Genomic DNA, 60,948 nt, shown 5'->3' with positions numbered 1-60,948 from the left:
GAGAGTAGTGTCACAAATCCTAAAATTATATTATAAATGTAACATAAATATATATTGTCACAAAAGACGAAAGAAAGAAAGAAAGAAAGAAAGAAAGAAAGAAAGAAAGAAAGAAAGAAAGAAAGAAAGAAAGAAAGAAAGAGACCGCGCTCGGATGCCCCCTGAGGCGCGTGAAATCTCTCCATTCACAACGCGCGCGAGCTCATGGATGAGAGAGATGCGTGATCTCATCATATATTCAGTACATTCTCTCGAGACCACATGAGACCTCACGAGTAGCGACGATACTTACAGAACGTCCACATATACCCCAATTTTGTCTTGGAGCACGCAGACGTGAGATGTTCGCAGGATAAGGATGAAATCACCGTCAGCATCGGTGTTAAAGAGCTGGTTTTGTTCTCTCGCTCGCGTGGACCGCACACTGACTGCTATGAGGAACTGGGATGCTTCTTTCCCGTAAGAGCTGTTATTATCAGTTTTGATTTGTGATTTAAGATGCCGAGGTTCCAGTTTTTAAACAGCACTACTATGCCAAATCACAATTATGAATGGAGCTACGAATACTACGACGACGAAGAGCCCGTGTCTTTTGAAGGACTCAAAGCACACCGATGTAAGTCTGTTTCTCTGCAGCCTTAAGTCCATTATAGCTTGATGTGTTTGATCCTGTTTTTGTCATCTTTTTATTAACTATGAAACAAGGATCAAATATATTCTTAGATATGAAAATGCCTTTTTAAATGTGTATTGAATAAAATAAAAGTTTATCCAGCATACAGTAAGACATGAAAATAATGCAAATCTTATAACAATCAACCATATATATACCTTTTTATATATAAAATCATATGCAGTATATATATATATATATATACACATACGCTCGCGCGCACACACAGTATATATATATATATATATATATATATATATATATATATATATATATATATATACTGTATATACTATATAGGCCTATAAGTGCACCAATTAGTATCATTGTTTGCAAAAAATTATGAAAACAGGAATATATCCGTATATATACATAAAATTACATGATTTTATGTTAATTATTATATTGTTATAATTTATAATTAAATTATTTGTAGTAACATTTTTATGTCCATTAAAAAAAAAATTAGTGTAATATAAGTAGGCTAGATAAATTTGAATGAAACATTTTAGCATTTCAGTTGCATTTTCACATCACTCAGCTTTGTTTCTTCCTCCAGATTCCATTGTGATCGGCTTCTGGGTGGGTCTTGCAGTTTTTGTCATATTTATGTTTTTTGTTCTGACTCTTCTGACCAAAACAGGAGCCCCACACCCCGAGTAAGTATTTTTATACAGTAAACTGTGAAATACAAGCTTTGTGAATCAGCTAGGGCAAGGACAGAACAGAACAAAACAAAAGTAAAGGCAGTATAAATTCCCAGTGGAATCATCTCTCTCACATCTGCACCACAAGCACAATGTACTAGGCCGAGTCAGCATTTCAGCACAGTTTTTGTGTTTCCCACTGCCTGCGCTCCGGCCACCCAGCCGCCTCATTATCCTTTGCTTCAGAGAGCTCTGTGTGTGTGTGTGTGTGTGTATTTGCGGCCTCCTCACTCTCATTAGCTCTCTGCTTGGTCGGTGTCTCCAATGTTGCACTCCTTTAGACCAACAAACGATCTTTTCAGAAAACTTTGATTAAACCAACAACGGTCTGCAATCTCGGCCCAATTAGCATGAAGTCTTTATCCTAAACTCAAACATTCATCCATTTTATTTCATGCCGTTTCAATCCAATCTATTCTTCTAGTGGTGCATTCTCATGTTTATTAATGTGAACAAACGCACTCATATTATGCATGCACATACACAAACAATAATTATCCATGTCAGTGTTCTGGTAGCCATCCAGAATTCATTTAAAAGCAAATTAATGTCCACTAAAGCCCTCTTTTTACACTCAAATATATTGGCCAAATAATTTTAAGGGCGTTTATTGCATATAATTACACTCAGTTATAATAGTAAAGCACTATTAGTCCCCATCCTCTGGTCTAATGGAGCAGTGAGGAAGCTCAGGGGTCAGGCTGAGAGTCTGTTTAGAGCTCTTTTAATTAAACTGCTCTATAGATGTGAGTCATCCATTAACACAGCCCGGCAGAAACCTCTTACACGCCAAATCATTGAAAAGTGGAAAATGTGCTCCCGCACACACACACACACACACACACACACACGGAGGATAGAATATAAGATACTAACACTCTTCAGAAGCACCGGTGCTCATTTCACCTCTATATTAGAAAAGGGAAATAAAGCTCTGAGTTCAATATTCCTCTCTGAATCCCACAGGGCTGCGGAGCCGTACGAGAAAAGGATGCGTCTCACCAGCTGCGCAGAGGGTCTGGGACGGCAACGTGAGGCGGACACCCGAACGGGTCTCTCCCGCCCATTGCTGGAAGAGTCCCGGTCTCTGTTTCACTGCTATATTAATGAAGAAGAGCGAGATGGAGGCAGGGCCATGAGCGACGCTGGGCGCACGGGCAGCGGCCACTCCAGAGGGCAGGTGGAAGCGGTCGGCCTTGTCGTCCAAAGCATGGGAATGGAGACCAGGGCGGAACGAGAGGCAGCGCTCCTGGCACATTTCAACATTCCCAACTTTGTGAACTCAGAACTGAGCTCCGCTCTTGGAGACGAAGATTTACTACTGGGCGATCCACCGATCATAATGGAGGAGGCCCGTCCGCGCTGTACCCATCACATAATTGACTAAACCATCGGTTTGAAGACGGTCAGATGCCATTATTTTTTCATTATGGCTCCATCACTGTCTTCAACTCAGTCTATTATCTTTAAAAGTGGAGAGTGATGCGTTTCGCTTCAAAAGTGGAGCTATTTTCTGACATCTGGGGTCTGCAGCGAGAAACGATGGCAGCGTGAAAGATGAAAAAGATTTTGAGAATATGCTCTTGACGGCGGCGACAGCATGTTAAAAGAATGTTGGGAAGCCTGTGGTTAGAAAGTGATATTTTAAGAAAATACGTAGGAAGACAGATTGCAATGCCTTATTGGTTCATACTTCATTCCTATTATCAGCATTATTAAAAAAAACCTCTTGATGTGCAGCAGGAAGACATCGATGCAGCATTGTACTTGTGTAGTCTAATGACAAAATTGCAGCAATTTGGTATCGCACTGCCTGTTTCTCTGGCCTTGTCGTGTGAGCAAATGCCTGAGTAGAAAATAGTTTTACCTGAATCAGTGGCTTTCTGCAGAATATCTGCAGCATTATACTTGCATACTAACTCTCTGTAATTGTTTGAATACAGCTGCCTGAGCAATTCAATGCTTCAGTTCTGTCTCTCTTGTTTTATTGAACACCTATATGCCAATAAAATTCAGTGCGTAGTTTCCTGTGGTGATATTGGCTGACGCAAACAAATCCCTAACCTTAAGGCCACACATGAATGAAACCTCAAATCATTCAGCCATATATAGAGGCCAAAATATCATACAAACTTTTTTGGCAAGTTGCTACCTAGCAACCACTCAGAAAACCATAGCAACCATACGGCAATGTCCTGGCAACCACTGAGAACACTCGGGTGGAAATACTGTTGTAGTTTATAATGTAGAATTATGGGATAACATACAATGTTTTAACCTTTAAAAACATGATTATTATTATTACAGTATCCATCATTAGCTAAGATAAAAACGAGCACTGATGAAAACTTTGCCTGAGGAAAAATTCTAAATGAAATGACTCACAATTTACTGAGCAACTTGCAGACAAATAATTCATAATTTAGACAGGTGACAGCCAAGGACAGCTTTGAACAGAGATCAAATGTGACACTAGCTGAACCTTAGCAGGTTTTCAGTACTTATTTTGACTCAATCACTAGACTTTGACATTTTTGCGATTATGCAAATGTCAATTTTGAAAGGCAATGATTTTGCTTTCATCAAGTACATTTCCCATTCAAATTTCTTAATACTTCATGTATTCCACAAATGTATCCTATGTACCCAATTAAATTATATTTTGTCAGGACCCTTGGTGTTTATAAACAGTTCTGCATGCTGATCAGCTCTTAATAATCATCACAATGCAGCAGCTCCATCTCCAGTCACTTATGCAATTTATGTTCTTTTAGTAGTTCATTAGCATTCAGACTGTGTCCTCTGAGGCCAGCTCTAAGGCGAGTAATAAATCATGACGTCTACAGTATTTTATATTGTGTAAACATACTTTTAGGTTAAGCTTTTGAGATGAGCCTGTTTTATAACTCTTATGTGGGTGGTGTATCAACTAACAGTTTACTGCTGTTTGTTCAGGGGTTTTGGATTCTGCTCAATGTTGCAAAAACAACGTGGCAGCAAAACAGGACAAATAATTGTGCACATAATAATTAACTTTAATACAAAATAACATTTGGATTTGTGCTACAATTACTAACACCACATATCTTGTATTTGATGTTACATACCCAGCATGTTCATTGACAACAATTAAATAATCTTTACAAAAAAAAGAAGAAAAAGTTTTAAGTGGTGCAAAGGGAGCTCAGGATCGGAGAGGCAGGTATGTGTGTGTAGTGGTGGAGGTGTGTTCGGGGATGGGGATGACTACACCCTGTCTCTGGAGTTCTCGGAGCACATCCAGTATAGAGTCCAGCTCCAGTCTGAAGGCATCCAGCTCTTTAGCCCTGCCGTGAGCGAGTCTCCTCCAGCGCTCCACCTCACCCTGCTGCTCCTGTTCCACCACCCGCCGTGTGTCTGCAATCACCTGCAACACACCTAACATCAGTGTCCTCAATCACAATATAGGGGGTAATGGTTAGAGAGTCAGACGGGTAACCCGAAAGTTGCGGGTTCGATTCTTTGAGCAAGGCACCTAACCCCCAATCACTCCCTGGGCGCCACAGCAAAATGGCTGTCCACTGTGCGTGTGTCCATGGTTTGCAATGTGTTCACTACTCCTAATGTGTGTGCTCTAACTTGGATGAGTTAAATTCAGAGGACAAATTCATGTCACTATTCTATTCTCTATAGTGCAGCGGTTGTCCTACAGCAGACTGTTGCAGAGATCCATTATGAACAACTACAGTATATACTGTACAGCAACATGAAAAAAGACGTGCGCTGATCGTTTACTCTTTGTATGTGTCAAACTTGGCAATTAAGTATACGTGTTAGTACACTACCTTTCAGAAGTTTTTTTGAATGTTTTTGAAAGAAGTCTCACCAAGGCTGCACTTATTTGGTCAAAACTACAGTAAAATCTGTTCTAATATATCTTATATCTATATTATAATCTATTTTTTTTACTCATGTGATGCAAAGCTGAATTTTCAGCATCATTACTCCAGTCTTCAGTGTCACATGATCCTTCAGAAATCATTCTAATATGCCGATTTAAATCTGCAAAGTTGTGCTGCTTTTTGTGGAAACCATGTTACATTTTGTTCAGGTTTCTTTGATGAATATAAAGTTCAAAATAACAGCATTTATTTGAAACAGAAATCTTTTGTAACATTTAACGTCACATTTATTGTGTCATAGGTGAATAAAAGTATTCATTTCTTTAAAGCTTAAAACATTTGAATGGTAGATGATGTATGGTGTGTGGTTGTGTTACCTGCTGAAGCTGTTTCTCACGCTGATGGTAGCGGAGCTCCATGGACTGAATCTTCTGCTCCAGGCTAGTGAAGTGTCTTAGTTGAGGACTGTGGGCTTCTTTGGCCTGTTTCAGCTCTTCCAGAAGCTTAGACAGCTTTTTACATACACATAACAAGAAATATGGAGAGAAAGTTCAAAATCCAGTTAAAGGAATAATGGAAATTAAATTACTGAGTAACTACCTGATTCTGCAGGGTTTCCTCTCTGATTTTAGACACAGCCAGAGCATCTTTGGTTCCCTTGAGCTCCTTTACTTGCCCCTGTAAATGCTGCACTATGATCTGAATAGAAAAGTTACATGAATTCAGAATTCCAAAAAACATAAAGCTTTTATCCAAAGCAACTTACACAATGCAAGCAAAGTATTTCATTTTCTTTACCCACGACCTCAGTGTTTCTAGTGCCAAGGAAACATTTAGTGGGAAATAAATGCACACAGTCATATAAATAGTCAAATTCATTCATTCAAGAACCAACCTCCTGTGTGTTCACTTGATTGCTGAGTTCAGCCACTTTGGAGGAGGAATGATCAAGGGCATGGCACGCTAGAAGGCGTTCAATCTCTCTTTGATGCTCAGCCTTGACCGAGGCAAGCTGCTCAGAATTCTGCTCCTGAATCCTGAAAAAGTGATATTTTAATATTGTTACACACACTCGATAACACTGAATCATCATGTTAACTCTTTCCCCGCCATTGACAGAATTGTCCAGCAAATCCATGTTTTCACTGTTATGCGGTAGGGGGCGCTATTATGCATTTTCTGAAAGAGTACAGAATCTTCAGATCAAAACACAGGCAGAGAAGCAGCAGAAACAAGCAATAGAAGCACCAAGGGTGCTTCTCATTTCTTATTTGAGCATCCTCGTTTAACGAGGTAACGAGGATGCTAAAATAAGAAATGAGAAGCACCCTTGGTATCCTCACTCATGACTCCTCAAAAAGCTTCCTCACGGTGCAATTAGAGAATTGAGATTCAAGATGGCTGAGTTCGATCGGTTTCCGGGTCACAGGCTGGAGGACGGTGGAGCGAGGAAACAAGGAAAAGTGTAGCCAAAGCATTTCGATCGCCCCCTGGTGGCTGGCTGCAGTATAGGTCCTAAATCCCACCCTCTCCATGTATTCAAATGGGACATGAGCCCAACAAAAAATATTTTAATACATTTAAAATATTTCTTTTAAATTTAAGGTAGTTCATCACACAGACCTATGTTCAAGTGTTTGTTTTCCCAACAAGTTTGGTTTTAGTTAGTTTTTTTGATGCTATAAAAACGGGGTGTAACGTCATGACTGGCAGCTGTGTTTGTGATTGAGTCTGCGGTAGCGGGAGAGTGGGCAGGACCTTGATGCCGCGGCTCCACCTCAGGATCACTACTGTGCAGACTCTGGCTCCGAAAGAAGTAATCTTTTTTTACAGGCTATGTTATGCACATGTAAAATAATGCGATCATCAAACATTAAACGGCATATAAATCAAAACTGGCTAACGTTACAGAATGAAAGGTCGAATGAAGGTATAGGACTCTGAAGCTTTGAGGGTGTTGATTGATTCGATCTACTCCATGTTTTGATCATTCTGAATCCGATCCGGACGTAGTCTTTGACAAAAACGCGATTTTCTCAGCTTTTTTTTTTTTTTTTTATGAAACTTGCCCACAATTCAAGTGTTGATTAAAAAAGAATGCATTTAGCTAGAATAAAATGGTTTAAAATATAATTTCTCATTTCTTTCTTTTGATTGTGGGTTTGACCAAGTACACCTGGCTGCAGCCTGCAGAACAGGACGGGGTTGCACGTGTCGCTCCGCCCCATAACTACTCTTGAATGGCTCGATCGACTTTCATAGACATACATGATAGGAAATGTGTTCGTAGTAAATTAAGCTGGTCTTTAGACTAACGCACGAACAACCCCACAACATTTAAACAAAAATGTATTCGTTGATTCTCCACAGCTGGAGGGTCGGGTCTTCAGGTACAGGAATGAAATGATTCATGAAATGTGATTACTTCATATACCCATAGTATGAGAAAGGAAATGAAAAAGATGTATCAGTATCGTTTTAATTTAAATGTCATGGTAAGACACTTATTTTACCGAATGTGTTATTGGTTTTTATAAGCCATGTTGGATGCAGTTGTATGTAAACTAAATGACACTGTAATAGGCTAATGTGTCTGCCTTGTTAATTTAGATTTTATGAAACTTTCTTTTTCTTGAGTACACTGTGCATAATATCAGACTTTTTCCTCCACTTCATTTCAGGAAAACATGCTGTTCCTCATTATTTTAAAGTGAAGAAATCAAGATCTTCTGCTGCAGGATGTAGGGTAATGTTGTATTGTCTGTGTATTACAGTGAAGACAACTCCGAACACATTTCCTATCATGTATGCCTGTGAAAAAAGACCAAGTCAATTAGAATAAGTATGGGGCAGAGCGACACGTGTAGCCCCGCCCCTTTCTGCAGGCTGCAGCCAGGTCCTTCTTCGGTTTAACAGGCTCGAATCCTGTGAAGAGAATTATGGGATTGTTTCAAGGTTTCACTTCATGTAGTATGACTGCTGTTTTTCACCTGTTGTTCAGAACATTTCAAATAGTTTATAAAAACATGAACCACTCCAAAAGACTTTACCTGAGGAGCTGATTCTGTGAATGTGTGACTGCAGCCTGCAAAGAAACCTTTTCCTGATCTCTATGCATCTCTAGTTGTTCCAATCTCATCCTCAAACTATCATTCTCCAGTTGCACCTCTGAGATGTGTGATCCCGAGAACGCTCCGGGATGGTAGTCTTTCTCATCTTGGGTAGGGGGGAAAGTCTCGGCTGCATTTTTTTTGGGCTCTTTGGCTGAACCCAAATGTCGCTTGGGCTCATCACGATCGAAGCCAGGACCCGTCAGCATGGTTTTCCTCTCCCTCTGCAGACGCTCTACAGTGCGACTCAGCTCCTGAATGGTGCGGCTCTTGGAGCTCAGCTCTTGGGTTAGTCTCTCGATGCGGGTTGCTTGTGCCGCCTCTGCATTGAGTTGGTGACGTGAGGGGCTGCGAGCAGGCTTGTCTGTTTGCGTCAAAGCTTGGGCCTGGCGGAGCTGTTCTTGCAGAGAGGCCACCTCTGCCTGGAGGGTGCTCTCTTGCTTCTGATTGGCCATCTTCACTTCCTCCAGCTCTGCCTTTAACCTCTGAGTTTGTGATTCAGACAATTCTGATGAGATGGCCTGATTGTTTTGGTTCTTCTCAGCCAAACGCTGCTCCAGATCTGTGATCTGCTGTTCATATTGGAGCTGAAAAAGAAGAGAAGAATACATATAAAAGTGCAAACATTATTGATCTGGCATAAAACACCATTTAAATATATCAGTCCTTAAAGTCTAATTGTATCAGGGCTGGGTTATATCGCTTAAAAAAAAAAGTAAATTATATTTAATGAATAAATTACATTTATTATCTTTATATTTATTTGTTATATTTTATTAATTATAATAATATAGAGTCTGTCGTGGAAATTTTAGACTGTATATTAAACTAACCATGTTTCTAACATCTAACCTTATTTAACATCTAACATTTGAACAGAATGTACTGTACGAAACCAATGGAAAACTTGTGACTTTGAGTGTGTGCGTGTGTGTGTATAAATAACATGGTTTGGGAAATGAAACTAGACAGTCTAGGTTTGAAAACTTGTGATTATGAAGTAATGAAGAACCAATCAAATTGTAGGGAAATTATGTAATGCATCATGTCATTTTCACCCATTCTCCTTTTCTATAAAAACTGTTGTATTTGTGTTTACTGGTGGGATTCTCAATGGGATTTGTCTGAGATCCACCGGCCATGCTTATTGCTTCTTTTTGGGAGATTCTCTGAGAACTGCTCGAGAACTCCCGGCCGTAATAAAGAGCATTTAAAGGACAATTACTCAAGTCTGTCTGTCATTTAAGCTGCGCAGCAAGAAAACAAGTAAGAAAGAATTATCGACTCGGCTGTAGACTCGCTGGAGTATAGGATTAGACGGATGCTGTAGTCGACTGAAGACTCGCTGAAGTGTGAACTTAGCTAACGTTAATATATAGACGCGCTAGAGTATAAGTTATGGTAGTATAGTTAAATTGAAGGAAAAAATCTACAAGTCTTAATGACAGTATTTAGCAAACTTAATGGACTAATAAAAGATTCATTAAAACAATTGTGATTTTCACATTTCACAATATTGCTTATTTTACATTTCTGTTCGAAAGTTTAGGGTCAACTTTTTTTCAAGAAATTTATAATTTTATTCAGCAAGGATGCATTGAAGTTATGAAAAGCGTCAGTAAAGACTTTTACATTGTTACAAAAGATTTCTATTTCAAATAAAAGTTGTTTTTTGAACTATATTCATCAAGGAGAGGAAAAAATGGAATCCTGAAAAAATGTATCACAGTTTCCACAAAAAATATCAAGCAGCACAACAGCATATAAGAATGATTTCTGAAGGATCATGAGACACTCAAGACTGGAGTACTGTATTTTTGATCAAATAAATGCAGCCTTGGTGAGAATAAGAGGATCCTTTCAATATATATATAAAAAAAATCGTACTGACCCTGAACTTTTGAACGGTTATGTATACAAGCAAATATATAGTGAATTTTCAATATATCACCAAGCTTTACATTGCTTCGGTTTCTATTTCTATTTCTAACATTCTAGTCATGAGGACACACAGCAGGGTTTAGAAATGAGAGAAATGCTGCCACTCTGAAAGCATATTAAAGGCCCTGTGCACTTAAGACTTAAAATAGAAACCTAATTTTCTTGGCAAACTTGTTTTTCTGGAAATCGATCAATCTAACAGTGGGCTCTGGTAAATAACATGCTTGGAAAAAAGAAAAGTATTTGAGTTGCTTTATCCCATATTAATGAAGGACACACAGCACTTCAGTCAGTGAGTTCAGGGCCACCTAGTTCCAATAGTTCAAACTTGTTTCGTACATGGTCTCAATTTTAGATTCTACAGATTTAACGTTTAATGCTTTGACACAAAATGCCATGTGACCTTCAGTACTGAATCTAAATCTGATATGAGTACCTTGATTCTGTGATACTGTTGTTCCATTGCTCTTAGACTGCGTTTGGCTGCTTCATCCCGGCCCTCTAGCTCTGCCTCCAGTCGATGTACACGTCTCTCCAAAAGAGCCGCTGTCTGGGAGGACTGAGGGGCAGTTGGGGGATGGACGTCATATCCACCAACTTCTGCACCGGCAGACGCAGCGGCCAAGATCAGGGCTGGCAGGGAGTTTGGATGCCTCTGTTTCAAGAGCTCTTCCATCTGTTTGAGCTGAGAGAGGAAATGGCAACATGAGTGAAAGATGGAACAGAATCTAAGAAGTTCTATTACTGATGCAGCCATTAAAGGGGTGGTTGAATATGATTTCACTTTTCTAACTTTAGTTAGTGTGTAATGTTACTGTTTGGGGATAAACAACATCTGCAAAGTTACAACGCTCAAAGCAAAGGGAGATATTTTCTTTTAAAGAAATTGCTTTTTAAGGACTACAAAAAACGGCTGGTAGGGACTACACGACATTCCTCCTGGGTTAGTGACATCATGAACCCTAAAATTTACATAAACCCCACCCCCAGAACACGATTTATAGATTATCAAGACAGAATATGCTAATCAATGACTAGAAGATAACTACACATAAGCTACATAAATTCACCAACTAACCATTCAGAAATGTTTTCTACATGTTGTCACTTCTTGAGTCTCCATCTTTCTGACTTTGGTTTGAACATAAAAGGCTAAAAGTGTTTGAAATTTTCAGTGCATGTGTGTGTGAGGTAAAAGGACACGAGCTGAAAGGGAGCTCGTGCGTTTTTGCTCACCCTCAAAAAGAGACAACTTTAACATGCTATATAAAAATATCTGTGGGGTATTTTGAGGTAAAACTTCACATACACACTCTGGGGACTTCAAAGACTTATTTTACATCTTGTGAAAAGGGCATTATACCACCCCTTTAATAAATATTACAAAACACTCAGGAGGCAGAAATCGAAATTCATTCATGACTTTTTTTGGCATTATTTTTGTTGCTTTATTTTTAGATAGATACAGAAGCAGTACTTAAACCTACATGAGCAACAAGGCTCAAACTGAATAGAAAAAGTGCACCAACCACTGAGCCAATTCAATACAAAGTTGTTAATTTAGTTGCAGATGCACATCAGTCAACTAAAGGACTTTAACATAAAGAGGAGGTCTTAAGGAGAAGGTGGTTGGAAAACCGACTACCCGTATGGTCTGCTACTCACGGACACGGTTGAATAATTCCAGCTTTCAGGAAATAGAGCACAAAGAAGAACGTGCCCTGAATGAGACGTACCTGCAGAACAAGGCAACAAGAATATTTGGAGAGGGAGAAAGCTGTTTCTGACCTGTCGTTCCAGGTCCTGGATTCTTTTAGCTTCACCCGCCCTTTCCTTTGTCTTTCTCTGTTGCTCATTGGCCCTCTTGCTGACCTCCATCTTTAGCTTTTCCACCTGCTCAGCGAGCCTTTGAGTCTCAGCGGTGGCGGCTCGGAGTCTGGATGCATCTTTGTCCAGTAGCTCCTGGTTCTCAGCATACCACTGCAGTCTTTTCTTCATCTCTGCAACCTCCTCCCGGTGCTTTTCCTGGAGCATCTTTAGCTCGAAACCTTTATCACCTGCCAGAAGCTTATTTCTGTCAATATGACAATTACATCGCCAAAAATAGACTGCTGCCATAACACTTCCATATTTGAGGCTCTTACCTGAAGTACAGACAGCCTGAACTCTGGCAAGGTCTCGCTCTTTCCTCATTATCTCCAGGTCTACATGCAGGGCTTGTTTCTCCTGTTTTAACCTGTGGATCTCATCTTGCAATCGTTCCTCCTTTTTCTAAACAGAAAGACTTTGCATCAGAAGTGCACGTAAAATGCAGTCTAGGTAGGTAGCACACTATGTTTTGGAACAGATCTGTTGATATTATGTAGTTTCTTACCTGTGCAGCTTGTACCTGACTTGTCAACTCTGCAATGCTGAAGCTTTGGTCAGCAATGCTTCTCCCTCCGACGGTTCTCTGAAAGCTGTTCATGTTCAACCGGTCTCTGGGGAATGAAAATTCTTTGCTTTTATATCACTTGCTGCAAAGAACAGCGTGAATAGTAAAAACCTGCTGTGATATGTATTATAACACGACTAGCGCACTTTTAGAGCACTGACCTCGTAAGGGCAAGCTCAGTGAGAAGTCTCTGGTTTTCCATGAACAAAGCCTCCTCGTTTTGTTTGCTTTGAGCTTGGAGTGCTTTCATTTGCAGATATAGCTTTTCATTCTCCTGTTAAAACCATCGGAAAGAAGTTTCACATATTCTGAATCCTATTTGTAGCATATGAATACTAATGACCAAAATGCAAATATATTCAGTGCATGTATTACATTGAATATAGTTCCAGATAAGAATTAATTGGATTTGGTTTCTGGAAAGGCCATAAGTTCTTCTGTAATTACAGGAAATGTGAGAAGTAATTACCAACGTTATTCTAAATTCTGAGTACTAATAGTGTCATTTTAAATAACTGTGTTTAATTATGCACCCCATTATGCTGAAATGATGTATAATGATCTAAAAAATGAGAGGCTACAGAGTCTTGTATTGTATCATTTATTGACATTTGTAAGATCTCACCATAAAAAGAGATCTAGGACAAGGGATTAAAAAATAAAGCCTAATTATAACAAATGGACGTTCATGCAAGCCGTGTTTCAGCATGGCTTATTCTAATATATGCCTGAAAATAAGCAGAGTTGGAGAGACAGATAGAGACTCACCTGATGGTAACCTTGAATCAGAGTCTCCTGTTCCTTCATCTCTTTCTCTATGAGCTTGAGTTTCTCTTCAGTTACAGGGTCTGAAGCTTCACCAAAACTCCACTTTCGTCTGTTACTTGCCTCCTCGGCACGGTGTAGCTATGGAATAATAAATGTAACAGCTTAGAACCTAAGCTTGAGAAATGACAGGGAATTGTTTGCTCAGACTTTAGGCCGAGGCTGTTCAGTTTATTAAAGTAAAAAAATATTGATGCAACTAACTTAAATGCATTTTCAGGAGTATGTAAATAGTTGTGTTTTTTTTTAAATCAATCTCAAACAGCTTTTAAGTCCAAATCATTAAGCCTGTTCGCATAAAATGAACTGGTTACAAAGCAAAACAAATTTACTTGAATCATAATGTATTTGTGTAGCAAATACATTAAACTAATCTTTAGTTACAGGTTATTATGGCTGTTTATCACAATGATTTCACTATGACAGGTAATTGTGATTATTGATTTAATTGTATTTTTTTCTTCATGTCAGTTAGAATGTAAGGCTTATTTCACACAATGGAAGAAAGTTGGAAAAGTTGTTTAATGTTCCCCTTATTCCAAATGTGGAAAAACAATTTCAAGTTGGTAACCTGGCAAAAACATTTAGTGCTGAACACAGAGCTTGTTGTGCTCTCGGACCGTATTTGAAAAATCCAAGACAGTGTATTATGGGGCATTCACATTACTGCACTGGAAAGGGCACTTAACTCAAACAGTAGAGTGATGCACTAGCAAAGCCAGGTTGTGTGAAAATGTATCTGATTCTGATCATAGGAAATGTATGAACTAAGAAAATGTATCTACTGAATACGTAAGACGCTTTCCATAAAAGCATTTGCTAAATACATAAATATAAATGGAAAGCCATACAAATGGTCTTTCTAAATTTGCAGTACAAAGTTTGTTTATTTTGAATTATAATTATGTAATTGGAAATTAAAGTGCATAATGATCATGAGGCCAGACTAGATCAAATAATTGAGATTAGGTGGTTATTTAACAATTTTGAAAGGTATAATGGTGTGGTTTAATGGCTCAGGGCACCCAGTAAGGAGTGAGCTGTGAGTCATCTCCATTGCACCCTTAACTCCAGGTTGCTCCAGGTCAATTGTCCCTGGAATACATTTATGGTGCCATTGTGTATAAATCATGAAAACAAATTCAGCCTTGGTCATTTTCTATGGTAATTTGTTCAAATGTAATTAATTCTTCTTCCTGTAATCTGCTGTCAATAACCAATATTTATACTTCACCAGAAGGGTCAGGGTGGATAAAATGCTGCATGCCCCCATGTGCCCTGTTTTATGTTTATTTACTGTTCAAAAATGTTAAGTTTTAAAAATGAGACTCATTATTTGCCAGAACAACAAAAACTTCCAAACTGAATCCCCCCCCCCCTCTAAATCTTTGAGGGTATTGAAACAAATAACTAGAATAAACCTTACATAATGTACTTGTGCTAAAAGCACAAATTCATCATCACTAAGAGAGTATTGAACAGCATACAAGTGAAATCTATGTTCATACTGTTGGCAGAGCAGCCACTGAAATATACTGCCATAGACGTTATGATTGCATTACCAAAACATTCACCTGCAAGTACAGACTGCCCTTTTTACCAAACGCACTTATACAGCATGTTACAAAACATACAATTTAAACTTAAGGAGAGCTGCCAGACAGCAGAAGGTTTTCTATTGATATTACAAGAGGCTCTGGTTAAATAGGCCATGAAAATAGATGAACTTGAGTAAATTTTAAAGGGATAGGTCACCCAAAAATGAAAATCCTGTCATCAATCTTATGTTGTTCCAAACCCATCAGACTTTCGTTCATCTTCGAAACACAAATGAAGATATTTTTAGTGAAATCTTAGAGAAAAGTCTATTCACCCAAAGCTCACAGTTCAAAAGGGTTTTAAAGAGTAAATAAATCCATCATATAAATTCACATATAAACATTGATTAGCTAACATACATAGAGCACTCAAATAGTGTATGGTAAACGAACGCAAGCTCATACTTACTTAAACCAATGAGCTTTGCTCTTGTGCACAAAGCGAGCATGCTTGAGCTTCTGTTTACCAAATTTGAGTGCTATTTGTACATTCGCTAAGCAATGTTTATATGTGAATAATAAAATAAAGCGATCGTGTTTCTTGGATTCAACCGCTCAATTCATATGGATTTATTTTACGATCTTTTTATGAACGTTTTGAAGCTTCACGGCCTTTCAATGGAGGGACAGAATTCTCTCAGATTTTACTACAAATATCTTCATTTGCGTTCCGAAGATGAGCGAAAATCTTGTAGGTTTGAAACAAGACGAGGGTGAGTAATTGATGACAGAATTGTCATTTTTGGGTGGACTATCCCTTTAAGTCCTCAGTCATAAATATGAAGAGGTAGAACAGACAGAACACACAAAATTACCCGCTGGTAATGTAGAGCCATGGCAAAACTATCCACCAAACAACAAAGTTTCCTTATATTCTAAAAACATAATCTAAGTTTACAAATACACAAGAGCTTACCTTGCTCTGTAACGTATAGTTCTCCTGTCTGAGTTCTGCCAGCTCTTGCTTGTGCTCCTCTTGTAACTGGGTTTCCCTCAGATGGAGCTCTCTCTCTTTTTGGGCGAGCTGAAGACAGAAACGCTCCAGTGATAAGCGCTCCTGCTGAAAGGGCTCTTGCATCACCTCACGCTGACAGACACACAGAACAGGTGGTTAATGAGCTGGAGGATTTGTTCCAATGCTCTGATTCAGTCCCAGTTAACTCACTCCTGTCACTGCTTCTGGTGTGATCCTGCTGGCTTCAACCTGATGCTGTAGAAATGTAGCAAAGGACTGCACGGATGTGACCAGTTCACTGCTTAGCCTTAAACTCGTGTCTAAACCTGTAAGGGATACAAAAAATTTAAAAAGACAGATGGCTATTTATTATCAAGCAAGCAAATATGGCTAAGTCAGATAAAAAAGAAAAGAAAAAAGATTTAGCAAATTTTTAGGACCACTATTATCATACTTTTTTTTTGTTGCATTGTGACATTATTTGCATAACAATTAAGACTATTTAAGATAATTATGTTCCCCCTAATTTCTCATTACATCACAAAACTCCAAAAACTCAATAATTATCTTCTTCATTTTGGTAAATATTGATATTTGTGATTAATTGTAATCAAATTGGCTAATATATCTACATTTAATGAAATTAAAATTGCCTACTTCTATATATATTTATTGCATTAATGTAATAATCATGAGTTTTTTGCATTACAGTAGACCATATTTAAGTCATGTCAACTTTCATGAAAATGTTACAATTTCATGAAAATAATGAAAATGTATCTATAAATGATAAAAAAAAGGATTGAATATCAGCTACATTTTCTTTATGCAAAATATAGTTTTGTTTATTTTTTCACACAGTTTTGGTGAGGTTAACCCAGGTACAGGTACCTTTGATTGTTTGTGTTTGACTGAGATTGGGAGGTTTTTTGGGGGTCTGGTTCTGAGCTTTCCTCTGTGTTAGTGGAGACGGAGGTTTAGCAGCTTGGCCGGTTCTGCTGGTTGCAGGCCCTCTGGGTAACAGCCTGCTCTCAGGTTTTTTGGCCCTTGTTGATGGAACAGGAGTTTTTCTAGAAGACGCAGATGCAAATGAATTGGTTCTGGCAGGAACCTGAGAGAGAGAGAGAGAAGTTAATATTCCATCATTATCTTCATAAATGTGACTATCATCACCATGTGAATGAAGAAGGCACGTAGTTACCCACAATAATTATTATACCTCATTTACTTCGCAGAGTATGTGCCTCTATCTTTGAATTTTCATTTCTCTAAACCCCAGAAATTACAGGAACTAATTTACAGAGGAAATTCATGAGGCAAATGACTCATAATAGCAGAGTCTCTGACCTGCCGTTTCTTGGGTTTAACAGGAGGAGGTTCCACAGAGGAGCTGTCCTGTTCCTGCATCAGCCGTTTGATCTCCTCAGCGATGCTCTTCTGAGTGTACTGAAGGGAGGCTGGATGTTCCTCTCCTGTAAGACTAGCTTTATTACCCCCTCCACAGCCCTCATTAGTGGAACTGAAAGGGCTGTCATCTGAAGATATCCTTAATGGACTATGATTTTTGCTGCCTGGAGGCACAGCCTCACTGTAAGACAAATAATACTTCTAAAGCTGCTGTACTGAGAATATATGACTCACGGTGTGTTAAGGAGACGAATAGTAAACTCACCTTATAGGCTGGAGAGAGAAACCACGCGTGAAAACAGAGTCTGGTCCAATTGGCCGCATCAGTTCCTCAGCAGTGGGTAAATCTACGGTACATAAATGAGACCCTGGTGAGAAAAATCTCAATAGGGCCGGAGTCACACTAGCCGATTTACAGTCATAAAGATTTGGTGTGATCAGAAACAAACTTCCTCAGCAAATGCAAAGCAAATTATCACAGATTTTGATTGTCATCCATGGCGAATTTGAAACCAAGCTTTTGTTTGTGATTCACTTAAACTTAAATAACTAACAAAATGAGCAAGTGACTGTAGGGATGAACTGATTCTGTCCCATAATCAGTAATTGGATGATATTATAAATCCATCATACGGTGTCAAAAAAGGAAATTAAAAACACACGAAAAACTCAAATAGACAGTTTTGTATGCTGAAAAAAAGTGATTTCAGACATTACAGCATTATAATGTATAGTATAATAAATCAATTCAATCATATATACTTCCGTTCAAAAGAAAAAAAAAAGAAAAAAAAGAAAACTGATTTTCAATGTTTTTGAAAGAAGTCTTATGCTCAGCAAGGCTGCATTATTTGATCAAAAATCAGACCAACAGAAGACAGCGTGGAGGTAAAACAAACAAACAAACAAACAAACAAACAAACTACAATACAGTGAAATATTATCACAATTTAAAATAACTGTTTTTAAATTTGAAAATTTCATTATTCCTGTGATAAAAGCTGAATTTTATCAGCCATTACCCCAGTCTTCAGAGTCACATGATCCTTAAGAAATCATTCTAATATTTGGTGATTTATTGCTCAAGAAATATTTCGTATTATTACCGGTATCAATGTTGAAAATGCTTAATATTTTGGTGGAAACTGTGATACCTTTTGCCAGGATTCTTTGATGAATAGAAAGTTAAAGAGCATTTATTTTAAATAGCTTTTTTGTATTGTAAACGTCTTTATTGTCACTTTTGATCAATTACATGCATCCTTGCAGAATAAAATCATTAAAAAACTGTAGTAAATAGTTTATAAAGTAAGTAACATTAATAAAGGTCGTTGTACTTACAGGAAAGAAGCTCATTTAATGCACAAATGCACAGAGCTCTGATAATTGCTTTTAAAGTAAAGAGGGTAGATCTGTCATAATTTATTACTACTTATAAAAGTCATATAAACCTTAAAATAGGGGGAAACAAGAGTCAACAATTAAATATTATCTGATAAAAATCCAATTTTCAACTGATTTGCCAAAACGAGGCACTGCAATATATGTGACAAGGAATGAGAAAGAAATGTCAGAGACACTGTTTAAGTCCATCATCCCCTTCCATTCTTATTCAGTCAGGGTGACAGACCTCTAACAGAAGACAGCAAGATTTCAGGAAAACCAGTTGGTGTGACACCCTCATGTAAAATCGAGCTGTTTAGAGTCAGCTAGCAGGACTTCACCGAAACCGATGACGCAAACAAAGCAGCTGGTAAAAACCTCACGTATTTGGTTTAAAGCATAACTGGAAGCATTTGTGGGGGGAAAGCTGCAAATCAAAAGGTTTAAAGCGCAGGCATGCACACAGTGACTGGCAAAAATGAGCTAGGTGCTGAGTCTGACCTGACTCCACCGTGGAGACAGGTTGGAGTGAAGAGAGAGAGAGGGGAGTCCTGCCGGCCTCGGCTCGTCCGTCCTCACACTCCCCCGCTGAGCTGTTGATCTGCCTGTACGCCTCCTGCAGCGCCTCTATCTCACTCCCTCCACTCTGACCGTATGATTGGACTGCAAAGATATGGAGGAGAGAATGTGTCACATCACCTGTTGGAAGTTTACTTAAACAATACAAGCTTTAAGAAAATTAGAGCCCGACCGATATATCGGCGGGCCGATATTATCTGCCGATATTAGGCATTTTCCTAACTATCGGTATCGGCATTTATAATGGCCGATAAATGAATATTTAAAAAAAATGCGGGTGCAGTGATTCATGTAAGGGTGGCGATGCCAATAAAGCACATAAAAGCTGTCACGAAGAACTGGCAAAAGTAATGATTGTGAATACATCAAATATAGCAAGGAGACATTTTAATTGTTTATTAATAAACAAGTGTTTTCAGTCAGTGTCGCTGCAAAGTTGACGACGCTGACTCGCGATCTTCAGTGAACACGCCAGAGAGAAATGCACATTTCATACGGATTACAGCAGAGAGCAGTCTGTCTTTCGTTTTGAATTGTTCTGTTTAAAAGTAGACATTTCAATATAGATATATTTCTCAGATCTATACTCTGAGTTTCGGTTCATTTATGAGACGAGTTGCAGTTCACGTGCCGGCGCCTCCGTGTCGAGATTATCTATTGTCCGCTATATTTACTTCTTATTTATTAAATCCAGACAATTGGTTGATGAAACATTGATTAAAATTAAGATACAATTAATATAAAACGAAATTCACTTTAATGGAAGGCTTTGTGCTTTCTGTTTGAGGTCTCTGTGAAAGTTTTAAAGCACTTTAGTGCCGCTTTCAGAGCTTGTCACATCCGTAACATTGATTTTTCCTCATAAATGCGAACATGAAAAATAAAATAAAATGAATATTTTATGTTCTGTTGAGAGCCAACCCTTCTTCATCCGGTTGGTAGTAGCCTATTACTTTTGATTTGCGCAGTGTAATTCACAGAATTGATTTCTCTGCTACCAGCCTCTGTCACGTATTGTGTTAGCTTGTGATGACTATAGGGAAAGCGCGCAGCTGAGAAGTCCTGATTATATTGTCTGCTATATTTACTTCTTATTTATTAAATCCAGGCAATTGGTTGATGAAACATTGATTAAAATGCGTTGCGCGAGTGACAAATCTCCGACAGTAAACTGATGCCCCATTCTGCTTTGTAACGGGCGCTTTTTCGCGTCTAGGGTAAACAGCTGTTGCGACGCGAGCAATAACGGCCGCGTCCGTTGTAGACATTGTTGAAGCTCATTCTGCCTATAACGCTATGTTACACAAGCAATAATTTATATAATTATAACACTATGTTTCACGTTTAGTACATTTTGCTTACTACTAATTTAAAAATAGTATAAAAGTACTGTACATATGTAATTAAAAACATTTTCATTATGATATTATTAATTTTACTTTAGTAAAAAGATCTGAGTTCTTTTCCACTGGTAGAGATTAGAGGAATTAAGACGATTAAAATAGAAGATAATTAGGTTTTATCAGTGACACTTTTGATATATTTATTGATACAAGTTATGTTTTATATAACGTGACTAAATTAAAAGATAAAGTCGTTAGTGAAGATTATGCAACAGTATTTATAATATAATATGCAATGCAAACTAGTTTGGTTACAGCTCAAATGTATCATTCTCATTCTATCATTCACCCTGTCTCCATTACATATCTTTGTCACACAAGTGTTTGATCAACACATTTTAGTGATCATTGCAAAACGTGTATATATTTATTCTGTTTATACTGTGTATTCTATATACAGTACCCATCAAAAGTTTGTACACATCAATAGGAAAGTGTGTCCAAACTTTTGACTGGTACTGTACTATAATACACATACATAAATTTGCTACTGTATTATATACACATAAATAATATCGCCCGATATATCGGTATCTGGCTTTTTTTATCGGTATCGGCATCGGCCCCCCAAAATCCATATCGGTCGGGCTCTAAATAAAATAAACTGGTTCTCAAACCTGCAGGTTCCAGTGCTGTCCTCACTGCTTGTTTGGTGTCTGGACATTTTTCTTTTTCAGCTTCCAAACTGGGAACTGCAGGAGGCAATGCTCCATCCGTAGAATTTAGAGAGTCATGTAGTGACACTGGGACATAAGAAGAGCATTTCACCTCCTGAACTGAACATTTACAACATCTACACTGTAAATTGAGATGCTGTTTACCTTTGGCCAGCATCCCATGTCTTTCAGGTTTCTGAAACAAAGAGGATCAAGGTTAAAATGAGAGATTTTGCCATAAAATCAAAATCAAAAACAAACAAAAAACAGCAAAGACATCATTTAGAGAAATTTTGACTCCAGATACCCAGGGACCTGCGATGCAAATTAGCATGTGCTATAATTTTCTTTTTTTGTTTTGTTTTTCAGCCAATAATCTCTCCCTAATACTGTACATAATAATACTATTATTATTAATATTCATCATAATAATAAATACTTCTACAAATAAGACAGAAGACCAACAGCCAAGGAATTATTTCATGAAATAATACCAAACCCTATCATATACCCCAAGAACACCTGGAATATATGACACGAGTTGCAAGGGGATCGTTTTGTGATACTTTTGCTTATTTTTTGTTAAAAGCTTGATGCTGGTTGCTTTTTACTGCCATTAAATGGACAAGCGCAAACGCGACCTTCATTTGTTTTCATGCAAATCTACATAACTCACTACTCAATTCCCCAGTTTATAACAGGGATCATATTATAAGCTTAAAGTGCATTAAAAATGTATGTATTCACCTTCTCTTGAAGCCCCTCGTCACTTTTCTCACTTGCCTCTTCCTCAAAATCTTCACTATATGCAGGAGATGCTGACAGAGAAGCAATATACAAGTGTTGTATTGCTTCAGGAAGTAATAACAACAAAACACATCCATTTCAAAATCTTATTCTCTCTGCTCTGCTCTTCTCTTACCAGCAGTGTCTTTTTTTCCCCTTGGTTCTTCTTCATTTGTTAAATCCATTTCTTCTCTCCTGAAAGGAACACAGTGAAAGAAGGACAATAAGCAAATGCTCCTTCACAAACTGCATTCTTGGAATTCATTATGCTTTTGTTTTGAGTCACATAAAGCATTTTTCACACCTTTGTGGGCTGGTGGGGGTGGATGGCTCCTGTTCTTGATTCAGTCTGGAATAGTCGATGGAGGATGAGGATTCTTTCTTCAGATTGGATAAAAACCTGGCATTGTCATCCTCATCCAACAGGTCCAGCTGAAGAGCACCTGCAGTTGGTACTGTTCCAGAGACCAGCAAATAATTTGTAAAGAAGCAAAAACAGATGCAGCTGGTCAAACAAACAGAGCAGTGATGGATGTTATGGATTCAGAGGTAGGCTGAATTGAAGGAAAATGGGGTAGACTGACCTTCAGGCTCAAGACTGTCTCTGCTAAAGATTACTAGGTCTCTATTCCTTTCATCCTCCAAGAACAGATCATTCAACTGCTCTTCATCCACCTCCTTAATCGACGGAGTCTTTCTCATTGACTTCATGAAGGATTTTCCGGTTGACGACATCCCTATATGCCAAGCAAATATGTTGTAAGTATTAAACAAGTCATTTTCCTACACCAGACCTTTTTTAAAAAGTACAATATACATGTACATTAAAAGTTATTGTCTGTTTTTTACACTTCAAATAAAGCAAACTATCTAGAACAGATTTTTTAATTTCACTAGCCACTGGATAGAAGCAATTCAGCAAATATGCATGTCGGAGAACTTCAAAATAGCACAAAAAAAGAACGTCTACACAGTTCACCAGATTTCCTTAAATTTGTAAATACTTATTTTCACTAAAGGCCCATTTACACCAAGGATAATAACTATAATGATTACTATACCTTAACCAAGTTTTAATAATCATTAAAAAATTCTTTGAGAATTGGGAAGTCCACGCCACAACTATAACGTTAACGACACTGAGGAATTATATAATTGGAATCACTCTCAGAACTATATTTTCCAGCTAACGAAGGATTAAAAACCATTGACAACCAATAAAAATCCACCTGACTTCAAAGAGGCTGAGCATTTAATAAGCCACATGGCTTAACTGCAGTGCGTGCTTGTAGTAAACAAAACGCTATCATCCGTTGGTGTGGACGCTAATATAGTTAGCGTTCTTGGTGTGAAAAGGCCTGAAATCCACTGTTTGTTGTATTGGCCCTCTGTGTGGCACATTATTATTCTGAGTTGCACATATTCAATTAACTAGACATTAGAGAAATTACTAACTGGCACAACACATGTTCTTCAAACATGCACTATTCCAGGAAATTTGTTTACAGCAAAAACTGGTGCTAAAAACACTGCAACTGCAATTACATATAGTGAAAACAACAGCTCTGGTCTGTTGTTTAATTATTGCATATAATTATATATTAAGGTAAAATTATAAAGGAAAAAAGCAAAAAGATTTGTTCCCAACTAAAATCCCACCGAGAGAGTTAATTCTCAAAAACTAGATAACGGGGAGTAAATATACACAAAACTTCCTGTTAAAAATCAAAATAACACAGTCTACTAATTCTTCACGTGTTGAAACTTTACCATCTTCTCTCTCGACTGAATCACTAGCATTGCTTTCCACAGAAAACTCATTAGAATCAGTGTGAATGGGACTGGAGGAGTTATCAGGCGCTGGACTTGGAACACAGCAAGAGTCTTCCTCTGAGACCCTCTGTTCCTCTAAACAGTAACTATGTTCAGGTGATGGCATCTTCTCTACTGCATCATATTCAGGACTCTTCTTATGGCTTGCGTAGTGGGATGCCCTCTGATTGGACAGCTGGCTCACCCTATCAAGAGCTATGCTACGAGGTTTAGGGGTGGGCTTAATAGGGACTACAGTGTATAAGGGCGACAGACAAAGAAGAAACATGAAAAAGTTAAACAGGTAGACACACTAAAGAGGCTAAAAAGTCATACAGTGCTCAGCAATAGGAAAGATGATCCTTGAAGTTTACACAACTAAACTAGATTCTTTTTTCAATTAAGGAAACGAAAACAAAAACAAAACAAGTTGGATCTAGAAACTAAGTCTAACACACATTAAAAAAATATAAGGGAATAACCTAGTAATACTGTGGAATGAAGTGTGTAGTTCTGCAATGTTACAGTACTTTCAGGAAACCTGTTTGACATTTTTTTTTTGGCAATTCTCTGTTGCAGAAATTACACACTTCATTGAATACTGAGTGAGATGTACCCAGAGGAGGGCTTTCTCTCTGTCTGGATCCCACCTGAAGGTCCACAGCTTGGGACTTTTGAATTTTAGCAAAGCGATGTTTAGTGTTTTTTTCTGCAAAATTGATGGACAAAGAGAAAAGCAGAATAAAAAGAGAGAGAGAGAGAGAGAGAGAGAGAGAGAGAGAGAGAGAGAGAGAGAGAGAGAGAGAGAGAGAGAGAGAGAGAGAGAGAGAGAGAGAAAGAGAGTACAAACAAGATGATTATGTCAAAGAAAAAGTACAAAGAAAAACAGAAACACTACAGCTTGACGGATAAAATGTGAAATTGGACAAATGACATAATAAGGACAAATGACATAATAAGTGGTGCCTGCGGTGTAGACTTTTTTATCCATTGAAATGCTGAACACTAATAACAGTAAATGACATCTCTGTGAACAGCACTTCAGATGTTCAAGGAACATCGTACAAAAAACATTCTTGGAATTATTACTATTTATCAGACACAATACTTATACACACAATGTTCTGTTATCAGTAGTAAACAACATACTTGTTGAATAGAAAACTTAGACATATAGAATTTATAAATATAAAATAAAAATCTTCCATTGTTCTCACTATGAAGCTCTTTTTGATTAAAGAAACAAATTTATTATAGATATACACTGCCCAGCCAAAAAAAGTCGCTGTTTGGATTTAAATCAAATCTTAAGAGTAATTGCAGTGATTATTATGTTTCTAGCATGTTATATATGTTAGGCAACAGTTCTTCTAACCCTAATTAATGAAGTGCGCAGCTTTTCACTTCTTAAAAAATGGCCATATTCCATGATGACAATGTCAAGATTCATCAGGCTCAAACTGTGAAAGAATGGTTGGCACTTGGGAGGCAGCATAAAGAATCATTTTCATACATGAATTGGCACATGTGACTCCAGACCTTAAAATCATCGAAAGTCTGATAAGCTGAAGTAGACTTTACAGAGTGCTTGACTCTTGCATTGTCAATACAAGATCTTGACCAAAAATGTATGCACCTCTTGATGGAAATAACATCACACCATTTCTTTCTATCAAGAGGTGCATACATTTTTGGGCAATTTAAAAAAAAAAAAAATTAAAAGCTACACACTCAGGGCTCGACAATAAGGACTGCCCAATGGCCCGGGGCCAGTGTGAAAGACACTTGGGCCAGTTGACGGAACGGTCACTTGCCCGATCAGACCAGTGCTGCATCTTCATGGAAGTTGATAATTTGTGCATTTTTAAGCCTTGCCAGTTTAAATATTTAAGTGCACGTAGACACGAAAGTACCTGGGTCTCTCAGTTTGGTACTTGCACGCTGTGTGATAAGTTTTTGCACGCGCACGCGCAGTAACACAAATTCAAAGTGCTCCCAGAACGCCGCATCTCACAGCGTGCGAATAATCTTTCACGTCTTCCCGAGCATGCACGGACATTCACACAAAATCATGTCAAATTGCACGTCTTGTCGAGTATCATCTTAAACATAGGTGGTTAAACATTAAACATAAACATTCAATGTTAACATGTAGGATAAGATACATGTGCAACAGTATATTGGGTCCGTGCAGCCCATTTTCCTTCTGCTGTCTGTTTTTATGTTAATCAAACAAAAGACTCGCTCACTGCTCTTGACTGAATAACTGTAATAAGGGTTAATCTATATTTATACAGTGAAGACTATGCAGTGATATTTTACATTTGATTACTATTTCTGTACTCTACCTGAAAATCTAGCTTAGACCTACATGAAAAACCTGAAAAGAACGGTTTATTTGTATACACTCACCTAAAGGATTATTAGGCACACCATACTAATACTGTGTTTGACCCCCTTTCGCCTTCAGAACTGCCTTAATTCTACGTGGCATTGATTCAACAAGGTGCTGAAAGCATTCTTTAGAAATGTTGGCCCATATTGATAGGATAGCATCTTGCAGTTGATGGAGATTTGTGGGATGCACATCCAGGGCACGGAGCTCCCGTTCCACCACATCCCAAAGATGCTCTATTGGGTTGAGATCTGGTGACTGTGGGGGCCATTGTAGTACAGTGAACTCATTGTCATGTTCAAGAAACCAATTTGAAATGATTCAAGCTTTGTGACATGGTACATTATCCTGCTGGAAGTAGCCATCAGAGGATGGGTACATGGTGGCCATAAAGGGATGGACATGGTCAGAAACAATGCTCAGGTTGGCCGTGGCATTTAAACGATGCCCAATTGGCACTAAGGGGCCTAAAGTGTGCCAAGAAAACATCCCCCACACCATTACACAACCACCACCAGCCTGCACAGTGGTAACAAGGCATGATGAATCCATGTTCTCATTCTGTTTAGGCCAAATTCGGACTCTACCATCTGAATGTCTCAACAGAAATCGAGACTCATCAGATTAGGCAACATTTTTCCAGTATTCAACTGTCCAATTTTGGTGAGCTCTTGCAAATTGTAGCCTCTTTTTCCTATTTGTAGTGGAGATGAGTGGTACCCGGTGGGGTCTTCTGCTGTTGTAGCCCATCTGCCTCAAGGTTGTGCGTGTTGTGGCTTCACAAATGCTTTGCTGCATACCTCGGTTGTAACGAGTGGTTATTTCAGTCAAAATTGCTCTTCTATCAGCTTGAATCAGTCGACCCATTCTCCTCTGACCTCTAGCATCAACAAGGCATTTTCGCCCACAGGATTGCCGCATACTGGATGTTTTTCCCTTTTCACACCATTCTTTGTAAACCCTAGAAATGGTTGTGCGTGAAAATCCCAGTAACTGAGCAGATTGTGAAATACTCAGACCGGCCCGTCTGGCACCAACACTCATGCCACGCTCAAAAATTGCTTAAATCACCTTTCTTTCCCATTCTGACATTCAGTTTGGAGTTCAGGAGATTGTCTTGACCAGGACCACACCCCTAAATGCATTGAAACAACTGCCATGTGATTGGTTGATTAGATAATTGCATTAATGAGAAATTGAACAGGTGTTCCTAATAATCCTTTAGATTAGTGTATGTTTGTTCTGTTGTATTTGTTTGTGCTATTGCTCGCAATTTGATTATTTGTCCTTATAATTACTGTCTGACTGTAACAATATTTAAAATTTATATGAGTTAGGCTAGTAGTTTTTGGTGTCATAACCTTATTAATTAAGGTTACATGGATCAAAAACAACTAAAACAATAACTAGGCCCATTTTATTTTATTTATAACTTTTTTTGTGGTGGGGTCAGTGAACATTTTGGTGAAAATTTTAACCACTGTCCCAACCGGGCCAGTAGAAAAAACATCCTTAGCGTTAAGCCCTGATACTCCATCAATTAGGGTTAGAAATACTGCTGCCAAACATATAACATGCTAGAAATAAATGCTGCATCCGAAAACGTAGGCAGCTGAGTTGTTGCCTTGCTGCCCTATCAGGCAATGACTTTGCAGGCAGCGTTTGTGCACGAAGGTACCTCACGAAAATGATTTCGGACAGACTTCTGAGGCAGAATAACGGTTTAATGATCTACCGCAAAATAGAACGAGCTTTGGTGAAAACTAAGTGAATATTTAATTACTAAAATAGTCATTTCTCACTAGAAATGACACCATAAGTGGAAAACGTTGATAAAAAATTTACATTTACACAAAATGACGACCAGCCGCAACTTTCAATCGCCATCGTTATTTTTCTAGCTCAACTGTCACAGAATGGAAAGCACAGGTTTGTGGGATATCGGGCAGAGATATCTATGCTTAGATTATAGAGATATCTATCTATGATCTATGCTTCAAAAATCAATCAGATGAAGGTATCTCAGGAGACAGGAAGTGAAGCTAACATTGGATTCAGACGTGCCAGGATGCCTCACGGCCTTGGAATGCGCCCTCCGAAGGCATCATTTATCAGTTTTTGGACGCAGCCATAAATCACTGCAATGATGATCCAATCTTAGACTCTTAAGCGATTGCCTATTTAAATCCAAACAGCGACTTTTTTTGGCCGGGCAAAAAGTTCAACAAGTTTAGGGTCAGTAAGATTTTTTTTATGTTTTTAAGAAACATTTATTTTTTTATTATCAATATTGAAAATAGGTGTGCTGCTTAATATTTTTGTGGAAACTGTGATTTCTTTTTTCAAGATTGATGAATAGAAAGTTCAAAAGATCAGCATTTATTTGAAATATAACTTTTTGTCTTTACTGCTCTTTTGGATTAATTTAATACACCCTAGCAAAACGTAAGGTAAGTACTAAAAAAGCATCTGCTAAATGACTAAATGCAAAGTCAATTTACAGGCACACAAGAGCAAAAGGATACACTGGATACACTGGGAAACCCAAATCCAAAAAACTTTGAGAGCTTTAAGAGCAGAGCATACTGAGAAAATGGCAACTCCTCAACCACAGAAGAGAAAGTAATTAGGTTGTCTAGAGATAAACAACATCAGGTGAAGACTAAATCAGGTTTAATCATATCAAATCAAACATGCATCAGTTCATATCCAGAATAATGTATTGGAAAAAAAAAACACCAGTCTAGCTTTGTTTGTGTTATAAGGTGCAAGCCAACAACATAAGACAACAACAACTCTAATCAGCTTATCCTATTCAATTTATTCTAATCAGAAAAAGGAAAACAATCTTTTGATCAAATTGTAAAAAAAAAAAAATAATCTTTCAAGCAACAGATATGGATAATTCAAGTAATTTAGAAACAAAGCAAGTGGAATTCATAGTTGCAATTTAGGGGATTCCTGATCTGATATAAATCTTAAACTGACTTTGCATCATTTATTTTGTCTACTGCTTTGTGCTTGCTGCCCTCAAGTGGAAAAACACCTAAACTACAATATTGTTGTTTAAAAACCCCAAAGACAGTTAGACTATGTTCAGACTGCAAGCAAATCAGATATTTTCTCAAAACAGATCTTTTCAGGCAGACTGTCTGCACTATTAATTTCAAGTGACCAAATAAGATTTGTGTGTCCAGACATGACATAAACCTATTTGCATTGGTTGATTTGGTAATGATGTAAGCGTACCCACGCATGTGATGAGGCTTTCAAAATGGATGCAGGAAAAATGCAGGTGCGTCATCATCGCAATTTTCAAATAACTCGTCTTTATCTCTAGATCATGTTCCAAAATCGTTCAAGCTGGCAGTTATTAAGCCTCTCATAAAGAAATCACAATTAGATCCAAATGAATTAACAAATTAAAGACCCATTTCAAATCTTCCATTTATGCCTAAAATACTAGAAAAAGTCATGTAAGGCGCTAATTATTTTCTACTTGCTTCTCTGTTTTATCTCGGGATGCCCATCCTGAGGTAACTAGAGAATATGTCAGCTCCAGTTTGGATCCAGCCTATTATGAAGACTTCAGATGCCCCAACACCTGTGAACAGACGGCACCAACTCCGGCCAGGACTTCAGATGACGCAAACTCTGAATCAACATGCACCAACGCTACAATTATCTATATGTCTATTTGTTAACAAACAAGTATTCATTACTTCAATGAGCTCATTGTTTCAGCCTTAAATTACTACATTGTTTAAATAAATACATTTTTAGCTAACTGTGATTTGTATACATTTCTGAAATACAGTTAGCTACCTCTGATAACAGATCACTCTAAATTGTAATGTGGACTCATACATTTTCCGTAAAGCTGCTTTAAAACGATGTGTATTGTGAAAAGCGCAATACAAATGTGAATGGAATGGAATTGAAAATAAGCACCCTGTCTAATCGCAGTGCAGAACTCCTCTGTCATACAGGAAAATGCCAAAATCTGTGGACATACCATTTGAACACCGTATAAATACTTCCTGCATTTCCGTCACCAGTTCTGACATTATGATTATGTCTCGTTAAGAGTGAGGGAAAAGACAGTTTGAAATCCGATTTGAGCAGCCAGAGCGTCAAGACTGAAACGCATCTGTACAAATCTGTTTCCAAATGAGGTTTGGTTTGGATCAGATATGGGGGGAACGGGGGAAGTCTGAACATGGCCTAAGATACACCGACACCACCTTTTCTCAAAGGTATTTACAATACACTCATTCCAAAAAGAACAGTACGCATCCCTGGAAATCTGGGATAAAGTGTCTTTCTGTGGATCTCAAAAACTTTCCAGGATGTGAACCATAAAACCTGTGGCGTTCAAACCCAGAACAAAGATTATGCTAATGCTTTAGTCCAGGCTGGAGATTTCAGCCAAGCTCTCTTTTTAATTCAGGTAACACCAGTCCAGCACTCACCTGTTCCCTCTTCACTGTAATCATCATCCTGCCACCACGGCACAGACACAGAAGCCTTCTTCACTGGCCTGACAGGTGCTTTTCCCAAGCTGTCAAGGACACTGGAGTGCTTGGTGCTGGAGCCCAAATCAACAGAGTCATCAGAGACAGACTGAAAAAAATCATAAGTACACATACACAACAACATAAAGTTTACATGCAACACTGGACTGCATATTATAAAATTATAAAAGAATTAGCAGAATAAACATGTTTAAAATAGATGGAGTACAGCATGTCATATAGCAAGAAGCATATCAAAGCACGTAATTAAACAAACAATTGTAAGAAAGAAACAAAAGACTATCAAAAGTACCTCTTTCATGAATTGCTCGAACTGTTGATCCAGCTCCTCTTTAGTCAGTCTATGAGCCATAATTCACTGACGAACTGTGAGAAACATATCAAAATTCACATCAGAAGTAGGCCTATACGTTTTATATAAACGTGTTATTATAAGAATAACTCATTTAAAACATATAACGTTAAACAAAGTTCAACCTGCTAAACATTAAACACCTAAAGAGAAAGATTCTGGGAGAGAATGCATTATAAACAACAGCTTGCTAGCTCGTTTGGCATGGTAACCGAGAGAAACGGACAACATGTTAAACTGAAGAAAACACAGGACGCAAAAGACTCACCAATACAGAATGAGATAGAATATAAATACAGTAAATCCTTTAATGTTTACATTGTTTTTGAAATGATACAGCTTATAAAGTTTCCCGCTACATTAGCCGGGGATTACTGACAGTTTATTGGTCATGTGACGTCACATCTGTCCGGAGATTTGATTGGGCGGTTCAGTTCCGTCTATTTGGGGTTGCCATGTTGGAGAAATGCGTACTTTAATGCCTTGCTTTACATTTTCATATTTATACTATTTTTTGTGTGTGATACATGTAGGCCTATCCCCTGTGATATTTGTTTAAAAAAACAACAACAAAAAATTATTCGAGAATTGCACTTGTAGCCTACTTATTCAAGCCTTCTTCTGATATTGTGTATACAGCACTGACTGTGAGGGTCCTCGGGGGGCAGTATTGCTCCACAGATCAGTCTTGCCTGATCAATTTTTGCATAGGCTATTTTTTTACAGTCTATGGGCTACACATATTCTGTAGGTTACAACATTTGCTGATAAGAAATAATAACAGTCTCCCCAACACCATACTGTTGCAACTGCTGCTGCTCCATCTGAATCTGACATGTAACAGAATTAAGCATGTGCAATATGAATATCTGAACCTTAAGTGAGTGAGATCATAAAAACCTTAAAAAAAAATAAAACAATTTAAAGCTCCATCCGTTGCACATAATTTGCCTTGTCATTTCTGTTGCATAGCCCCCTGAGTGCCTGAATGGGACAATCAGCAAATCACTGCCGGGAATACAGAAACAAGAACATCTAAGAGTGTTCACGCTCATCTTTGTCTCCGATTTCTCTAAATGAATGCTTAATGCATTCTAATCGTGACCCATGTGTCATCAGAGCTCTATCGGACTCTGTCTGAATGAGATAAGTGAATGAGTGATTAGGATGTGAATGCTTCCCTTGTCCCTCGTTTCTCATGTAAATGCGCCCCCATCGTCCACCAAACCCACCCTATACCTTAATGAAGGCAGTGTCCTCTCCCGTCGACTTGACATTGGGATGCTGGTGTACTCACTGATAGGATCAGGACAGGATCACCCTGTCCACCCCACCCTCACTGTAATTCATATTCATGTAAGGCCCTGTTAATATTTTGGTGGGGTGTGCATCTTGAAAGGGAGGGGCTCCATTACAGATAATTGGACTGACCTTCAGTTGTATTTCAGCATTGACCGTCCTTTAGCAAATTTATATATTTAAAAGCCACATGGAATGCATTTCATCAGGCTCAGCTTTTTTGGAGATTGCAATGGCTCTGAGTTTAATTTGTCAGGCAACTTTTAATAAATCCAACAGATTGATAACCAGTTCTTCAGATGCTATAGCGATATTGCTGTCCTTCCAAGGTAGATGAACTTTGATATATTTCAATGTTTTTAGGGGGATTATTTCAACCAAAAATGATTTTGTCCAAGTGGATTCAAAGTAAAATCAACCAAAACACTGTCTATTTTGTCGTTCAGACATAGTGTAATAGTATTAATTAATATATTTTAATTTATAAATATTTTTAATGTAATATAATTAATTTATATTTTAAAATAATTTCGTTTAAAATTTTTTTAATTCATAATAAATTTCTAGTCTACTCTCCAGTCTTGAATTTAAATAAAAGAGATATAAATAGATTCCTCTTTAAATGTGGCTCAGATTGAGTAGTGGTGAAGAAAAATGAGCCTGCACGTGTGAGAAGAGATGAGGCCCATTAGACACTAAGGCTGGTATCTCTCCAGACATCATCTCCTTCACTCGTGCTCTTCTACTGGCCGATCAATTACTACTGCCTCCTGAAACACTTTGGCGGGGGACACTCAAGCCTGGCAGCCCGCTTCATCATCAGCTTTCTGGGCTCGTTGCCTCAGGCCCATTTCTGCCACATAGAGGAGGAGACGAAGCTGTTTATGATGGTATGAGTGAGGATTTTGGCTATTGAGACGTGTGTGTCCGCTCCTGACATGACACTGAGGCCACACACACACACACACACACACACACACACACACACACACACACACACACACAGAGAGATCTTCTTCACTGTAATTCCTTTCTGAACAGACTCATTATCTATAATTGTGATTCATGACCTACGTTTTACTAAGTTTCAGGCCCTTTTGTTCAGTTTTGTTGACCTGTCATAACATCTGCTGATGAAAACCTAGTGTTTTTGTAGATATATTTATACACCGGTGTAGCTATTATAGAATAAATGGAAGATTATGAGGGCTGGACTGGGAGAACCTTTTAATATCCAGAGATGTCTGAATTCATGTTTAAAAGCACAATTTATATAAAATTTTAGATGCAAAATTTAAGCATTAATATTTAATACCAGCCTAATACCATAGTCAAGTGGTCACAATTTAATAGGCAGTTCTTTAGAGCAAAGGTTTTCAAACTGCAAGATAAATAGAGAAAAACAGCATACAAAAAGATTTTATAATAAATAATAAATAAATACAATTTAAATTAAATATAAGTTAGTAAATACAAGAGCAAATAAATAAATAATATTAATAGTAAAACAGAACAGCACTAAAGTAGAAAAACAATGTAATAAACACATTTTTTTACGATTGCTTACACAAAATTAAACTTTTCCCACAATTAGCAAAACCTTACACTCAAGGAGCAAAACACAAGGCTAGATTTGCACAACTGTAAGCACATTGACAAATTACAGTGATTTGCAAAACACTAAACACACTTGTATCAGACACAGAAGTATATCATGATGTCACTTCCTTGCAATTCCAAAGCACTGACTGTCAAATTACCACACGCCAATCTGTTAAACACAGCCATCAGGGCTGCGTTCAGCCCCGACAAAACGTTGCACAACGTTTTTTAAACAGAAACGGTGATGCGTTGAACACACTGTTCTGATGACGCAATTGAGTTGCAACTATGGCAGCTGAATTTTCGGAGCCTGATGAAGTTGGTATAAATATGTTTAATACTACAAAATATGCCCGATGTTACAGTTAGGTCTACTGCACTTGCCGCCCAGAACACAAGAGAACATCCCAGTGAAGGGATTGCTGAAACTGTAATGGAAGCACACATCTTACTTCAGACTAAAACACATCTAGTTAGTCTCACATACTGACTTAATTTGTAGTTCATACTGTTTTAATACCCTGTATTTTCTTTCTGATTTTTAGGAAAAGCACTTAATTACCATCGTTTATTTCTATAAATGTCATACTTGCAATGAAGCTAAAAATATAAACAACTACATCATTATGTTGATATCCTATTTTTACAATAAAACTTAGGACAAACATGTCTTCTAATATCCTTGTTGCGTATACCGAGCTGCATCGAACACATTTGTAAATTACTTTCCATGCTTGCCTTGAACCTATTGTGCGAGTTCACTTTATTACCTCGTGCTTTATAACATGTTGCTGCTGATTGGACTGCAGTTCTGACACCAAACAAGAGAAAACGTATCTCAAACCCCGGTGCACACCGTTTCCAGGAAACATGACGTTCAACCCGGAAACCGTAGCAAAACGTTGCGCACCGTTTTGAACTTGAACGTGCCCCAGGTGCACAAACACATGATTGCTAAATTGTAGACACATCAGGTTTAAGCACTATAAAAATGCAGCAGGTAGCACCTGCCTTTTTTTCAGATTTTTTTTTTTATGTTTGTTGTTGTTGTTATTTACTGTAATTGTAACCTGTACTGGATACAGTATTTTACGTTTGTCTGTTGTTTGCTGAGCTAACAGTGTTATGCACACTAGAAGCATGACAACTGGGACATGTTTTGTTGTGATTCTCCATGTTGACTGATTTGGGTATATGGAGAGAAATCAATGATATTTTCCTCAGTCTGCAGCATTGGTCTTGTGTAGTGTTTGGTGAACTATTGTATTTGCACTTTCTCTGTGTACTTCATTTACAGTAGTCACTGAGAATTAGACTTGCTAAAAGTGTTTTAGGTTAGCAACAGCCGTGTGTAACTGGTTCAAAAAGATTGAAGTCATATGAAATGTGTGTTTCGTATGGTAACAAAATATTGTTTTTATGAAGTCGTGTATAGTTTTGACATAAGTGTTCCATTTTGCAAATTATCTGAAGTGTTGTGCTACTTTGGTGTAAGGTTGTGCTAATTGTGTCTAGTGTTTTGACAAACCGGGCCCTGTTTTCAAAATTGTGCTTAAGCAAAAACTAATATAAACAAAATATTTTCCAAATAATATTTTTTTTGACCTATTTGATTAATTTAGTTCCTTCGCATGAGGATGATAATATTTGGGGGTTCATGATGGCACATAAAAAATTTAAAACCCCTGCTCTAGAAAATGAAAAATTTAACACTGCATTTAAATGTCGCAATGTTAGTATGTGTACTCGCTAGGAATCGAACCTATGACCTTGGTGTTGCTAGCGCGATGCTCAGCCAGATCATTCTTCTGTTTAATGAATACAGTGAATTTGGACGTACTATTGTTTTCGCATTCTGTTTTCACCTACTATATTCTAGAGAAGTATGCATCTCTGATGCAGCTTTACTGTAGTTTAGTCTGCCAGAGGGGAAATTGCAAATCCACCATCTTCCATAAGGGGGCAGGATTGCTCTATTTCTGCGTTATTAGCTGTAACATCCCTGACCACTAGAAACAGTCACACTTGGCTTCTACTCATCTTCCTGCCCATCTCAATCTGTGGGATTTAGGTGTAATCCCCTGAGCATACAAACCTGCCCTCCAAACTCCTCCTTAACCGACCAAAGCCCATTGATCACCAAGTGCATCTGCCTTAAGACCACTACAAAGGTGTCAAAATATAACCCACTATGAGAAAACAGAACTGCGCTGTTTAATATAGCTCATTATCTTCACAGAATCACTTCATCTCTCAGAGGCCCTTCACCTAAAACCCTGTCTCCAGTGAGCTATCCTGCCCTCAACGTTCATGGGCGTTGGATTTTCAGATGGCACATTATTGTGTCTCTCAGTTGACTGGCTCTTTGCAGCTCACCTTCTCATGATCCCTCGGTTAAGAGCGAGATGGGCAGCGAGACGCAGAGCCGGAGGGTGGCCCTGACTCTGGGGGACGGGAGGGAGGGACTCTGCACAGTAACTCTGGAGAGGCACAGACTCACTGCTCTTCAGTGGAGAGGAGGAGAGGCACATTAATCATCCCAAGACATCTGTTCTTTCTGCTGCTTTAGAATTCTGTCAAAGCGCTCCTGACTTCCCCCCTATTGCCGAACAGAAAAATGGTAAAAAAAAAGAAAAAGAAAGACGAGAACTGGTGGAAAGAGCCAAAAATTCTCATCTCTTTGTCATGGTCAGACTGAGTGAAACATTAGATTTAAGTCTATGATCTTCACATCTCATTAAATTCAAATTCATTTTACTTGAGTCATTGCAAGGCGGCTATAGTGAGCATTTAAAGTCGAAACGCAAATATACGAGTCTTTTCTTCCCTATAGAGTGGTGCAGGGATTACGTCAGATCCCGGACGACTAATTCGCCTCTGGTTTCCTTGAGATTTTCCTATGGGGTTTTTCAATTAATGAGTAAAATAAAGTCTGTGGGAAACATAACTTGACGATACTTTATCGTTTTGTTCTGTAAATTACACACCCATACCGAAAAAGCGCATTTTGAAGCAGTTATGTTTATTCTTGGAAACGAATGTTTCTAATAAGTCACTAAAGATAGTTTTGGAGTTTGTGCAGTTTACGTCGTAGAACAAAACGTCAAAATATCATCAAGTTATGTTTACCGTGGGCTTCATTTGACTCATTTTACTCTATTGTGATGTTTATCTGAGTAAAACGGCTTTGCAAACAAGAAAAAATGTAGGACGGGACTTGATTTTGTCCATCAGGAATTGATTGGATCGTTGTGGTTTGTTATTGCTGTGATCTCATGTAAATGACAGGTTGATCCGCCCTCACACCATGCAGTAAACTCATCATCCGAAAAGATAAGAGATGGAAAAGCAGCAAAACGTGGGCGGTTCTCGTGCACCCAAAATCCTGCCACTTTCACAAGCAACGGCTCTTTTGGCCGCCGAAGATTAAAATATTTTACCTATTTGTGAGCGGCAGTGGCAGCTTTAACCAATCATCGATCTGGTCATTGATAGGTCTATATTATTATATTATATTATATTATATTATATTATATTATATTATATTATATTATATTATATTATATTATATTATATTATATTATATTATAGGTCAATTCACATTTCAATTCACATTCAATTCAGTTCACATTTTAATTCAATTCACATTCACATTCAATTAACATTTTAATTCAATTTACATTCAATTCACATTCAATTGAATTCATATTCAATTCACATTCAATTCAATTCACATTCAATTTGATTCACATTCAATTCACATTTGATTCACATTCAATTCAATTTACATTCAATTCACATTCGATTCAATTAACATTCAATTCACATTTCAATTCACATTCAGCTGCCACTAGCAAAAAGATAAAATATTTGTAGCTTTGGTAGCACATGCCGCTAAGAGCCGTGTTTGTGGTAGTGGCAGGATTTTGGGTGCACAAGCACCACTTGTGCGTCGCCTCTGCGCCACCAGCGAAACCGCCCGCGTTTTGCTGCTTTCCGCATATCTCCTATTAAAAATGAACTGGACACTCGTGACTGCCGTGTTCCGTGTGAAAGGGCCTTAATACGGAAGCAGGCAATTCGAAATTCAGAAATTACGGGGCACAATGACAGCGTTTTCTGCTTACCGCTGCAGTAAATTGAACAGTGATCATGTTTAATTGTTTTCTGGACATTTAATTGACTCTAGTAGTACTTCAGACATAAACCAGCACCGTTTAGATGCACATACTGAATTGCGATTACCAAAGATTACCAAATCTTTGATTTAACTATTGTAATGTCCACTCTTGTCCACACTTCTGTCCCATGATTTTAACTGTCCACTCACATTTTAAAGCTTATCCAGCTCTTTAGTGAATGTGTTGCAATTTTTGAATCATGTGAGGTTTAGACAGTTTACATCCATCATTACGTCACAATAAACACGTTTTTTTTGTCCATTTGTAAGCATTACAGTAATCTGTCACTGTTACTGTACATAGGCAGATGTTTACATTGTGCTAAAATGCTGTATAATGTTTTATTGTCAGAGGTCTTCCTTTTTTTAATTTGTAGAAGGGAAATTGTCTTGCATTTGCATTAATAAACATAATTAAGGAATACAACCCATTAGCCCCTTCTTCAGTGATTTTAATCATTTGAATTACATCAGAATTGTATAGGTGAAACGTATAATTTTTCCACCACAACATCATAAACTAAAATTGCAGAAATTATAAATGTTTTAATTTTTTTTAATGTTTCTTGATGGTTGGTCATACAGATAGCGTGCACCAAATTCAAACCATATATAATACACATATATTATAAACAAATAATGTAAAGGAGTAATAAAGATTCGTAATTTTTTTAAAGCTGTTCATGTAAATTCTTGTATGTTTAACATGCTGTCAATTTGTTTGTATTGTATTTTTCAGTGTATATAATTGTATATTTAAACATACAAAAATTTACATTTAAGTGCTAAGACCACCAATGAACACTATGAGATCAGGCTACATATTTAAGCTGGTATAGTAGAAAACTTATTAACAAAGAAAAATTGCACAGAATGCACAGTTCACCTTTATAGCCTATTATTATAATATAATATATGACCAAAGGTTGGCAAATTTTAATCATTACAGTAAACAGTAAACCCACCCAGGTTCAAAGTCCAGGTTCAACTTCATGGAGGAAGTTACTAAATTGTTTCATGGCATGTGATGGAGAGAAGGAAATTGAGAAGTGGTATAATATTGGTCAGTAGAGAAGAAAAAAGAAGAAGAAATGAAAGTTGTTTAAATAGATCTCTAAACTGAAAGTGCAAAAGGCATCTGCTGTGGGGAAATAGTGGCAGCTAGTGGGGTAATATACAGTGATTTTGTAACAGAACATCTCAGCTAAAAATGTTTTGAGAGATTATTGGGAACACCTTCTGCGTTGAGTTCTGATGCCATCGCAAGTCATCGATGAGAGAGGTTCCTAAATGAAAAGTTCTAGGAGGATTATAGTGCTCTGATATGTAGATCTCTTCGATTTTGTTCTTGTTCATGTTGAGTTTCACAATGACTCTGTCCATGTTGCTCAGTTTATCATGTGGATCATAGTACTTCCTTACTTCATAGGGAAGATCCTCAGAGTGTGGGGAGTGAAGGTTTCCTATGGTGAAGTAGGAATATGTCCGTTTGTCCTTCAGTGGAGGGAGCAGGAACCCGCTGTTATGAAACACATGGAACCCAAACTCTCCAGCCACAGGATTGCAGAGAGCCACCATGTTATTGTCAATGCAATTTTTCACATACCACTTAATTAGAGCAAGTCCGTGTCGGGGTGGTGGAGTTCCAAACTCAGTCTCCTTCAGCTCTTCTTCAGTGTTTAATGTTTCAATGGCGATGACCAAGATGGCAAACAAAAGGCTGAGATGTTTTATCATTTCTGTATGCAGTTTGCAGGGAGAATGAGATATTAATTTAACATCAAAACAGCTGGGAAAATGACTACAAGCCTTAGAGTCAACATGGAATCACAATTATTTACTGTCTTAATGCACATTCCCAGCTATCAGGGAACATTGTCGGAACTTTGGCTAACATTCTGGCAAGGTTCCCTCAAAGTTATTTTCTATATAAATATTGAGACATAGGGTACTGATCTGAGTAAGAGTACTTTAAACAATCTTTTTCCCCCTTTCTATTCCATCACATCATGTTGGCATGAAAAGAATGTCTTGTACCTGCTTTTCCTGTTGGTATTGTTATATATCTAGACATAAAATTAACAGGAACAGACACTTTTAAATTTCAGAGTGTTTCTTGCATCTCATTTACAGTTTTTGGAACCTGTGCAGAGCTTTTTTTAAACAAAGAATAACACCAAAAATCTTACTCTATTAAGACGTCATGGTAATTTACCTGAATGATGCAGCAGAACGTGGGTTTGGAGTTTCTTGAGGAGGCTGTGGATATTTTGAGAGGCTAACTGCGTTCGTATAGAATCTTTTCAGATTGTGAGGGCCCTTGGTTTGAGAGTTACGTTTTTCTGGCTTATTTTCTCGCCCTATCTAAGAGGAAGTGGTTAAATATGTGAAGTCTATGACAGATGTGTTCTGCCCTGTTGCCCGGTCTCAGTTCCGGATTATGAATTATCAAAATGCATTCATCTTAATCCTAACAGCTCTGATTCAACTCAAAACATGACAGCTGTGAAATTAAAACACATAATGTGGTGACTGAAAACCCAATTTCTTCTTCCCTAGAGAAAAGCAAATATGGCATGCGATAACCTACAGGTTATCTTGTGCTTTGAGATTTTTTTCAAGGAATATCTGCAGGTGGAAAGTCCAGTTTCGGTTCACAGATTATGAAAAAACTCCCTTTAAGGCAATTCAGTTCACTCGTGGCTGTTTCGGAAACCCCCTCCCAGGCAGCTATTTTCTATGTAGGTAATAGGCATGCAAGTACAACTCTTCAAATCTGTTTAAAAGAGTGAGATATCCATAACTTTGTCAAGATAATATTTTAATAACATTTTTCAAATTAGCTATAAAATCGGACAACAATGGTATCATACATTTTCAGCTCAAAAACACAGTTTTTTCAAGAAGGTCCAGCTAATGTGCTTTTTATATTTTTGAGTAAGCAAACTATTGAAAAGTTGAGTGTCTCTTATATTGCAGAATGTTATTTTCAACAATATTTTGCCGTATAAATTCCATGTTTATGATATAAATATCTTATCATTCCACTCTTTCCCTTCACTTTCACCATATTTTACCAGAAATTAATTGGTTTAGCACATGCCTTGATGTGGGCAGAGAAAGTGTTACTTTCCTGTACACATTTCATGTAAAACAGAAATGTTCTCTTCACTGTTCGCTCATTCCAACTCACAGTGTCATATCAAAGCTTCCAACTTCATTACAAATAGATTATACTTTTAAATTATCCCAGCATGGCAAACAAGCCCAGCTTTTAGAGGAAGGTATGAATAAAAAAGAGACAGCAAAGAGAGAGTGAGAGAGCAGGCATTAGCATTTCATTTCTACAGATTTAACACCAAATAATGTTCCATTTTGCAGCATTTATTTATTTATTTTGCCATCTTTCTGCTTACATTGATGCGCGCATAAAAGCTTGCTGGGCTAATCTCCCTGGCAACGTGGCCGTTCTTGCTCTTGGGTAGTTTCTTTAATTCCTCTGGTGTATGTATACACGACTTTAGGGTCACACCGTATTAGTTCCCCCTGCCTCTGGGTGTTATAAGCCATCCAGAGCTGCACTGAGTATAAAGATCAGTTTCTTCCATTCCATGCCCGGTGTGACCTGAAGTTAACCAGCTGAGCCCTACTGAAATGACTTGCTGGAATACAAACTCTGGGGCGAATTCTCCAAAAAAAAAAAAAAAACCTTCCCACTAAGAGAGTTGTTTATTTGTGTGGATTGTTTAAGTAGCCAAATTATTAATGAAATAATTGAAATAAAGTAATGATAAAAAACATTGCATGCTTTGCTTGTTGTGGATGATGCAGCAGACTACACTGTAAACAAGTGTACTTTATTGCTACTGTACAGCATCAGTCAATCACTGCGATCGAGACAACTGAATTAGCTCTTCAAAATGCATTTAATGTACCTTATTCAGAGCAGCGCCATGACAGGTATGGAAGCGAGGCTGTGAGGGATAGACTAACAGTGTTTTCAATGGCATCCCCTGTCAAATGCTGTATAAAGCTCCTAGGCCATGTTTACACCTGGTATTAAAGGGGTCATATTAATGCCATTTTTGTACAAGCTAGTATGATTCTTTAGGGTCTAAATTAAAAGTTTGTAATATACTTTAATTACAAATTCTCATTAGTATTGTAAGAAAACACTTATTTTACTTGGTCAAAAACAGCTCTGTTTTCAGCACGCCGTTTCAGTGCATTTGACTTTAAATGATAATGAGCTTTGCTCACCCCGCCTCTCTGTTTTGTGTGTACACCATTTGTAACACAATAACACAATAACCATAACGCGTTGTTCAGTATAAAAGTGGGATTATGAATTATATTGAGAACATCATACATAGAAAACATGCCGTAATGTACCCTAAGTGTAAACCTTAGACGCATTCATTGTGAAGCGTGCAGCTAGCGATTTGCAAAGATTAATATAAATATTAATATAAAGTTTAATAAAACGTTACACTCACTTCAGTTGTTCTAGAGGTTCAGCAGGAACACGAATAGCTGGTACCGATCCTTTTTTCATGAGCAGCTTCTTAGCAAAACCAGCTCATACTGACCCTCGTTTATAAAGCAGTCTGGTGAGAAATGATTCACGCAAACATGAGAGCATTGACGTTGCTCGTGGGGAATATTCCCTTCGAAAACAAACTCAGCCACTGCGTCTTCAGCGGTTCGGATTTAGGAACATTAAAATGACTGCTGTGTTCGTTATTACACCCTGCAAGAACAGAACACCACAATCGCTTAGACGCCATTCTGCTCATAGACAGTGCTCCAGCATATCAACAATGACCGCGCCGGTCCGCGCAGACTATGATTGACTGTGTTGGGTCTGTGTTGAAACGCTGCTGTCAATCAACAATCGTGGGAGGGGCTTCCGAGCGCTTGACGTCACACGGTCGAACGGCTTGATTTGAGACAGGGGAAAACATATAAGGAGATTAAAACAAAAACACTGGATGGATTTTAATCATGATGGTTGTGTACAGGCACTGCCAACACACATTTCAGTACAATCAACTTGTAAAAGTGCATGTACCATTATATGACCCCTTTAAGATGTGTTTTGGTCAATTGGATCACAAGTGAACGACGCTTAATACAGGTATAAATGGGGTCTAAAATGTTTTGGACTTGTCTGCTTTCGTCCCCCTCCAGAGGTAGTTGAAGTCGCGTTTTTTTTTTTGCTCATGTAGTCGAATGCGTTCGAACAGCCACAAAAGATCGCCTTCCATCCACCTATACTGACCTAATGCGTAATTATGGGAAGCGCGCTAGCCATATGGTATTTAAACTTTGTTGGCTGGAGACCCAAGTTCGATTTGAAGACGTACCAAGCACAATGTCCTCTCACCATTCCTGATTTCTAACACACACTCACAGTGCTTGGCGTGGTCTTGCGGCTATCTATATGATACTTTTTCAAAAAAACATTTAACTACTTGTACACTACTTTTATTGATTTTAACCAATTAATCAAGAACTGCATCAATTTTACTTTGGATATGTTATTTTTACGCTCAAACTTAAAAAAGGTGTGGGAGTTATTGCTTCTCTATTATTTGAAACAGCTGGTTAGCACTCAGTTAGCTGGGAATAAAAAAGTTAGTTTAGATCACCATGGAGTTGAAGAGTTTGATGCAACCCTAATGAAGTGATATTAGGAAGACGTATGTTGTGCACTCAGCCATCTAATGTATTTCCAACCATGCAGCTACGCCTTCATCTGACAAAACCACTGAAGACTGAGCAGAAGCCACTTCTTGTTGCACTTTTGTGAACGTATATATATTTATATCTCTGATGAATTGACAGCCGAGTCCCACTGAGGCACAATAGGAACACAAGCTGGTGGATCCTTTAGTGTCTGTCTGCATTGACTGCGGGGGCTAGAAAGGCAGTAAAAACTCTCTCATAAGCGTGTTTGACACTTCTATCGCAGTGCTGCCAAGCGCTCCAGGGTCTGCTTTATATTTTATCCCCTCACTGCAGTGTCAGCCTGCGCGAGAAGGCACTTTTTAAATTGCTCTGCACACTCGATTTACACTGTGTTTCTCCCCAATGAAACGGGTCTCCATCAAACCCACAGTAGAAGCCATGTGTAATCACTCTTACATGTAGTCACATATAAGGAATCTGGAGTGCATCATCATATTGCATGTCTGACGTGTGCTTGCTTTTGCAGAGGGAGAGTGGTTGTAGGTGGTTCTGCTTATACATACATATGTAAGTGTAGTGGAGAAACTTGTTAAGTTTCAGCTTGGGTTCAAGTCAAGAAGGTCTATATTTTGTGAAGATAGATATGTTAGCAATCCCATTTATTTAAAATTAAAAAAGATAAACCAACCCAATCTCATGAGAAAACATAACTATTTCACCAGGTGTCAATTTCGCATGAATTTGTACAATGTGATAAGTACGAAAAACGTATTTTTAGAAAAACAAGTAAGCATAAATGTCCACCCCTAAACCAAAACTTTGGTGGGAAGTAAGTAGATCATGTGAAAAGATACGAATGAGATCGTACAAATTTAAATGAATTAGCCAGTTGCCACCAATTCGCCAAAATGTAAATGAATTGCCATGAGATTGTGTTTGATAAACACAAGAAAGTGTCGTGTGTATAACCCCTAATATCGTAACTAAACAAGCCATACATGTATGTTCTAATTGACAACATTTTGCTAACAAATTGAAAGTGCATTATGACTGCCACTAGACCGGAAATATCTTATACCTGTCAAATTAGGGGTGAGTGGTGTGGCTAATATCTTATATTAGTTTAATCTTAAAGTAATGGTATACACAGCCATACCACACGTATTCCTAATTTTGCATAAAACAATCTATTTATGTGAAGTGTTATCACCTGTGAATATCAAGTGGCTCGTAATTTCTTGTACAAACTCTCACCTATTAAGCAGCAAGACAACAACTTTAGTGAAGTATACTCAATCTGATCCATTTAATTGTCCTTCTATTCTTCTTCACTTTTTTTTCTACTTGAGCAGAAGCCATCAATCAGAAATAAGGCTGTCACTTGCAGATTGGAAAAAAGTGTGTCCTTTTGATGGCTATACACACCCAATTGAAACACAAAGACAGAAAATGAACTTCAGCAACAGGGGCGGTTTGAATGAAACCAGGTGCACTGCCCAAAAACAATCATCTAGAAACTTTTAGAGAATCAAAGAATAATGATCGAAAGCATCTTTGTCACACGGCAGCGTTTTTAGGAAAAGTACGTTTTGCAATCATTTAATTCAAATGAGGGTTCAATCGGCATGTTATTTCTATTCATCAAACCGTGCTTTGCAACAGGCAACGGTGCCACAACAAAAAAACTATCATTTGAGGAACAATGTCGTTGTCTGTGTAATCAAAAGAATACTATAATCTGTGCCATTTGTTAAATAACAATTAAAGTGAATCAAGCCGGTGAACACGAGTTAGCAAAATGAAGTCACAGCAAAATAAATAAATAAATAAAGTATATGGATGACACATGCCAATTATATTCCTTTATATGGTGGGAGTGTATCTGTCCGTGTTTGTGCGTCCCTGTGCAGCAGACCATTAATTGATAGGCTTTTAGTGTGTGTGTGTTAGTGAGCGAGGGATGTGGAGGAGTGGCAGGTTGCCAAGCATGTCGATGTGGGCAGATAAAAAACAATGGGAGAAAAATAGGGAGCGAGACCTCCCTGAGGCCAAGAGGGAGTAAGCTATAAAGAGATAAATGAATACTAATGGAAAGATGATTGGCACAGAAGATGGGACACAAATGGAAGGGCACGAGGACAGGGCAGGGATGACGAGTGATCCCATAAAAAATGCTACAGCCCTGCCTTTGTAGAGGTCAGTGTAAAGACACTACACATTTTGACTCTGATTTGGCCGTGGGAGCTTGAATAACAAGGTGTTTTAGGATAAGAATAAGAAACCCTGTGGGACTTGGTTTTTGGCTCACCCACCTGGAAAGATGCTGAGCCGACCGGAAAACAATGTTATGAGGATTTGAATCTAGGATGTGTCTCCACAACTTTTTCAAATTAAATGCTGGGTCAGGGCTTGATATCAAGAATTTGTATTTCTGCGAGATTGTTGATATCAAGAAATAAATAAATATTTTTACTAGTGGAAATATAATTCCTGATTCCAAAAATTGCCATTGTTACTAGTGGAAATATAATTCCTGATTCCAAAAATTGACATTGTTACTTGTAAAAATCCAATTCCTGATATCAAGAATTCATATCCTGGGAATGAATAAAAGTCAAAATGGCTGCCATAGATTAGGCAGTATTTGAAATTGTTATATGTGAGATGGCGTATTGCTAAATTTAGAATTTCATGGCAATTACATTCAATCTTCCCACCCATTCCAATTCATTTCCACTCAAGGGTCATCTAAACCGTGGGGCCATTTTTAATGACTGTTTGAATGCTGGGGCTTTTTCCGAGCACTTTGTCATGATGGCTAGAGTACAGCTGCATGGTATTTTAATATTTCTTAAAGAGGAAATTTATTACAGTGGATAAAGGGGTCAACCATAAGAACTCGGGTGCCCGTTCAAGTGCCATTTTTCCATTCATTTTTTCCTCAAACTTTTTTTTGTGATATTCATGAGCTCTTAAGTATACTTATTATGAATTGACATTAAGACTCAAAATTCATTATGGAACTACCCAGTTGTCTGATGAAAATGAAATCTGCTGCATTAATTAATGCCGTAGTCACCCGTCAACATGAATAAAACTGGTGAGACTTGAGGTCTGTAATAGCAAATGGTTTACAATGGTGATTTTACAGCCTGGTCCTTTTGATGCAAACTTCAGTGAAATATTGTGGCTGGGGTCCATTCCCCCCCTATATTAGGGATGATTGTTGTTAAACTCAGTCATCAAACATCAAATCAAATGTAATGTAATCTAATGTGCCATTCTTTACCTCCAGGTCATTCCAAATCTGAGCCATTTCACAACTTGCAAATGTTTCATTCTACTGAAAATGGCTTAATCAAACTGAACTACAAAGATGTGATGCAGTAACTGATTATTTAATTGTGGACTGTTTTGAATGGTTTAGAAGACTGCAAATGCTTAACCAAATCATTCTAAAATTGTTTATGTTAATTACATTCAGTGTTTGTGACAATAATGGATAACACAGGATGGCCTAACTGTTGTAAATCAAACCAATCAAGTGTCAAGAAGTTTCTTTATAAACTGAGACATATGGTCTGAACTAGGATCAGGACTGCAGGTGCAGAGAGTTTGTCCTATAAAGCAACACATTTGGTTTGGTATTTTTGTTATATATAATGTTATTTCCTTATTATATAATTAGCAAAAAAAAAGAAAAAAAAGAAGCGACTTTAAGGGCAAGATTTACCAACAGCTTGCACCAGTGCAAACCTTCTTTTGGTGATACAAACTACTGTCAGGAATAACTAAAGACACTTAGAGAGAAATTATAAATGAAAAGGCGTGGATACAGTTCTTTTTGTGCCTGACCTTATTGCATATGAATTTGTTCACTTTCAGATGCAAAATTGAAGGGAGGAGAGTATTCAAATGAATCATACCATGTGATTTACTAAAGGCTGGCCTCCACTAAAAGAGTTTTTATTTTATTTTATTTTTTTACGATTTTCAAAATGTGAGAGACCACAAACATGATGATAGAAAAATCATAGATTTAACAGTTTTTGTTCCTATTGTGTGTGGAATGGTGTGATGTGACCAAGACAGAACCCCACACACAAACAGATTAAATTAACAAACAACCAGAGTCCTTACTGTGAACATGAGAAATCTTGCAAAACTCTCTCATGGTCAAACGTAACTTTAGAGTAAACAAACATGGCGGACGACGGCAAGAAGAAATGGCGATAACAGTGTTTGGACTGCTTTTTACAGAAAATTTGCGAAAAAAAAGAAAGAAAAAGGTTTGAATGAAGTGCATGGTGTTATGCTTCTGTCTTCTATCAGCTCATTTTCGGATTGGTTATCGTTTCCACAATCTACAGAGTGTGTGCGCGTTTGTTCTCGTGGTTCCCCTCACACATCAGGATTTATGATTGTAAATATTCAACATTTACGATTTACGATTGGGCCCAAAATTTACCCGATTATCTTGTAGTGTGTGGGTGGCTTAATGTAGTCAATTTACTAGTATTTGTGCCATGATTTAATGCCCCAAAAATGTCTTAACCCATTTTGCGCTTGAAATGGCTGTGATAGTTGCTGCTAGGAGGAGGCATCGCTGAATAGAGAGGAGAGGATTTTCTCCACTCTTGTTAATTTACTTGGAATGCCAGAGGTAGACGTCATCCAAACATATCGATTACCAAGCCACATTATTTTTTAATTTGCTGCGACCCTACGCTAATTTTCGTTGCTCTTGATAGATTGCCTTGGTCATTATGGAAATGAGCTGGCTGCGTCTGTGTTCTTTAATTTGCACATTGTCAGCAGATCAGCTGCAGAACTTTCCACTCCCATCTGCGCTTTTATGGGATTGCGGTCTCACGCTATTTTGCACTGTTTAGTAAATCTGGCCAGAAGACATTTAAAATCCAGGACTGCCATTTCAATTATATAGCGCATTGGGCATATTTAGTTAATAAATTTCAATGTTTGATTTTAAGGACATTTTTGCTTACTTTTGTATGATGTTGGTGTTGGGTCGCTTGTTGATGTCCAATGTAAATCTGGGTCCTGAAGCAAAACTAAGTGAGAACCACTGCACAAAAATATGAGAAACTCAAAAAAATTATTTACACCGCCCCAAGTTTGACTTAAATAAAATGGCATTTCCAGAGTTTCCAGCTAAATTACAATAGTCTATTTTAGACTCATGTCGGTGGTGAATATCAAAGGCAGTTCAGTCCCTCTCGCCCAATGAAATCTAGCACAGCTTAATGATCTAAGAATCCCATCAAAACTAAACGGCCACATCCATCGCCTGCTCTTTCAACACATTCCACACACTTTTTAACATTAGATTAAGCGATAGCTTTCCGAACAAAGTCTGAATTTACTGTCCAAAATGAGAAACACATTGATTTGTTCCTGTCGCTGAGCCTGGGCTTTGAGATGAATTTATTTTTGGAGAGAAGAAAATAAATGATGGTGGGGGAAAATATGAAAGTGCATGAACAAGCGACAAGATAATAAATTGTGTCTATCAACGGGGCTGAGACCACAGATGAGGGCTTCTATCTTCTGATTCAAGGTTAAATGAAGATAAGGAAAGGAAATGTGTGAATTGTGAGGGGAGGGGGTCTTTTGCCGCTAGGAAAACCTATCTGGAGTATTGAACATTTGAACTTCATCTTTATCTCTTGCTTCTGGACCATCAATTACGGTTTGGTCTCTGACGTCCCCTGACCTCTGGGCACAAGTGACCTTAAGTTTTAAAATGACATTTTCAGAGGGAGCCAAACATGGTTATGATTGGATTAATAAAACAAAAGGAAAGTCCACTGAGGCTAGTTGCAGCTGAACCCAAGTGCAGTTTATTGAAACCAAAATATGATCCAAATACAAAAGAACCAAAGACTAGTTGTTACACAAACTATGCTAAACAAGATACAATGGAAACATGAGGGCTATAGCTATATATACACTCACCTAAAGGATTATTAGGAACACCATACTAATACTGTGTTTGACCCCCTTTCGCCTTCAGAACTGCCTTAATTCTACGTGGCATTGATTCAACAAGGTGCTGAAAGCATTCTTTAGAAATGTTGGCCCATATTGATGGGATAGCATCTTGCAGTTGATGGAGATTTGTGGGATGCACATCTAGTTCACGAAGCTCCCGTTCCACCACATCCCAAAGATGCTCTATTGGGTTGAGATCTGGTGACTGTGGGGGCCATTTTAGTACAGTGAACTCATTGTCATGTTCAAGAAACCAATCTGAAATGATTCGAAAGCTTTGTGACATGGTGCATTATCCTGCTGGAAGTAGCCATCAGAGGATGGGTACATGGTGGCCATAAAGGGATGGACATGGTCAGAGACAATGCTCAGGTAGGCCGTGGCATTTAAACGATGCCCAATTGGCACTAAGGGGCCTAAAATGTGCCAAGAAAACATCCCCCACACCATTACACCACCACCACCAGCCTGCTCAGTGGTAACAAGGCATGATGGATCCATGTTCTCATTCTGTTTAGGCCAAATTCGGACTCTACCATCTGAATGTCTCAACAGAAATCGAGACTCATCAGACCAGGCAACATTTTTCCAGTCTTCAACTGGCCAATTTTGGTGAGATCTTGCAAATTGTAGCCTCTTTTTCCTATTTGTAGTGGAGATGAGTGGTACCCGGTGGGGTCTTCTGCTGTTGTAGCCCATCCGCCTCAAGGTTGTGCGTGTTGTGGCTTCACAAATGCTTTGCTGCATACCTCGGTTGTAACGAGTGGTTATTTCAGTCAAAGTTGCTCTTCTATCAGCTTGAATCAGTCGACCTCTAGCATCAACAAGGCATTTTCGCCCACAGGACTGCTGCATACTGGATGTTTTTCCCTTTTCACACCATTCTTTGTAAACCCTAGAAATGGTTGTGCGTGAAAATCCCAGTAACTGAGCAGATTGTGAAATACTCAGACCGGCCCGTCTGGCACCAACAACCATGCCACGCTCAAAATTGCTTAAATCACCTTTCTTTCCCATTCTGACATTCAGTTTGGAGTTCAGGAGATTGTCTTGACCAGGACCACACCCCTAAATGCATTAAAGCAACTGCCATGTGATTGGTTGATTAGATAATTGCATTAATGAGAAATTGAACAGGTGTTCCTAATAATCCTTTAGGTGTAATATATATATAAATAAGCATCCATCCATCCATCCGGACTAATGACTTAAGACACACCTTAACACAATAAACCAATAGGACGTGACACAAGAGACCAGGGAAGCACATGAGATGATGGGAAATGAATCGCATGATAAAACCTGGAACCTAGACATTAGGCTTGTTCAACTTCATACAGCGCTGTGTAGACTGATCGGCGGCTGACTTGAAGCAGTGCATGCTGGTTAGAAGTTGTGTCTGACTTGAGGCAGTGACAATGCCACATGACTGTGACATATGCCATCAAAGTACCGCGAGAGTGATTCGAAAGTAGCCGGAGGACTCAGCCAGCGCAGTTTCTCAAAAGCGTCTGCACAAGCTTTGGTGACGACACAGCTGTTCCACGATTGGCCAGATTCACCGCATGACAACTATCACGTGTTTTTTGTGTTTATTCTCACGCCTTCAGTTCCACAAGTGCTCACAAATCAGTTTTTTTTGTAACAGTAAAAGCTCTTTTCATGTAGTCCTGATGTTATATTGTGTCATGTTTATCAAAATAAAACTGATAAAAAAAAATGTAGACCGCACTAGCCTACATTATATTTAATATAATGTATTTAAATAGTATAGGCTTATGTTGAACTTATTCTTGTAGCCAACAAACAGATGCTGTATTAAGCAGTACATAAAGTATTAAATAGAAATGTATCTGAAACGTCTGTGTATTAGACTAATATTGAATTTATTTCACTTCAGCTGTGGTAAAGTATGCAAACGCAGCGCGAGTGTCGACTACGAGAAGCAGAAAGTGTAAATGTAAATGGTTGCAGCTAGCATACTAATCCAAATAAGTGACAAAATAACGCAAACATTTTCCTATTTACATGTTGTGATTTGTATAGTCACAGAGTGTACAAAAAACAAAGTCACATGAGACACAGACATATTTTAACCGTATAAATACTGGGAACTATATTCTCTGAAGGCGAAGCACTGCTACTTGGGCGGAGTGATAACCGCAGCACCTGAGACGCGCTCTCTGCTCCTCACCACAGCGCGTCTCAGGTGCTGCGGTTATCACTCCGCCCGAGTAGCAGTGCTTCGCCTTCAGAGAATATAGTTCCCAGTATTTATACGGTTAAAATATGTCTGTGTCTCATGTGACTTTGTTTTTTGTACACTCTGTGACTATACAAATCACAACATGTAAATAGGAAAATGTTTGCGTTATTTTGTCACTTATTTGGATTAGTATGCAAGCTGCAACCATTTACATCCAGTCTTTGTGCTAAGCTAGGCTAGCGGTGGGTGCGTCAAACAGACTTATAGCACGCACGGAGATGAAAAAGGTATGTATGGACTTATCTAACTCTGGGGGATTGTTACGGTATTTAGAGAACAGAGGACCAAAAGCGAGTTTTCACAATGATAACAGTCTTTAATGAAAAGAGGCACGAATCACTGAATTAAATAAGGAACATAAATCTTCTCAGGATTCTCAGGTACCAGTCCAAACAGAAATCTTCACTTGTAGAACAGGAACACAAACAGCAGGACGTAGAAAGTATAGTCACTGGGAAACTTGAAACGCGGCCACGCGTTTGGCGAGGCTGAGACCCCAGTGCAGACTGCCGAGAGAGAGACGAGACCCGTTGAGTGTACCGTAGACTGGATACGACGTCTGGCCAGGAACACAGCGTCTGAATTGGCAGGGCAGAGTTATGTGAGCGTGCAAGATAACGGAAGAATCTACCAGCACAAGGCGAAGCATCCACACGAACCACACAGGACAGGACAGGACGGGACAAGACGCGACTCTTGATGAGAGAGGTAAGAGCAATGTTATCTGCATGTATAGTTTGCAATAAACTGACAAAAGACAGAGAAAGAGAGAGTTAGAAATAGTAGGAAGCATTAGAGGAAAGGAGAGACAGGTGTGGGGAGATTAAGATAAACGGGAACAGCTGAACCTGATGAGACAAAAGAGAAAGTGTAGAGAGTGAATGTAATGTGTGACCACAAGAGGGAGACAGAGAAGGGAGGAACCCGGATCATGACAGTACCCCCTTCTCAACGAGCGCCCCCTGGCGCTCCCGAGGAGGAGGACTGGCGAGAACGGAGGAACTCATCAATAAGCGAAGGGTCCAAGATGTCCCGAGAGGGTACCCAGCTTCTCTCCTCCGGCCCATACCCCTCCCAATCGACTAAGTACTGGTGACCACAACCCCGGCGACGTGTGTCAAGGATGCGACGAACTCGGAAAACAGGAGAATCATCAATCTGAACAGGTGGGCAAACAGGACGAGAGGGCGCGCGAACGATGGGTTTAATATGTGAAACATGGAAAACAGGATGGACCCGACGGAGATAGGGTGGAAGGCGAAGTCGTACCGCGACAGGATTAATGATCTTAATAATACGAAAAGGCCCGATAAAACGGGACGCCAACTTACGGGACTCAGAATGTAATGGCAAATTTGCGGTGGAAAGCCACACACGCTGGCCACGAACGTAGCGCGGACTCTTAACCCGACGCCTATTGGCGGTGATGCTCATGCGAGTGTTAGAGCGACGAAGTGCAGTTCTCACCCTCCTCCAAGTGCTTTTACAACGGTCAATATAGGCCTGAGCCGACGGTGAATTGGATACAGTCTCCTGAGACGAAAATAAAGGAGGCTGGTAACCGAGGCAACAGTGGAAAGGTGAAAGACCCGTAGCAGAGGATGGGAGGGAATTATGCGCATACTCTGCCCAGGCCAGTTGCTCAGACCATGACGTGGGACAACGATGAGCAAGGCTGCGGAGAATGCGGACAACAATCTGATTGGCGCGTTCGGCTTGCCCATTGGTTTGGGGATGAAAACCCGACGAGAGGCTGGCAGTAGCCCCAATGAGACGGCAAAACTCCTTCCAGAAGAAAGCGGAGAATTGCGGACCTCTATCAGAAACCACGTCGGTAGGTAACCCATGTACTTTGAAAACATGATCTACCATTATCTGGGCTGTCTCTTTGGCAGATGGGAGTTTAGCGAGTGGGATGAAACGTGCGGATTTTGAAAAGCGATCGACAACAGTTAAGATAACCGTATTGCCAGCCGACGAAGGAAGCCCGGTAATGAAATCAAGAGCTAAATGAGACCAGGGTCGAGCTGGAACAGGGAGCGGTCGAAGCAAACCAGCTGGGAGAGAATTGCTGGTCTTGGTTTGTGCGCAGGTAATACAAGAGGCGATAAAGCGACGTGTATCGCGTCCCATAGTGGGCCACCAGAAGCGCTGGCGGATAAAAGCAAGAGAGCCCCGAACGCCGGGATGGGCAGACAATTTGGACGCATGTCCCCATTGGAGAACAGCGCGGCGAACGGACATGGGAACAAAAAGGAGATCCTTAGGACAGTTACGCGGCACGGAAACCTGAGATAGAGCGCGTTTGACTAACCTCTCGACCCCCCACACGGCGGTACCCACGACACGACCGGGAGGAAAAATAACCTCAGGGGTAACGGCAGCGGTGGGGGACTCAAAGAGGCGAGAAAGGGCATCAGGTTTGACATTCTTAGAACCTGGGCGAAATGAGATGGAAAAGTCAAAACGCGTAAAAAACAGAGCCCAGCGGGCTTGACGGGCATTGAGTCTTTTAGCCGAACGGATGTATTCTAAATTTCGATGATCTGTCCAAACGACGAAAGGAACGGGAGAACCCTCCAACCAGTGTCTCCATTCGCCCAGCGCCAAACGAACGGCGAGCAGTTCACGGTTGCCAACATCATAATTTCGTTCGGAGGGCGTGAGGCGATGAGAATAAAATGCGCAGGGATGTACCTTTCCGTCCGTAGAAGAGCGCTGAGAAAGGACGGCCCCGACCCCGACCTCCGAGGCATCGACCTCAACAATAAACGGTTCCGAGACGACGGGAGAGACTAAGATAGGAGCGGAGGTAAAGAGGCTCTTTAGCTGGACAAAAGCCGCGTGAGCAGCCTCTGACCACCTAAAGCGGGACTTAACAGACGTCAGCGCAGTGAGGGGCGCGGCTACTTGGCTAAAGCCTTGTATGAATCGACGGTAAAAATTGGCAAAACCAAGAAAGCGTTGAAGCGCGACCCGAGAGTCGGGAATGGGCCATTCAGTGACCGCCCGGACCTTTGCAGGATCCATACTGATTCCCTCCGCCGAAATGACTGAGCCCAGAAACGTAACCGACGCGACATGAAACGAACATTTCTCTGCCTTGACAAAGAGTCGATTCTCTAACAGACGCTGAAGGACTCGACGAACGTGCTGGACATGAACTTGAAGTGAGGGAGAGAAAATGAGAATGTCATCGAGATAGACAAATACAAATATATTTAGCATATCTCGTAAGACATCATTGATAAGGGCTTGGAACACGGCCGGAGCGTTGACCAGACCGAACGGTAGAACCCGGTATTCAAAGTGACCGAGGGGCGTATTAAAAGCGGTCTTCCACTCGTCACCCTCCTTTATACGAACAAGATGATAAGCGTTACGAAGATCAAGTTTGGTGAAAATCTTAGCTCCCTGTAGGATCTCAAAGGCTGACGACATTAAAGGCAAGGGATAACGGTTCTTGACCGTAATCTCGTTCAGCCCTCGATAATCGATACAGGGACGTAACGAACCGTCCTTCTTTTTGACAAAAAAGAAACCTGCTCCGGCGGGTGACGAGGATGGAACAATAGTACCGGCATTAAGAGAATCGGACAGATAATTCTCTAGCGCCTTCCTCTCGGGAGTCGATAGAGAATATAATCTGCCGCGCGGGGGCGTGGCCCCTGGAAGAAGGTCGATACTACAATCGTACGGACGATGGGGGGGGAGAGAAGTGGCCCGGGCACGACTAAAGACCTCCCGCAGATCGTGATAACCCTCCGGAACTCCAGACAAATCACCGGGCTCCTCCTGAAAAACAGAGACAGAGGAAACAGGAGGAACAGCAGAGGTTAGACACTCAACATGACAAGACAATTTCCATGACAGAATGGATCCGTCGGACCAGTTGACGTGGGGATTATGTTGTACTAGCCACGGATGACCAAGTACCACAGGAGAAAAGGGGGAACGAAAAACTAAAAAGGAAATTGTCTCTTTATGGTTACCCGAGACGGTAAGCGTCAGAGGGATAGTCCTCTGCTTTATCCTGGGAAGGAAGCTACCATCTAGGGCATAGAGGGGGGTAGAGTCTTTTAAGTCTATGAGAGGAATACCTTGTTTCTGAGCCCACCCCTCATCGAGGAAATTCCCCTCCGCCCCTGAGTCGATCAGAACCTCGCAGGAGACAGATGAAACGGGCCACCGAAGAAGTCCCGGAAGGGTAGTACAAGACTTGGATGGAGAGTTCCTAGACATCACGCTCGCCAGTAACCCTCCACCTACTGACGAGCTCTGGCTTTTACCGGACAGTTAGTGACAAAGTGGGTGGCTGACGCACAGTACATACACAGACGATTGGTAATGCGTCGCTCGCGCTCCTTAGAGGTAATACGGAGACCACCAAGCTGCATGGGTTCTGGGTCCGTGTCAGAAGCATGAGGAGAAGCGTTAGTGGAAAAAGTTGGAACCAGGGCGGCTTGGGACCTACGTGCTCTGTGACGCAAGTCAAACCGCTTCTCGATCCGGATCGCCAAATCGATGAGATTATCAAGTCGAGCCGGCACCTCGCGCATGAAGATCTCGTCCTTAAGGTCAGGATTCAACGCCTCCAGAAAGCGCGCAACCAAAGCCGGCTCGTTCCACCCGCAGGATGTTGAAAGGGTGCGGAACTCAATGGAGAAGTCAGTGACCGAACGTCTCCCCTGGCGAAGAGACGAAAGAAGTCGTGAAGCCTCCTCGCCATGTGCTGACCGGTCGAAGACACGGATCATCTCCTGCTTGAAAAGTGTGAAGTCAAAGACGCAATCACCCTCTGCCTCCCAGTTAGCCGCTCCCCAGTCCCGGGCCCGTCCAGCGAGGAGAGAGATTACATAGGCGACCTTGGCTCGCTCCCGGGCGTAAGTGGCAGGTTGTAGCGAGAAAACTACCTCGCATTGAGTGAGGAATGAGCGGCATTGAGTAGGCTCACCGGAATAGACAGGAGGGTTGTTGATACGTGGTTCAGAGCCCTCACGGGTCTCAGAGGCGGGTGGCTCGTGGCGTACCAGATGAACCTGATGAGAGAGGTCCGCCATCTGATTAGCGAGAGAGTCGACAGCCTGGCGAGCGGTGGATATCTCCTGCTCGTGTCTGCCCAGCATGGCACCCTGAAGTTCGACTGCCGCTTGAAAGGGAATGCCGCTCGCTTGGTCCATCCGGGGTCAGTTTATTCTGTTACGGTATTTAGAGAACAGAGGACCAAAAGCGAGTTTTCACAATGATAACAGTCTTTAATGAAAAGAGGCACGAATCACTGAATTAAATAAGGAACATAAATCTTCTCAGGATTCTCAGGTACCAGTCCAAACAGAAATCTTCACTTGTAGAACAGGAACACAAACAGCAGGACGTAGAAAGTATAGTCACTGGGAAACTTGAAACGCGGCCACGCGTTTGGCGAGGCTGAGACCCCAGTGCAGACTGCCGAGAGAGAGACGAGACCCGTTGAGTGTACCGTAGACTGGATACGACGTCTGGCCAGGAACACAGCGTCTGAATTGGCAGGGCAGAGTTATGTGAGCGTGCAAGATAACGGAAGAATCTACCAGCACAAGGCGAAGCATCCACACGAACCACACAGGACAGGACAGGACGGGACAAGACGCGACTCTTGATGAGAGAGGTAAGAGCAATGTTATCTGCATGTATAGTTTGCAATAAACTGACAAAAGACAGAGAAAGAGAGAGTTAGAAATAGTAGGAAGCATTAGAGGAAAGGAGAGACAGGTGTGGGGAGATTAAGATAAACGGGAACAGCTGAACCTGATGAGACAAAAGAGAAAGTGTAGAGAGTGAATGTAATGTGTGACCACAAGAGGGAGACAGAGAAGGGAGGAACCCGGATCATGACAGGGATAAGGTGAATAGGCTAAAGTCCCAAAAAGTCGGAGTGTTCCTTTAAGTAAATTAATGAGATTAACGAAACAGCTGAACTGAGGAGGACTCAAATTCATCTGTAACCATAGAAACAAACAGGCAGGGAACAGAAGAGAACTGAACTAAACAACCTAGAAGATTAATGTAGTAAATTAGCTCTATAGAAATATTAAAAATCAATCATAACTTATAATTGATTATGAATATTTGGATCAGTTAATAGAATTAACTTAATGTATTAAATGAATATTACAATCAATTAACCTGTTTGTCCCGTGAACACTCAGGGCCAGATGTACGTACATTTGCGAACGCAGCGTTAATAATAGCGCCATTGACCAAGATGCAGAAAGAGCTTGATGTGAAACCGCAGTGTGCGTGTTATGTACCAAACCTGCAGTTCATCAGGTAATCAGCGCCTGTCCCCACCCACTATACCGTAAATTGGTTTTATGTGCACTTTACGAAACTCTCAGGGCCAGATGTACTAACGCTTTTGGGCTCACTTCAGGCGTATTTGTTTCGCAAAGTGTGCATAAAACCATGGCGAGGCATGTACGAACGGGACGCACCGAGATGAAAGCGCAGACTGCCTGTCACGGGAACTGAAAATGGCAAAATGCGCTTTTCGTGTCATGCATATGCATTCATGGGATGGTCAAGGGGAAAGTGGGAGTGTCCCATAAAGAGATGGGAGGGGAAGCGTAAACTGCGCCTAATTATGTATTCCGCGTTATGTACAGAAAAAGTCGGTGAAAGCGCGCCTCTATTTTGCGCTGAAAATTCTCCGCCTCTGTACATTCTTCCTGGCATGTACCTCCTGGTGAAATGACAGCAGTAATCCGAGCAAGACGAAGACATAGGCTTTTTGCCACAAGAATCACACTTTTTCAGTTGAGTGAAAACAAAATCATTAAGGGTTACAGATTAAGCAGCTACGCAATATTACAGTTACTGGAAGAAATCAAAGATGACATTGAATCTCCGACTCGGCGTTCACATTCCATTCCAGCAGTTGTTAAACTCCTCTCTACACTACAATTGTTGGCATCAGGATCATTTCAAACAATCATAGCATCAGCAATGAGAGGAGGAGGCCATTTAAATTGCGCGTTTAAATTCGCGAAATTTACGGTATAGTGGGTGGGGACAGGCGCTGATTACCTGATGAACTGCAGGTTTGGTACATAACACACACACTGCGGTTTCACATCAAGCGCTTTCTGCGTCTTGGCCATGGCGCTATTAACGCTGCGTTTTCAAATGTACATACATCTGGCCCTCAGTGTTAATTGTTTATTAATTCTAAGAAATGTACATTTCCGAGGTATGGGAAATGTCTTTCTTACTTAACAGTACTACTAAGAACAAGTAGTCTCAATCTGCATGAAACACGGACAACTTTACGTGTGACATGAACAAGATTTTATTAACTAGACTAAAGACTTAATCTAGAAAACTACTCTAACATACACATACATACATGCATACAGTTTACCAAGGGAAAGGGAGCTGAAGCAGAATACAGGAAAGCAAGAAGTTATAGCATTGTTTGAAATTCAGCAGATCAACAGCCTTGAGCAAACAAAAAAAGGGGTAAGAATACGTAATGTATCAAATAATGAGATGAAGTTTGATACTTGCATGTCTCGCCCATTTGAATTAAACTGTCCTGATGCAATTTGTTGAGGCTCCAGTTGATCTTTGCTGGTGTCATCTTGATGAGAGAACAAAAAAGGTTGTTGATTGTGGCATGTGGAAGGTTGGACCAAACCTCTTCAATGGCTGTGCAAAGTTGCTGGATATTGGCAGGACCTGGAACACGCTGTCGTATACGCAGATCCAGAGCATTCCAAACACATTCATTCATGCTGACTGCAGGAATGTCCACCAGAGCTGTTGCCCGTGAATTGAATGTTCATTTCTCTACCATAAGTCGTCTCAAAAGGCGTTTCAGAGAATTTGGCAGTACATCCAACCGGCCTCACAACCGCAGACCACGTGTAACCACACCAGCCCAGGACCTCCATATCCAGCATCTTCACCTGCAAGATCGTCTGAGACCAGCCACCCGGACAGCTGCTGCAACAATCGGTTTGCATAACCAAAGAATTTCTGCACAAACTGTCAAAAACCATCTCAGGGAAGCTCATCTGCATGCTCGTCGTCCTCATCGGGGTCTCGACCTGACTGCAGACTGAGTGGGCAAATGCTCACATTCGATTACGTCTGGCACTTTGGAGAGGTGTTCTCTTCACGGATGAATCCGAGTTCTCACTGTACAGGGCAGATGGCAGACAGTGTGTATGGCATCGTGTGGGTGAGCGGTTTGCTGATGTCAACGTTGTGAATCGAGTGGCCCATGGTGGCGGTGGGGTTATGGTTTGGGCATATGATATGGGGTTCAAGATGTATGATATTTCATCACGTAAGCAAAGTAAACAGTGATTACAAGGTGTTTGGTTTCATTTCTTCGCTCATTTCATTTCTTTGTTATCTAATTGATTAGTCTATTTTTGGGCTATGGTTTAGAAATCTATTAAACTTTCACTGATAGCCCAAATT

At 39.5% G+C, this 60,948-nt stretch overlaps 3 protein-coding genes across 3 annotated transcripts; 1 reads left to right on the top strand and 2 right to left on the bottom strand.

The window, feature by feature from the left end:
* Positions 1-237: 237 nt before the first annotated feature.
* Positions 238-2,943, top strand: mrap2a (melanocortin 2 receptor accessory protein 2a). Its single transcript, XM_056270905.1, has 3 exons — positions 238-616; positions 1,233-1,332; positions 2,347-2,943. The coding sequence occupies exons 1-3, from the start codon at positions 499-501 to the stop codon at positions 2,765-2,767; spliced, it is 639 nt and encodes a 212-aa protein (XP_056126880.1). The 5' UTR covers positions 238-498; the 3' UTR covers positions 2,768-2,943.
* A 1,451-nt stretch (positions 2,944-4,394) lies between these two features.
* On the bottom strand, positions 4,395-31,822 carry cep162 (centrosomal protein 162). The gene is made up of 26 exons (XM_056270841.1): positions 31,701-31,822; positions 31,373-31,446; positions 31,018-31,168; positions 22,923-23,075; positions 22,643-22,793; positions 22,475-22,533; positions 22,300-22,370; positions 21,718-21,748; positions 21,514-21,639; positions 19,416-19,577; positions 17,797-17,878; positions 17,472-17,712; positions 17,016-17,235; positions 16,335-16,450; positions 16,086-16,256; positions 13,515-13,652; positions 12,908-13,020; positions 12,687-12,792; positions 12,457-12,583; positions 12,101-12,369; positions 10,749-10,997; positions 8,312-8,958; positions 6,157-6,298; positions 5,862-5,960; positions 5,639-5,773; positions 4,395-4,786 (listed from the first exon to the last, which is right to left on the bottom strand). Exons 2-26 carry the CDS (start codon positions 31,430-31,432, stop codon positions 4,565-4,567), a joined length of 4,041 nt encoding a protein of 1,346 aa, XP_056126816.1. The 5' UTR covers positions 31,433-31,446; positions 31,701-31,822; the 3' UTR covers positions 4,395-4,564.
* Positions 31,823-39,344: 7,522 nt separating this feature from the next.
* Positions 39,345-40,888, bottom strand: si:ch211-198c19.1 (uncharacterized protein LOC100151013 homolog). The gene is made up of 2 exons (XM_056270853.1): positions 40,729-40,888; positions 39,345-40,252 (listed from the first exon to the last, which is right to left on the bottom strand). Exon 2 carries the CDS (start codon positions 40,248-40,250, stop codon positions 39,714-39,716), a length of 537 nt encoding a protein of 178 aa, XP_056126828.1. The 5' UTR covers positions 40,251-40,252; positions 40,729-40,888; the 3' UTR covers positions 39,345-39,713.
* Positions 40,889-60,948: the final 20,060 nt, after the last annotated feature.

This window comes from Rhinichthys klamathensis, unplaced genomic scaffold (genome assembly GCF_029890125.1).
Source record: "Rhinichthys klamathensis goyatoka isolate OS25496 unplaced genomic scaffold, OSU_Roscu_1.1 h1tg000309l_1, whole genome shotgun sequence".
Taxonomy (NCBI): domain Eukaryota; kingdom Metazoa; phylum Chordata; class Actinopteri; order Cypriniformes; family Leuciscidae; genus Rhinichthys; species Rhinichthys klamathensis.
This window is presented reverse-complemented; position numbering and strand designations above follow the sequence as displayed.

Bases quoted from the DNA above. Each gene is read 5' to 3' on its own strand.
- mrap2a (XM_056270905.1), top strand. From the start codon at position 499: ATGCCGAGGTTCCAGTTTTTAAACAGCACTACTATGCCAAATCACAAT. The intron at 617-1,232 runs GTAAGTCTGTTT...TTCTTCCTCCAG, and splicing joins AGGACTCAAAGCACACCGAT to ATTCCATTGTGATCGGCTTC. The intron at 1,333-2,346 runs GTAAGTATTTTT...TGAATCCCACAG, and splicing joins ACAGGAGCCCCACACCCCGA to GGCTGCGGAGCCGTACGAGA.
- cep162 (XM_056270841.1), bottom strand. From the start codon at position 31,432: ATGGCTCATAGACTGACTAAAGAGGAGCTGGATCAACAGTTCGAGCAA. The intron at 21,640-21,717 runs GTAAACAGCATC...CTTATGTCCCAG, and splicing joins ACATGGGATGCTGGCCAAAG to TGTCACTACATGACTCTCTA. The intron at 19,578-21,513 runs GTTTGAGAACCA...ATATCTTTGCAG, and splicing joins GACAGCACTGGAACCTGCAG to TCCAATCATACGGTCAGAGT.
- si:ch211-198c19.1 (XM_056270853.1), bottom strand. From the start codon at position 40,250: ATGATAAAACATCTCAGCCTTTTGTTTGCCATCTTGGTCATCGCCATT.